Source organism: Acomys minous (assembly GCF_964271855.1).
Source record: "Acomys minous genome assembly, chromosome: 4".
NCBI lineage: Eukaryota > Metazoa > Chordata > Mammalia > Rodentia > Muridae > Acomys > Acomys minous.
This window is the reverse complement of record NC_140486.1, coordinates 52,598,944-52,670,447: the sequence shown is the minus strand read 5'-3', so window position 1 is coordinate 52,670,447 and position 71,504 is coordinate 52,598,944. Positions and strand designations below refer to the sequence as shown.

General features: G+C 42.0%; 2 protein-coding genes across 3 annotated transcripts; both read left to right on the top strand.

Annotated features, from left to right (window-relative positions):
- The first annotated feature begins 451 nt into the window (after positions 1–451).
- Positions 452–4,930, top strand: TSLP (thymic stromal lymphopoietin). Of its 2 annotated transcripts, XM_084779252.1 has the most exons (5): positions 452–468; positions 664–800; positions 1,489–1,524; positions 2,118–2,252; positions 4,127–4,930. In XM_084779252.1, the coding sequence occupies exons 1-5, from the start codon at positions 465–467 to the stop codon at positions 4,226–4,228; spliced, it is 414 nt and encodes a 137-aa protein (XP_084635378.1). In that variant the 5' UTR covers positions 452–464; the 3' UTR covers positions 4,229–4,930. The 2 variants fall into 2 exon arrangements, 1 of the variants encoding a protein (XP_084635378.1); XR_014778688.1 differs by lacking the exons at positions 452–468; positions 664–800; positions 1,489–1,524 and adding an exon at positions 1,881–1,993.
- Positions 4,931–15,161: 10,231 nt separating this feature from the next.
- On the top strand, positions 15,162–46,419 carry WDR36 (WD repeat domain 36). The gene is made up of 23 exons (XM_084778256.1): positions 15,162–15,460; positions 17,382–17,409; positions 18,904–19,004; positions 19,940–20,057; positions 21,759–21,891; positions 23,721–23,775; positions 24,970–25,102; positions 25,477–25,652; positions 25,961–26,081; positions 26,720–26,785; positions 27,583–27,669; positions 31,827–31,972; positions 33,135–33,249; positions 33,727–33,892; positions 34,071–34,179; positions 35,891–35,970; positions 39,561–39,668; positions 41,285–41,382; positions 41,722–41,867; positions 43,231–43,350; positions 43,514–43,595; positions 44,999–45,186; positions 46,240–46,419. Exons 1-23 carry the CDS (start codon positions 15,299–15,301, stop codon positions 46,387–46,389), a joined length of 2,688 nt encoding a protein of 895 aa, XP_084634382.1. The 5' UTR covers positions 15,162–15,298; the 3' UTR covers positions 46,390–46,419.
- Positions 46,420–71,504: the final 25,085 nt, after the last annotated feature.

Genomic DNA, 71,504 nt, shown 5'->3' with positions numbered 1-71,504 from the left:
GCACCAGTTCACACTAGACAAGGGAAATGTTCAGAGGCTGCAAGGTGAGAAACCCTCAGTACCAACCCCTTAGAGCGACCACAGGTATTGAAAGGCGTTCCCTCCCCCCAAATACAAAGAATCAGTGATAAAAATTCCCCATTAGGAGAAAAAATGCCAACATAATAGAGTACCCATCTCTGAAAGCATATCCAAGCATGCAGCACGTGTTTAGCGGGGGCCAAGCTTGAAAAGGAGAAAAGTGAGGGGAAATTCCTGATGATTTGGCTAATGTTAAAATTCCATAGATCTGGCTAGCCCTATTTCTTTTCTTCTACATCATCAATTTAGAATTCTGTAAAGAAAGAATGACATCAAAGAAAATCATTGGTCTAGAAGAAAAGTGCCCGTAGGCGTTTAGGTGTTATATATATGGAGCCAGAAAGCATTGGAGCACTGGGGAGGCTCCAACTTCAGGCAACAGCATGGGTGAGTACGGACTGTGTGTGTGGACTGGGGGTGGGGGGCGGGGAGGGCTGGTGCCTGAGCACCTTCCTTACAGGTCTAGCCTTGCAGTTCTAGAGGCTCTCCATGCTTGGGGGCAGGGGAGGGGGGGGGGTTCCATGTGAAACTGAGTTGGACCTGGGTTTCAATGGACTTATTCTAACTATATAATCTTTCCAGTTCTTTTCAGGAACATCTTCGTCTTGCAAGTGGTCCGGCTGGTGCTAACTTACAACTTTACTGACTGTGACTTCAATACGATTTTGGAAATATACCCTGCAACAGTTTTTAATGAACTGAGAGAAGATTTAAACGGTGTAAGTGAAGATACTTTTTTTGAAGTATATACACTCTCGTGGGGAAAAAATGGGAACACATATTACACAAGCCATAATTCAGTTTTCAAGGAAAGGAAAATAACTTGAAAAACCTACCCCCCCCAAAAAAAAAACTTTCTTAGACGTGGCATTAACTCCCTTGGCATATAAAAGGTGCATTGGCTTTTTACAAAGCAAGCAGAGACCGGTATCAGATTTGGATATTGGTCTACTCCTTGCTACAGAGGGGGAGTTCTTTTAAGGTAAGAACTCAGGACTGGGGGCAACTAAGACACGGAGCTGTGTTTCATAACTTCCTAGTGTTCTAGATGTTTCAGGATAGTGTTATAAGACATGGCGCGCTTTAATTTTTAAGACATACTGTAGTAACTATTGCTCTGATAATGCAGATTCCTAGGTACCTTGTGAGTGGCAGGTACAGACAGCTGTAAAGGAGATGTAGACATTCAAAGAATGTCTTTGCTGCAAGAGGGTAGTAAGCACTAGGTGAGGGGGGTTGTCTCCTCTAAGACCTAGCAAAAGCAGAAAACTAAATGTACATCACATAGGGTCAAGTCACTCTCGGTAGAAACTAAACTACTCAGAGAGCCCTGGAAGCCTGGAAGCAAAGGGCTGGGGATCTATCTCCCTCCGACTCAGATCTTTTCCCTAATTTGCTTTCTTCCAGAGCCAGTTAGACCAATTGGAGTCCTGTGACAGCTTGGTGAGTAAAATGCTCAGCAGCGCTGGCTTTCCCCGGCTGGCCTGGCGGGCATCCGGAAAGGGAGCTGGGGAAGAGCCCGGAGCATAGTAGCTAGCAGAGCTCCAAGAAGATGCTTGCTGCTGAGCGGAAAGGAGACATCTGGGCAGCCAGAGCGAGGCTCTAGTCAATCTAGGACACAGCTTCTCCAGTTTAGAAGAGAAAGCCTTTGTTTGCGGAGCAAGATTGCAGTAGGCATCTGCTTCTGCCCAGGGACGGAAGGTCAATGGGAAACCCAGAGGAAAGAAGTCGAAACACCACCTCGCCGGTCCCAGGGCATCTGCTGTCAGCACTAGCTCCTGACAACCACCTCGGAGGCTGGGCGGAGCTAGCATGGGTGGAAGCCATCCCAGTAGGCGCTCTCGGCTACACTTGCCAGGCACCTCCCTCCTACGGGTTGATCCAATTTCCCTCTCCCCGACCCAGACTCCAGGTTCCGATTCCGAACACCTTCTTTGCCCCTTCCGCCTCCCTCTCCATCCCCTCCCTGACCCTTTCCTTCAGTTTATAATTTCTGCCGTTTTCTTTGCTCCCTGAACTCTGCCGCTTGTGAGCAGACAGATTGTCTCACGAAAATCGAGCACCGTACTTTCAATCCTGGCCCTGGCTGCCCATCACTCCCCGAGAAAAAATTCGCCTTGAGTACGAAAGAGCTCCTCTCGAACTACTGCCCAAACTACACTGAAATTAAGGTAAGCTTTAGGTGCCGCCTTTGCAGTGAGTGAGTGGGGGTAAGGAGCTCTGAATAAACCAGGGGCTTTAAGTGCAGTGTTGATTTTTTGGCTTTGTTTTGTTTCTTTTTTTAAAAATTCTGATTCTATCTTTTCAGGAGCAAATGAGCCAGGTGTCAGTCAAGTAGAGTCCTACTATTTTGTTCCTCTTCGGTCTGAATTGGGGTTCTAAATCTAAGTCTTGGTTTGAAGATTTGATCAGCAGCGAGCCTCTCCCTTAGGTTAGCAGACTGTCCTCCTGGCTCCTGAAACGGTTCAAAAACCCCAGTTCCAGGGCACAGGCATGCAGAGCGCCAAAATTCCTGGGTTTAGTGCTGCCGCTTAGGATGTTGCTGTTCATTCACTGCCTAGGCACCACCTTCAGGAGCGCGCTCTGCCTGAACGTTTTCATTCTCCTCGATCCTGTTCCATTGCACTGTTTGTGTGGATGGGGTCGCAATTTCTTTTCGTAAATTATTTGTGTGTATGCAGTTAAGTCCACGAGTGCGTGGAGAATTAAGAGCAGGAAGTGCGGAGGCAGCCTGCCTGCCTTTGAGTCCCAGTCCTGTAAGTTCTAGCTGCAGCGATAAAGTTCTTAGCCTAGGGGGCTTTGGTAAAAATAAGTACGATACGATTGCATCCTATGCAGGGCTATTATGGCAAGTAAATGAGTCAGCACATGTGAAAGCATTTGGAATGGTGCCTGACACAGAATAGTGCCTCAGCATTTTATTTCCCTTGGCAAGGGAAATAAATATTTGTCTTCCTGATGACAAGCTTGAGAAAACAGACATAGCTATGAGTGTGTACGCATGCATATAGGTATATGTAGATACACGTGTAAACATGTTAGCTTGGTGGACTTGGTCTATAATTTGAATGTAAATGTAAATAAGACTGTCCTAGGGTTTCAAGACTGAACACAGAGAGTTCAGTCAGGCTGGACATAGAAGCCACCTGGGTTGAGCTTGCATGGGGATGGGGTGGGGGGTGGGGAGGGTGGGATGGGGGGAGTGAGGGGGGGGTGAGGAACTAGCACAAGGCAGCCATATGAGAAACCTGTTCGGCTCACTGCCTTCTTTGCATAACGACGCTAACAACTCTGCAGATAGACACAGTCTAATTTATCAATATAACCAGAGCCCAGGAGACAGATTTGGCTATACTTGTAGACTTTGTGTGAAAGGGGGAGAGCCTGGAGGAATTTAACTCAGTATCTTCCCAGCCCAAAGGTGAACTTGGAGGGGACTGTAAGATTACTGCTTAATAACTCGGGAAATCCTCTCCCTGGGAGGTTCAGTGTGTCATGCCTTTAGGGCAATTCATTTGAAGAACTGACCAGAATCCTCTTAACAGTAGTGGGGCAGATGTGTGAGCCAGGAAACTTTGATTTCAAAGAGCTGGGTTTGTTGAGTTCTGCCTCCCAACACATAAAAGACAATTTATGCCCTCTGGGAACTTATCTTGTCAAAGAGATCATGAAACTGTAGTTTTATTTGTTCATATAATTATGCAATAAACATCCAGTGCTCTTGATACATAATACCCTGTCCTCAGTGTTCTGGGGAAATACCCATGATGCAATAGCAGTGAGAGCCAAGTGAAATGACACCTACTCCTAAGTCCCTGAAGAGTTTCAGAAAGCTGTCTGAGCCATGAGCAGAGGCTTTAATGGAGGAGGTGGTGAGAGAGGCAGAGCATTCCTTTGGAGAAGCACATACAATCACACTATGAACACGTATTCGGGGAATGTCTTGGGAAGAGATATGATTAGAAATATAAGCGGCCACTACCAGTTGTTAAAGATAGCAGAAAACTAACACTGCCGATGCTGACAATTTGCTCCTAATCCACAGAGAAACAATACTCAGGAAATGGAGCAAGAAGTCAAAGACTGCCTGAACCAAACCTCGCAAATCCTGGGATTGTGGAACGACTTCATTCAAACGCAAAGATAGTAAACTTCTTCTCTTTCATTTTATGGTGGGGAAATGCATCTTCTTTTTAGTAGCTATGATCCTAAGGGTGTGGCATTTAAAAGAACACTAGCTTATTCTTGGGTCACAGAAGGGATTCTTAACTTACATTTGTCAACTTGCTGTTTTTTATTTAGTGTAGGTGCTTTTATGTGAGGTGAACACTACCCCTGGAGTGTCAGTGGAAATGTCTTACTGTAAATGACTAGCTTCTGAGCCAGGTTTCTCAACTGTACCTGCAGACACCTTACTCTAGGGCAAACCTAAAAATGTAGTAGGAAGAGAGTTGAAAGTAGAAAAAAAAAAAAATGGTTGAGACCAATGACAGCATCTAAACTCTGTCTAAAAGGCAAGACTGTTTCTACCTGTAATGATTCCTCTAACATTACTATACTAAAATTTGACCAAAGAAGAAAATGACAGCAAAGGAAAGTGTACACACAGTTACTCCCACAAAGAAGTGATCTGAAAGGAAACTGCTATGGATGTATTGTAAATCCAGCTTTAAAAGTGATCTAACAGACACCAGTGGAATATGTAAGCCGATCCCCAAGTGCCTCGGTACAGCTACAAGATATTATATTTAAGGTTGTATATAATGCATTCCTAACTTATTTTGTGAGCACTTTTGAAAAATACACATGCTGCTTTGTAACTATACATTTCTTAATAAAAAATAATTCTCAAACTAATTTCTTATTAATGGTGTATTTAACTCGGTTAAGGAATTTTCACACACACTTTTTCTAAGGGACACAAAGGTTGTTACATGTTTACCTCCACTCCTGTCAGCATCCCATTTTATATGCTATTAGCCCCCTCCCCCCTCCCCCCCCCACAGGAGAACAAGTCTTCATGAGCAGTTGGCCGCCATTAGACACATGATTGGAGTGCTTCATTTTCTCAAATATTTGCACTAGTTACTCCTTTCCACTGTGGATCGTCCCTTGCCTAAGAATAGATACAACAGGCAAAAGGGAGCAGTGGCTGCTAAATTCACTCCTGCACACCTGTTGTAAGACACCCTCTCTTTTACCCTCAGAACATTCTGAGCATTGGTGGGAAAGGCAACTTTGGCTCTAGAGCTCAGCCAAGTAAGGGTATATATGGAAACAGCTTGTTCCCCCCCCGCCCCCCCCCCCGCCAACTCCCCATAGAGATGTTCAATGAAATATGTTTTGAGTGTTGGAACTAAGCCATCATTAGAAAAGCCTAATGTCCCCAAACCTGTCTTACTTTCCAATGAGGAGCTAACAATAAACATCCAATGAACTACTTAAGAGGCGCTTGCTGTGGGCCAAGGTTTCTGGGCTGAAGTTTGAGTTGAAAACTTAGATACAATAAGAAGTCAGATGGGGCCGGGATGCAGAGCGGCTCGGAGTGGAGCTGAACGGGCACTTGTCAGTAGTCCTGAACGAACCGACTGGTGCTGGCCAGCTAGTTTTCTTTTACTTGGAGTAAAACCAGGTCAGGCGCACATCCAAAAGTCATCCTCTACAGTCCCTGCCCAGAGGTTTAAGCATCACCCTAAGGAGAACTCTAATGGGTCTAGAAAAGGGCAGCAATTCATTTACTTTCTGAACAGAAGTTGTGGGGTGCTGATTTATGAATACATTAACTCTGTCTCACTAGATGTTCACTCTACCTTTTACTAAAACATGAGAAAAAGTATTATAGCAGTTTTTCTTCTACTCTTAGACCCATTTGCCCTAAAAGTAGAGAAGAACATCCTCTCTAAATATCACTAAACATCTCTGAACATTATGTTATGCCAGAAAATAGCATTGAGCTGTTCTGGAGTTTCTAGTGTTCTCTCTTTTCCCATACTGAATTTGTGTGTGTGTGTGTGTGTGTGTGTGTGTGTGTGTGTGTATGTGTGCGCGTGCGCGCGCACGTGTGTGTGTGTGTGTGTGTGTGTGTGTGTGTATGTGTGTGCATGTGTGTGTGTGTGTTAGTTATAGTTTTAAGAATATAGACTGAGGGGCCAGCAAGATGATTCAGTGGGTAAAGGCCATCACACGTGCATTTGGGCACGCGCGCGCGCACGCACACACACACACGCACCGGGTTGATCTGATATATTCCAATGTTAATAAGAGGCCTTTACATCTGGGCAGGGCAAATGGGATAGGCGTGGCTAAGGTTCCTGGCCTTGGAGAGACAGAGAGAATCTTAGGAGGAAGAGAGTCTGGAGGAGAAGAGAGGAAGAAGAAAGGCTGCAACGGGTTAGCTGGAGGAGAAGCACATGGCAGGCATGGATTGAGGATTTGGCCCAGATGAGGAACATTAGCAAGTATATGGGATTATGGATGGGAGGTATCTTGATAGAAATTATTAGAAGCAGATGGTATGGGATTGAGGCAGGTATGGGATACCTGCCCCACTATGGGTAGTTTAGGGGATTAATATCTGCCATGCCCCAGGTTAACGAAGGCTATTTTAAAACATAACAGGTGTCTGTGTCTTGATTGATTGATAGCGAGTAACACTGCCATAATAATAATTATAGGCCTAATGATAAACATTAGTAGGCCATACTGGTAAATTACAAAAGCAAGGGTGCTCGATATGAGGCAATTATTAGGCAATACTGATAATTCAACAGCAACACACACACACTATTGATACACAGTAAATAATAATTAAAACAGTATCATCTGCAGGCTGGAAATAGCTCAGTGACAAAGCACTTGCCTGGCGTAGTCATGGCCTTGGGCTCAATCTCTAGCAGCATCCCCCTTCCCCCAGTGACAAAAAAACAAACAGGAATAGCTTCTGGCTGAAATTGCAATTTCCAAATATAGCTGCTGCACTTGTTAACATCCATTATTTGAAGAAGACCAGCAGTGGCGGTTTGAATAGAAATGACCCCCATAGATTCGTCTTTTGAATGCTTGGCCCGTAGGAAGTGGCACTACTGCAAGGTGTGCCTTTGTTGGAGGAACTGCGTCTCAGTCTCCTTCTGCTGTCTGCAGATCGAGACATGTAGAACGCTCAGCTCCTTCTCCAGCACCATGTGTGCCTGCACACTGCCATGTTTCCCTCCGTGACGATAATGGGCTAAACCTCCAAACGGTAAAGCAGCCCCAGTGAAATGTTTTCCCTTATAAGAGCTGCAGTGATCAAGGTTTCTGTTCACATCAATGAAAACCCTAAGTGAGGCACCGACGGATCAAGTTGCAATGGCTGTTATTATGAAACCTGTTTAGGTGTAATCATTTGTACGTGAGGACAATGACCTCTAAGCATACGTCCCAGGCTCCGCACCTCTAAAGATAAAGCTTCTGGCGGTTTCAGGTTATAGAACTTAAGCTACATAATAAGTACAGAGCTCTTGGAAAATGCTAAGAAAAATACTTTAAATGTCTCTATTCAAATGCTTCTTTGAGATCAAGTGAGAGAAATAAGGACTGGAACAGAGATGGGGCAGAACCTGGCAAGCCTCTGCCTTTGGGGTTCTAGTGCCTTTGGTGGAAAGAAGGCTAGGCTTTTTACGCGTGCAACTCTTGATAGCCTGGCAGTTTTCATTTCTACCAAGTTGGTAGAGTTCATAGCACAGAGTGGCAAAGGACAGAGGTGCACTGAGAAAGAAACCTGGAGAACTCTGGAAGATAAATTCTTGGCTGAGGACCGCGCTTGCAAGCATCTGCCTTGAGAAAGCTACACAAGAGAGAGGAAGAGACATCAGACAATTAGAGGGAAGAGTGTCCATTACTCACTCTAAGCCAGGAAAATGGCCTGTCCTCACCATCACCAGGCAGATGGGAAAATCTTGTAACCCATTAGGCTATGAGTAGGCTATGTGCTGGCTACTTTGATGTCAACTTGACACAAACTAGAGTCATCAGAGAAGAGCGAAAATACCTCCATAAGATCCAGCTGTAAGGCATTTTCTTAATTAGTGATCAATATGGAAGGACCCAGCCCATTATGGGTGGTGCCATCCCTGGGCTGGGGGGGTCTTAGGTTCTACAAGAAAGAAGCAAGAGCAAATCCTGAGGAGGAGCAAACCAGTAAACAACACCCCGCCATAGCCTTGAATCAGCTCCTGCCTTCAGGTTCCTGCCATGTTTAAGTTTCTGTCCTGACTTCCTTTGATGATGAACAGTGATGTGAAATGTAAGGCAAATAAACTGTATCCTATCCAGTTCCCTCTCTGCTTCATCCTCCACTGTCTGTTCTGCTTCCCCATCTGAGTGAGACTCAGGGAAGGCCTCCCTTGCACCCTCCCTGTTACTTAGCTCCTTTGAGTCTGTGATCTGTAGTGTGTTTTATCCTGTAATATACGGCTAATATCCACTTGCACGTGAGTACATATCATGGGTGTCTTTCTGGCTCTAGGTTACCTCACTCAGGATGATTCTCTCTAGTTCCATCCATTTGCTGCAGATTTCATGATTTCCTTGTTTTGAATGGCTAAGTAGTATTCCATCGTGTAAATATATTATATTTTTTTTACCCATCCTTCAGTCGAGGGACATCTAGGTTGTTTCCAGTTTCTGGCTATTGTGAACAAAGATGCTATGAACACAGTTGAGCAAATGTCCTTGTTGTAGGGTGGAGCATCTTTTGGGTATATGGCCAGGAGTGGAATAGCTGGGTCTTGAGGTAGCACTATTTCCAAAGCACCAGATTGATTTCCATAGTGAGTGTACAACTTTGGAGTCCCACCAGCAATGGAGGCGTGTTACCGCTTTCTCTACTTCCCTGCCAGCATGTGCTGTCACTTGAGTTTCTGATTTTAGCAATTCTGATGGATGTAAGACAAAATTTCAGACTCTTTTTGATTTGCATTTCCCTGATGGGTGAGGATTTGAGCATTTCTTTAAGTGTTTCTCAGCAATTTGACGTTCCTCTGTTGAGAATTCTATTTTTAGTTCTGTACCCCATTTTTAATTGGATTATTTGGTTTGTTGGTGTCTGTTTTCTGGAATTCTTTATAGATTTGGGATATTAGCCCTCTGACAGATATAGGGTTGGTGAAGATCTTTTCCCAATCTGTAGGCTGCAGTGTTGTTCTGTTAACAATGTCCTTTGCCTTAAAGAAGCTTTTGGGTTTCATGAGGTCCCACTTATTAATTGTTGATTGTAGAGCCAAGGATGTTGGTCTCCTGTGCCAATGAGTTCAAGACTGCTTCCCAATTTTCCTTCTAATAAATTTCGGGTTTCTGGTTTGATGTTGAAGTCTTTGATCCGCCCAGACTTGAGTTTCGTGCAGGGTAATAAATATGGGTCTATTTGGAGTTTTCTACCTGTAAACATCCACTTATATCAGCACCACATATGGAAGATGTTTTCTTTTTTTCCATTGTATAGTTTTGGCTTATTTGTTAAAAAACCAAGTGTCCGTAGATGTATGGGTTTATTTATGGGTCTTCAATTCAATTCCACTGATCAACCAGTCTTTTTCTATGCCAATACCGTGCAGTGTTTTTTTTTTTTTAATATTGCTCTGTAGAGTAGCTTGAAGTCAGGCATGGAGATGCCTCCCGTTCTTTTACTGTATAGGATTGTTTTAAGTATTCTGGGGTTTTTTGTTTTTCCATATGAAGTTGAGAATTAGCCTTTCAAGGTCTGTGGAGACTTGTGCTGATATTTTGATGGGAATTTCACTGAATCTATAGATTGCTTATGGTAAGATGTCCATTTTTTGCTCTGTTAATCCTACTGATCCATGAGCATGAGGCATCTTTGCATCTTCTGCTATTGTCTTCAACTTCTTTTTTTTAGAGACTTGAAGCTCTTGTCATACAGGTCTTTCTATTGCTTGGTTAGAGTTACACCGAGATATTTTATATTATCTGTGGCTATTGTGAAGGATGTTGTTCCTCTAATTTCTTTCTCTGCCTGTTTGCCATTTGTCTATAGGAGGGCTACTGATTTTTTTTTTAACCTCAAGGCCTGCCCTGTTCTTATCAATTAACTTGGTTATCTCACACCTAGGTGGAAGACTTCTTTTTCCTCTTTCCTGTGCACTCCACTGTGTCATCTCAACCTTAACCTTCCTTTCAACCACAGCTTTGCCCTCCTTGCAGCACATGTGGCTAACTGGCAGGGTTCACTTATCAGCTCCTTCCTCTTATTACCTGTGGAAAACTAGCTCCTGCATCACTTGTCTGTTGGAAATACACACTGGGCTTATTGTGCAAATCTCTTATTTCTACTCCAGTTGACAATTTTCCGATATAATATTTGTTCCACAGTGGAGAGAGCCGAGGACTGAAAATGAAAAGGGTTGATATGTGATACTTGTTTCCCACTATCTAGCTACAAATTTACAGTCCACAGTGGCTCACTTGGGAAGGAAATGAGGAGGTAAATTTTTAAAAATCCCTAGAAACATGGGCTGGAGAGATGGCTCAGTGGTTAAGAGCACTATCTGCTTGCTCTTCCAGAGGTCCTGAGTTCAATTCCCAGCAACCACATGGTGGCTCACAACCATCTTATAATGAGATCTGGTGCCCTCTTCTGGTGTGCAGACACACATGCAGGCAGAATACTGTATGTAATAAATAAATAATTTTTTTTAAACCTAGAAACCTTACATTTCTACCATATTCAGTTCATACAATAAAAAAGAAGCAAATGTTTACAAATTGGGTAAGCCCAATGAACAACTATCTGAAAACTTCCCCCAAAACTTAGTTGTCTGCAACAGCAACAAGTATTTATTAGATGATATGGTTTCAGATTCAATTTTAAGAATGGCTTGATCCCTGGTGCTGGTTCAAATCTCTTTGGTTAAGGTGTCAGTCAAACACTGGGTGGTAGTGGTGCACGTCTTTAATCCCAGCAGTCAGTCTCAAGAAGAAAAATATTAGCTCCAAGCGACACCGCGACGGAGCCATACATTTGTCGGGATATTATGAATCCCTAACTCATTGAGTCAAAGTGAAATGTATCCTCTCTCTGCAGTGTGCCAGCTCTGCCATACTGTCCCATGCTCTGCTTCCCCTTTGTAGTTTGAGCTTGGTTCTGGCGTCTTTAGTGGCATCTCTAAGGCAAAAGGGTAGGGCCCTTCATTTAATCACAGAGTAATAGCAGGCATAGCAAGTAAGTCAGGAAGAAGTAAACTCTGGCTAACTGCTGAAACTGTAACTCCCAATGAGTCCACAACACGTCCTTTCAAATGACACAGCACAGCGGTTAACACACACACACACACACACACACACACACACACACACACACACACACACATCTGCAACCATGCTGATAGGCTTCATTTTAATTTTTAACTGTGCTTCACTGCTCAGCGATCACGAAGCTTACAAGGCTCAGGAAGGTTTAGAAGGCTGCAAGACTCGCAATATCCCTTCTCCCAGAGTTTTATAAGCAATCACAATTGCTGGGGAGTGGATAATGGTGGTGGAGCTCACTGCAATTTAGAAGTACCAGGGATGCCCCTTTTGTGAGCTGTCACCCATGCTAGGGTAGCCTCTGGGTTATCCATGCCTCTGTAAGTGAGCTCCAAGTACTCATAGGTTCACCAACCAGGGTTTGGGTGGAAGTGTTTTGTTGTAGGCATCTGTTCCTATGTCCCCAGTAAAAGTATCTCAATTAAAAAAAAAAGCAGATACAACTTTCCTAAAGCCAAGCTGCTAAGCTAACACTTCTTAGGTAACATCTGGGGATCTTGGGGTCTTTATTTAATGAATCTAAACCCATCATATGACCCAGTGTATGCTCTTAAAAATATAACTGCTGATTGCATAGATCTTCCGTCCCCCAACGGTCCTTCTGTGACCCCGCCTCCTTCTTCCTCTTTTTGAAATTTTGTGCTGGTCTGGATTTTAGCACTAAACAATTTTGCAAATTTGAGCAAGTCACTTAGGCTCCATAAATAAAGTTTGTTCCTTTATGAAACAGGAATAGAGTTTTTGGTCTAAACAGCTCCTGACATAGTTTGATGATATATTTTTAAAAAATGGGTGCCAAAAAGTTTTGTACATGGTATAGTCCTGGCTAGGAAAAATTTCAAACCTTTCCACAAAGTTAATCATGTATTGAAAAGTTTTTGCTTCCAATAATAATATCTCTTTTTATACCTGATTATAAATTTTTTTGCATTCATTTTGCTGTTGGATGTTTGTCTCCTATCTCTCTCTCTCTCTCTCTCTCTCTCTCTCTCTCTCTCTCTCTCTCAGAAAAAAATGAAAATCAAAAGGTACAAACAAACTAAAACAAAAAAGAAAACCGATAAGAGCAAAACAAAACATAAGTGTATTAATAAACAAGGAGACAATTTTGCATTGGCCAGTACTCCCGCCCTGGAGCGTGGTTGATATACATAGTAGCACTCCACTGTATAAACCTAATTGATTTATTTTCTTTTTCCCAGAAGATATCAGTTGCAAAAAGCTTCTTGGCTGTAGGGTGAGATTTTGTGTCCACTACTTCTTCTTAGTGCTGAGTTTTGTCTGGAGCCACACAAGACTGGCACATCTTTTAAAATATACGTATATTGAGCGAGGCAGTGGTGGCACATGCCTTTAACCCCAGCACTTGGGAGGCAGAGGCAGGTAGATCTCTGAGTTCTAGGCCAGCCTGGTCTACAACACAGATAGAACTCCAGAAAAAGAAAGAAAAATATAAATATTATATATATATATGTATGTATATATGTATGTATACATACATACATACATACATGCATGCATATATATGGCTATATATGGGTGCTTTTAACTTTGGTTAGAGAAGTTCTTGTTTGTTTTGTCAGGGGAAGTAGTCAATATAGACACTTATAACTGGTAAAAGTGCTAAGAATAATAAGAAATAATAGGTGTGTTGGTGCACGCCTTTAATCCCAGTACTCTGGAGGCAAAGGCAGGCAGACAGCCAGCCTGGTCTACAAAGTGAGTGCAGGATAGCCAAGGCTAACACAGAGAAACCCTGCCTCTCAAACCCAAATAATAACAACAATAATGATAATAACAATAATGTAAACAAATAAGAAGAAAGTGCCAAGAATGTGATATCTTTATCAACTCCTTCTTCCTCCCCAAGGTTCCAGGAGCATTATAGAAAAGGCAGGAAGAATTTAAGAGTCAACAGATGAAAATGAGTGGTGTCGACAGGCTGTCTTTAGTATACAACACGCTATCACACTTACGGTCTCACAGCAGCCCGTGGGAACCTGCACAGGATCAAGCCAGCCAGAATCCCAGCATAGATGGGGCAGGTAATTTCCAGGCCACATCTCTCACTGGGGAGCTATTGGCGATGGGTGGTTGTTAGAGATAGGAGAGAGAATTGTGTTCTGAGGATGTGTTAACACTAGTAGCTTTCCCATATTCCAGTACGTGGCCGCCTAACCACGTGCACATGGGAAATCACTAGCTGGTTTTACTGGCTTATTAGAGAAACAAAAGAATGAAGTTGGCAGGGGGCATGTTGGAAATACACTGGGGGAGGGTGGAGGAGGGAAGTGAGGAAGCGGATATGATACCCTGTCAGTTTACCCCCGTGACATTCTCTAATAATAAAGAATTGTATGTCACAAGCGAAGTAATCTGTACATACTTCCATAGCCCTGATGAGAACAGGAGATAGAAACTGGAAAGCCGACTTAGACAGTGACACCCCTGCCCCCAACAGCAGTTCTACGAATGCCCTTGCTTCTCCATCTAGAAGGCCATAAGGAAGCTCTTGTTCTTTGTTGTCTCTGAAATAAGCAGCTTGCCTAGAGGCTCCTTCTGTGTGAAAGGGCCGGTGCAAATATCAATCTCTTCTGGTGAGCAGCTTTGGAACTAAATCTCTGTGTTTTCTTGGTAGAAGTGGGTTATATCTCTAAGTCAATTTCAGCCCTGCATGATGCTCGGCTTAGTGGGTCAATCTTACATTCGTGATAGAGTTGTGTGGAGGCCCATTAAGGGAAAGCTATTTCCTCCCAATCTACCTCTGGTATTGGTAACATTCCAAGCTTTGGAAAACATTAGAGCTAACCCACCTTCGGCTGTCTATCATCTGGCCAAAAGACCATCCTTCAGGAAGGGACAAAGAGAGAAAGGAAAAGTGGGACCACTGAGACAGACAGACACGTCACACTATGTAGCCCCCAGTGGCTGGCCTTAGAATCAGAGAGCTGCTTGCCTCTGAGTTCTATGATTGAACGTGTGGGCTACCACAAAGGCTAATACAATGGATTCTCACATTGTTTTATCGCTTCAACAATTATCAATCTTATTCCAATGAAGCCCAGTTATCCTGAAGTAAACTCTTACACATCATATTGTTTTTCCGATAAGGTCACTTTACTGAGTTCAAGCTGCCGTAGAACCCACTTTGCAGCTCAGGTTGGCCCTCACTAAGCCGTCCTTGGCCTTCTACCTGATGCTGCTCAGATTCTAGGACTGTGTCACCAAAACAGCTGCTGCACCGTGTGTACATAAGTCAGTGTGTATGCTCAACACATAAGGAATTTTAAAAACAAACACGTTATTACTTCCATTTAAAATTAACTTTAATTATTTGTTTATAAACAGGGTCAGTCTACGTAGCTTTAGCTGTCCTGGAACTCTCTCTGTAGACCAGGCTGGCCTTCAACTCACAGATCTGCCCGCCTTTGCCTCCTCAGTGCTGGGATTAAAGGCGTTCACTACCACGCCTGGCATTAACCTCAATTTCTTAACAAATATCCTGTGATCTCTTTACTCCTTTTACAATCCCTCATCCATTTCAGTCATTTAAATCCTTTCTGCGCTATGAGTCTTCTACTTTTGCTGCTGCTACCCAGCGGCCCGCCTGAAAGCGATTCCCCTCTACCAACAGGAAAACAACGCTACCCAGAAGCAAGCCAGGGGGAGGGGGGCGGAGAGGAGGGGAAAGAAGCGACCTGCGGAACCAAAGTTGCACCTGGCCCGCGGGCTCCGAGGGGACCAAATTTTGTGGTACACCAAAGGCAGTACTTGCTAGCGCAATTGGCCCCGGATCCCGGAAGTAGTCCTCAATCTCCTGCTCCGGCATAGGCTCCTCCACGAGGGATCTAAAGCTCCTGGTGAGCACTTTCTACTCTGCTGCCCCCTGAGCTGAACCCCGGCTGCGGCGGAGATGGAGAGCTCCGTGGAAGGCCGCGCGGCCAGCGTGCTGTTCGCGGGGTTCCGGGCCCTGGGGCTGTTCAGCAACGACATTCCACACGTGGTGCGGTACAGCGCTCTCAAGCGCCGCTTCTACGTGACGACTTGCGTGGGCAAGAGCTTCCACACGTATGACGTGAGTGATTTCCTCCACCCGCTTCCCAGGAACCAGGACTGCCTAAAGTGTAGTCCTACTTTCGCCTCCCACCTACCTAGGGTTTCCCTTTTTGTTACCCTGCCTTACCGTAATCACGGTCTTGTGCTGTCCTCATGGCATCTTTGTGCCCTCGCAGTCCACCTGGGGGCGAGTTTCGGAGGACTTTTCTGACCCGGGGGGAAACTACTGGAGAGTATCTCAGTGGTTTGGCACCCCTAAGGATGTAAACAAATAAGGCAAGACCCCATCCCTCGTTCATAATTTTTTTTTCTACTTCTTAGGCATTTTATGGTATAATTGGCTACAAAAGATTTGCTTGGAAACCCAGACTAAAACACAGTGGAAGAAATAGAAACGATGAGATAAAGATTGAAGGAACCGTTCGCATTTGATGTTTGAGCATTATAGCAACCTGAATAAACTAGGACTGAGAAACATTCAGTTACTTGCCAAGGGCCTTCCTCTTAGTGACGATGTTTAACTTTTAGTAGCTTATCAGTCCTTGCAATCGTTTTCTGTTTATTTTATGCAAAAGGATGCAAATTTTTAATAAGGACATCTAGAGGCTGGGAAGCAGATGAATTAATGGCAGAGTAGGTGTGGCCGAAGAGCTATTATCGTCTTGGGTTTCTGAAAGCCTGGTTTAAGAATGTTGAGAAGAGTGGGTTATAAGGAGCTTATTCACCCTGTAGGAGTGTGTTGGTGCTTCCTCCTTGCTTGCCAGCTTTGGGCTTTGCTCTAGTTTCCTAGCTCAAGTGTGACTTTTCTGTTTCTCAGTTCAACTTTCTTGAAGTTGTCTTTGGTCTAGTGCTCTCTTGCTACCCTGTTACACAGTTAGACATAAACACATTTTCCCCTACTCTGCTTCCAGACAAACCCTGTGGTTAGAAAAGTAACACATCCAGAAATGTTAATAAAAATGTTCCCTTTGCATGTCTACTGAAGTTTACTGGTAAGAAATCAGCTCCAGTCTCCCCCTTTTTTGAATTTTTACATTTACTGTTACCATAACAGGGTGACATCTGAAGACTGTACCTGTCATACCAACCAGGGCATTGTCTGAAACTGGAAGTAATTTAGAGGTGGAAATAGGAGCCTTTTGTGTTCCCGTCACTGATATGTCCAAGACATTTGTAAGGTGCTTTGGTCTACCATTTGCCTCTCCTGGAGCTTTGATTATGGTCTCAGACTTCCTACAGAATAGCTTATTTATTATACAAGAAAAATAGGCAGATTTTTGGATAGCTAATATTGAACATTTACTGTATAATTGGCCCCATTCTGTTCTACAAATGTTTACTCAAAATCTCATTGATCCTATAATGTGCATATGTATCGGAGCGTTCACCCCCTTTTTTTCCCCAGAAAGTGGAATTTGAGGCACATAGTCGTTAAGTAAAAATTCCTGATGTTACACAGCTGGATTATACCCATATATTAAGATCACTGAGTTACAGTGTGCTAACTAGTAATGTCCACTACTGTGTGGCCCAGAAACTTCTGGGCCAAGTGGTTTTCATATTTTTATTAAAATTGGTGGAAGATCAAAAATATTTGGTGACATGAAAACTATGTAAAAATTAGATTTTGATACATAAAGTTTATTGGAGTCCACCCAGGCACATTTATTATGAGTATTTGCTTTTATGCCACAAACAAAATCTGTGTGGCCCAGAAAGCCTGAAATTTTACTCTTGGACATTTACAGAAGCTGTTTCTTCTCTTATCACTGCTGGCAAAGCAGGGGAAAACACCAGCATTATTAGTAAAAGAGGTGAGGACCAGCGAGGAGCTTTCTTTGGAAAGGACAGCATAGCAGATTCATAAGGAGCTAGCAACCTAATTGTAATTGTTTTTGTTAATGAAAACGTGTTTAATTCTTTTTCTTTTTTAACAACAGGTTCAGAAGCTTAGTCTGGTTGCAGTAAGTAAGTGTACTTTTTTGTAAATTGGTATTTGCTATATTTAGTTTTTATTTTGTCATAAATATTTTGTTTGTCTTGTTTGTTCTGTTTGTTTTGTTTTGTTTTGTTTTTGACTGAAGCAGGGTTTCTCTGTGTAGCCTTGGCTGCCCTGGACTCGCCTTGTGGACCAGGCTGTCCTGGAAGTCACAGAAATCCACCCGGGTATTTTGTCTTAAATTTAAAGGGCAGGACAGGATCATGTTTTATTGTTAGTTGTCATGCTACTTACTTGTAATTTATCAGAACTTGTTTTTATGATCTACATGAATTTATTTATTTTTGGTTTTTCGTGACCGGATTTCTCTGTATTAGCCTTGCCTGTCCTGGACTTACTTTGTAGACCAGGCTGGCCTCGAACTCACAAAGATCCACCTGCCTCTGCCTCCCAAGTTCTGGGATTAAAGTTGTGCTCCACCACCGCCCTGCAAAGATTTATTTATTTATTATGTATATAGTGTTCTGCTGCCTATATGTGTGCCTGTACGCCAGAGGAGAGCACCAGATCGCATTACAGATGATTGCTGGGAATTGAACTCAGGACCTCTCATAGAGCAGACAGTGCTCTTAACCTCTGAGCCATCTCTCCAGCCCCGTGTTGGTTTAAGTAAATAAGCAAAAGAGAGTAAACTAAGTTGAGTAAGAAAGTGAATTAATTGGTAGTTCTAAAGAAAGTACTGTTGTGTGATCCCCAAATGGAACATACAGGATAAAATGTACTTATGACTATCCTCTATCTGCTAAACTCCTTAGTCCTTAGAGAGGAACAGAAATGAAGGCCAAGGAAATTATATCGTGTGAGAGTGTGTAGAGGTAATAGGCGTGATTACTTTGGAAAAGACTGAGTTGAAACCACATTGTACATGATTATTTTAGAAGTCAACATATAACTACTGTATAGAGTTTGTCAGAGTTACTCAAAGTTATCATTTACTTTAAAACTATTTTTGAGGAGCTGGAAAGATAGCTCAGAGGTTAAGAGCACTGACTGTTCTTCCAGAGGTCCAGAGTTCAATTCCCAGAAACCGCATGATGGCTCACAACCATCTGTAATGTGATCTAATGCCCTCTTCTGGTGTACAGGAGTACATGCAAGCAGAGCACTGTATACATAATAAATAAATCCTTTTTAAAAAGAAAATATTTCTGAGTTACTAAAAGTCTTCACATTGTTTAAGATGTTACAGTTACATATATTATGTATCCATGTGCCAGAAGTTTGTATATTAAGTGTTGATTTTTTTTCCAAACTCTCAAAAAAGCTTTTTCTTTCTTTAGAATTCTGTTATATCTGCACACCATATATATTCATAATACTGAAGTTAAAATTTGATACCAATTCTTGTTTTTATTTAAATGCATACTTTTGAATTATACTCATGAAAGTATTTTACGTATACTTAAGATTTCTAGTCATTCCACAGTCTTAACAACCCACATTTCCTTTATGTTTTTCCCTAGGTAACTCTGTTCCACAGGATATCTGTTGCATGGCAGCTGATGGGAGGCTAGTCTTTGCTGCATATGGAAATGTTTTCTCTGCATTTGCCCGTAATAAAGAGGTTTGTATCGTGAACTACCTTAGCTTGCTTTATTTTTTCCTATTATGGCAGTTTCTAGAGGAAGAGAAGATGGTGTGTGTGTGTGTGTCTGTGTCTGTATTTGTGCATGCTAATGAAAAAAATTAGTGAAAAAACTGTAGTCACTGTGTATTCAGGGGTTAGCGGAACAAATTAGAGACAGGGAGACATTAGGAACGTCAGCTGTGGAGAAACTTACTCCCTCCTGGGCCAAAGAACCAAGGCAAAGAGTAGAGTTACTGGGTCCTAGTGGGGACTGGAGCCCAGGACAAGAAAGAAATTTAGTTATGGAAGGACCAGCTATGATAAAGTGTTTCTGTGTCGAAGCAGAAAGGTGTAAGGAAAAAAATCATCTACTGTTTTCTCCAAATCCTCTGGAAGTCAGTATTGGTAGAGTATGTGGAGGCCAGTCTTCTGGGGCGTACCATTTCTCTAGGGTGCACGCTGTCGCCCTGGCAGCACTGGGAGAGGGGCCTGTGTGTTGCATGCCACTTTTTTTTTCCTCTAGTTTTTCTAGACAGGGTTTCTCTGTGTAGCCTTGATTATCCTGAACTCACATTGTAGACCAGGCTAGCCCTGAACTCACAGGGATATCCACCTGCCTCTGCCTCCCGAGTGCTGAGGTTAAAGGTGTGCACCACCACCGCCCGGCACATGCCACTTTTCTAGCTGCAGCTGAGAGGCTGAGCTCTCATTACTGATGTCTTCCTACTCCACACTTCACTTCCTTATTATTGAGCAGCTTGAGTGAGCAGCTCAACGAGCCTGGTTCCTTCTTATTTCATCGTTTAATCTCAGATAGTTAAAAATTGCACTTAACATGAGTATTTTAGTTGTTAGCATATTTTCTGGATTATATAATAATATTACATGATGGGCTGAGTAACATGAATTTCTTTTCAACTTTGGCATTATAGATAGTGCATACTTTTAAGGGCCACAAGGCAGAAGTCCGTCTTTTGCAGCCCTTTGGGGATCATGTTATCTCAGTGGACACCGACAGTACTCTTATTATTTGGCACATATATTCAGAAGGTAAGGCTGTTTCTTTACCTTGGGATAATGTGTATATTTATGTATGTAGTTAATGAACTCTGAAAACCGTGTGTTCTGTACCAGAGTTTTCACATACACACAGTAAAACACTGGAGAATATTTAAGCATGTATGGGGGAAAAGGTTCTAAATAAGCAGTTTTACTTAGATTGTGAACTATTGTGGACATATTAGAATGCTCACCTCAGGGAACACATTCTCATTGTAGTTCTTCAAGGTTGGGGATGTGTTGTGATGTGGTTTTCTCTGCAATATAAATTTGGAAACACCTGAGACATTCTTGGGTAATATCTTCAACTTCAAGTAAAAGAAATTATAGTTGTCAGCTTGAAGATCCTGTAACCTGAAAAAAAAATATTTATCCTCTTTCAAAGGCTGAGAATCTGATACTTCTTTGCAGTAGCAGTGTGTTTAAGGGTGGTGTAATTGTCACAGGTTAGGAGTTTACCACCAGGATATCCCTAGCTTTCCTTAGTAAGGTAGTGTGGGTCCGTCCTGCATTGGGTCTATTAAGTTACCTGCTTGAGTTTTTAGTTACTATTATCTCTCAGTGATCTATTGACCAGTGACATATGCTTGTTTTTAGTAACTCTTTAGAGAGTGCCCTTCTGAGAGGTGTACTGTGTCCTCATTGAAATTACTAACCCTCTGTTTTCTCTTTGTTCATGTAAGAAAGTATTTTCTGTGGAGACAGGTGCTCATAAGGTCTCAGCATCTGGCTCCTTCTTGATGCTAATGCCAGGGGTTGGTGTGGCTGTTACAACTGCACAGTGAAATAGGTTCTTCCTGGAGCTGTTTTTAGTGACTTTAAGTAAGGCAAGAACCTCTCAAAGTAGCACTCTAAAGTTTGTACACATTTGCCTTTACTTACCTTCTCCATTGTGCCTTCTTTGATACTAAACTTTTGGCAGCATATTGAAACATTGTTTTAGTCACAAACTAAATTAAAACCAAAATAAATAGGAATTTTAAATGTAGTAAACACTATTTCTAAGAGGTTTTTGATTGTCCAGCAAGTGACTGACTGTTGACTGTGCTACTCCCTACTCTGCAGGGTGATAACTTGCCTTCTGTATCGGACACTTCTGAGGAAATGTAATCATTACTGTGGGTTTTGATGAGGTTTGCCTCTTAGGGATTTAATTTCAGTTGCTTGTAGAGCTTTGCAGATACTTTGTGTTTCATTTAGAACTAAATCATAGAAATTCTAGTGTTAACCCCCAGGATCATTTTTAATCCTTTCTGTAAACTGATTTGGCAGGATAATTTTGAGCAGTAGTATTTACACTTCATTTTTAATAGTCTTGATGGCATTTACAAGTTGCCCTGTCACATTTTACTTCTCAAGAAATTTTATTGGATAAAGGGCTGGTGAGATGGCTCAACAGATCAAGGCATTTGCTGCCAAGCCCAGTGATCTGTGTTAGTCCTGCATGGTGGAGTGAGAGAACAAGCTCTTGTAGATGCCTTCTGACTTCCACATGCACACTGTGTACACGTGTGTCCATCACATACACACACAAAAATATTTTTTAAGACGAGTGTTTATAGGTTAAAATGTAAGTCTTTTATTTATAGTAAGTCATTGGTGTGATTTTGTATGTAGTAGATGTGAGTATATGAAAAATGCATAAAACTATTTCATAAACAGTAACTGTGTTAATAACTTTTACTTTTGTAGAGGAATACCTTCAGTTGACTTTTGATAAGTCAGTTTTTCAAATTTCTACAATTTTGCACCCAAGCACCTACTTGAATAAAGTCCTACTGGGCAGTGAGCAGGGAAGCCTACAGTTGTGGAATGTAAAATCCAAGTAAGCGCTTAATTGTAAATGCTTTAATTCTCTATTTGTCTTTATCTACTGCTCCCTCAAGGATTGTGAAGTCTCTGTTCATTCTGTTTCCCTAATACTGCATTTGAAATATTGCCCTGACATGAGCATACGTGGCTGCCGCATATTGTCCTGGCACGTGGTGAGCGGCACAGAAATGCCCGTTGACCAGTGTTCACCAGTGGCGCATGATTGGGAAGACCCCGTATAGAGTAAAGTAATTGCACAGTGACTGGGAGAAGTGCTTTTTAAACAGCTAGTACTTTAATCACCACCAATCTAATTATTATCTACTATTAGTAGAGATGGAAGACCGCCTCAGTGATTTTAAATATATAGTTAATTACCTGTTATGTGAACACTAAGCCAAGGAGAAGGGAAGGCAGCGCAACCTTTATGTAGTATTTTAAAAAGCAAACAAGGGGCTGGAGAGATGGCTCAGTAGTTAAGAGCATTTTCTGCTCTTGCAGAGGACCTGGGTTTGGTTCCCAGCACCCACTTCAGGCGGCTCACAACTGCCTGTAACTACAGTTCCAAGGGATGCCACGCCTTTTTCCTCAGGTACCAAGCATGCATGTGGTGCACATCCATATATGGGGACACTTACACATACAAATACAGTATTTGAGTCCTCCTTAGTTGTCCTGTCTGAAGCCATTGTAAATTTGCAAAGGGAAGGTTTGATGTTAATCCTGGTTCATGGTTTTCAATCAGTGTTCAGTTCTACTTCCCACCGTTGATTGCCTGCCTGCCCTGTGCTAGGTTCATGCTTATTGACCAAGATCTGTTTCAGTCCGTGAAGTTATTTTCTTAGGGGTTTTTTTTTTCTTTTGCATTACTTGCTGTACGTTTAAGTATCTATTGCATAATTACTGAGTAAACTAAACTATGCTCATTTGCACAATTGAATGTATGACTTAATACTTTGGTGATTGTGTTTTCCAATCTTCGCTTCATGAACTTTTTTTGTTAATGGTTTGATTCTGAAATCATGTATATACAAATACTACTCACATCAGTAGTGATGTTTCTAAAAATAATTAAATTGTAGTCAAAAATATTTTTTATTTTATATTTGGCCTTTTGTTCACAATGTTACTGAAGACCTGGAGTCTCAGCTTGAGATCTAAAGTCCATCCGGGCTCTGTTACTGACTAGCTATGCCAGGTTAGCTTAATTACTTCACTTCTCTTTTGTTTTCCGGAAAATGGTCAATGCAGATCACATTTACTTTATGTGATTACATTTTGAATACTAAGTAAGTTGACATATGTTCTGAGAATAGTGAGTGCTGAAGCAGGAATTTAATAACCAGCCCTGGGCTTAAGAGCATTGACTGCTTTCCCAGAGGACCTGAGTTTGCTTCCTGGCACCCACATGGCAGCTTACAACAGTCTGTACCTCCAGTTCCGGAGGAATCTAACTGCTGTCTTCTGGACTCTAAGGGCACTGCAAACATGTGGTACATAGATATAACATGCAGGCAAAACATCCATATACATAAAAGAAAAATAAATGAATCCTTAAAAAGAATATAGTATCCCTTGATTAAAAAATAAAAATAAGCCAGGTGTGGTGGTGCAATCCTGTAATCCTAGCACTTGGGAGGCAGAGGCAGGTGGATCTCTGTGAGTTAGGGGCCAGCTAGGTCTACAAAGTGAATCGAGGACAGCCAGGACTATAAGAAAACTCTATCTTGAAAAATACAAAAAACAAAAAATAAAAATAATAAACAGAACCTGTTATTTTTCTTAAATACATAGTTGATTTTGTTTTCCTTGAAATAATAATTTTTATCTTTCTTCTTATAGTAAGCTCCTGTATACATTTCCAGGGTGGAAGGTTGGAGTGACAGCTCTTCAGCAGGTTAGTTCTTTTTTGTTTAATTAAAGAAGAAACAAGGCTAGTAGGAGACAGTCTTACTTTCCTAGAGTAACCATGTTTTTAGACTTTAATAAAAACTAATGCTTAGCTTTGCTTCTCTTTAAACTGTTGCCCTGAGGAAACAGTGTTCTAGAAACTTAATTGAAAATAAAAAATAATGTCTTTGCTATGAAGGTTAGTATACTCTTACGGAGTTGGAATTTCCTTGTGATTTCATTCATGAGCATGTACTATAGTGCCTTATGTGGAACAGAAATAGCAGGGAGACTGGCGATTACAGAGTAATTCATCAGGGGACTGAGTTTCACTGTTTGAAATGTTGGGACCCAAACTCTGCTGTTTATTAGATGGCAGGGTCTTCCATGAACAGCTGCTTTAGTTTTCATGGTTAGTCAGCCAGGCGTGTGCGTGGGTGTGTATCTGCAGAACAGCTGCTTTGCCTGCTGCTGCGCTGCCTGCGCCAGCTCAGTTTGTTTGCATTCCACCATTGACTTTGGTTTGTTTGATGGTGTGCCCTGAAGACTGGAGTATCTGAGGGCGAGGACCTCGCTTGTTTGTTAGCCTTCGCTTCTAACGTCTAGGGTGTAGTAGGCACTCAACAGCCTGTTGATGAAGTGTAAAGCCTGTCTCACTGCATAATAATACACTGGATAGTCCTCACGTTAACTCTGAAGGGAAGCCTTCTCTTTTAGACCATTATGAAGGCCACTGTAATTATTGACCATCAGCGCTAGGATAGACTAATTAGAAAACGTTAGTTTGTTTTGTAGCTTTTTCCTGTTTTCTTCTGATAAAGTCAGTTGCTTGTGTTCTCATGTTTATGGCAAGCCTTCCCATTGTTTAAGGTTTATCTTTCCCCCGCCCCCCAGTTCTTCTAGTCAGAAACTAGTGAGTTCACGTACAGCCCTCTTTTCCGTTGTAACTGTTTTCTTAACCAAGTCAGCATTGCTTTAAGGGTTGGGAAGAGATTGACTAGAAGAATTGAAGCTGCAAGTAATTTGGAAAACATTGTTAACTACTGCATTACTGACTGGTAATGCCAGAATGACTAATTGGTGGGCTTTTCTTCTCCCTTTTAGAGGGTATTGCATTTCTTTTTGATAGCACATCATAGTGTACATCATCAAGAAGTTATATTGGTTAAGAAAATAAAAGGCTGAGTCATTGAATTTTCAGGCACCGGCTGTCGATGTAGTTGCGGTTGGTCTCATGTCTGGTCAGGTTGTCATCCACAACATTAAGTTCGATGAGACACTAATGAAGTTCCATCAGGACTGGGGACCCATTACTTCCATTTCATTTCGCACAGGTAACGGTTTACTTTCTTAATCATAAGAGTTAAGAATACTTAAAATTCATCACTAGAAAGAGTTAAGAATACTTAAAATTTGTCACTAGAAAGATAAAGGTATTTTTTGAAAACATTTTCTTGCTGGGTGTGGTGGTGCACGCCTTTAATTCTAGCACTTGAGAGGCTGAGGCAGGTGGATCACTGAGTTCACGGCCAGCCTGGTCTACACAGGACAGCCAAGGCTACACAGAGAAACCCTGTCTCGAAAAAGAAAACAAAAAAATATATATTTTCTTGTGGTTTAAACAATGGAAATTAGTAAGTATAAGGCATAGAAATATGAGCAGTGTCTTGGGGAGATGTTTTTGTTAATGTTTTTATTTTATTAACAGATGGGCATCCAATAATGGCAGCTGGAAGCCCATGTGGCCATATTGCACTCTGGGATCTGGAAGACAAAAAATTAGTCAATCAAATGAGAAATGCACACTCCACAGCGGTCGCCGGGCTGACATTTCTCCATCGAGAGCCGCTGCTTGTTACAAATGGCGCTGACAATGCTCTTAGGGTACTGTGACAGTTGCTGTCCTCTTCTAAGCACGTGTGGCCTGGGGTGGTTACAGTTCATTTAACCTATCAGCCTTGGACTTAAGCTGGAGGAGTGGGGGTTGAGATTGGTACAGAGGAAACACAAGCATAGCCAGGTGCGTGATCGAGACAAATTGGGTTAGAGCTACAGCCTATTTTCCCTGAAACCCCCGATGGGACAGTGGCACTGCAGGCACTGCCCAGTATTGGTTACTGTGTTCAGAAGGTGACTTAACTACCTGCAGGTGGCACATGGATGAAGCAGCTTACCATCGTGTTTCTTTGAAGGTTTGGATATTTGATGGCCCTACGGGGGATGGACGGCTGCTGAGGTTCAGAATGGGACATAGCGCTTCTCTCACCAAGATCAGATACTATGGACAAAATGGACAGCAGATTTTAAGTGCAAGTAAGTTTCTGCTTTCTAGCATTGGTTTTGAGTAAACATTTAAGAGCTAGAAACTCAGATTCAGTTGGTTTAGTATTTATAGACTTTTTTTTAATGGCTCTTAGAAGCGTTCCAGCTGTAGTTTTTTGTAGAACCTAGCTCTCCAATGTCTGAGGTTGGCATTGTTTACCCCTCTAGTTTTGGTGGTGTGGACATGGGAGAGTGGGCCTCTCATGCAGTAGCCAACTCATTCAGAGCATCAGGCAGCTTGCACTCTGAAGGTTAAGAAGAGTCACATGAGTAGGTATTTAATCACAAGGACAAGACATACGTGGCAAAACATTTATTTCCATAGAGGCGCATGGATGACAACAGCTGAAGTAAACTCACTCCTGTCCGCTACACTGGGAGGAGCATGCAAGCACATCCAAGGGTTCGGTCCTCAGCTCTGAAAAGAAAATCAAAAAACAAAACAAAAGACATCTAAGAACAAGTCTGTGTTTTGAAAAAAAAAACTGAGGTCATATGACTTGTCTTATTTTCTTGGAGTGTTCTCACAAGCACTCAAAATTCTCACATGATTCCATCTTGGGCTGTTTTCTGACAGGCATGTTCTGTTTCGAAGAACTCTGACTGGCGTTTTATGTTCATATCAATAGGTCAAGATGGAACTCTGCAGTCATTTTCTACTGTCCATGAAAAATTCAACAAGAGTTTGGGGCATGGTAAGTGAGTTGCGAGGTAGAAAGCAAGCTGCTGGTCACAAAAAAGAGGAGGAAAAAAAAAAGAAAAGATAAAAGAAGTTCAAGATTCTGTAAGAGGCCCAAGTGAAGTCCATTAATTCATTTCTTCTCTTGGATAATGTTTTGAGACGTGTATGGAAGAGGCTTTATTTATACAAATACCCTTTCATACCCGGGTATTCATATTCACATCTGAAATGATCCCTTCTGAAATGGAACTGGAGAGCTGATCTCTTCACAGTCTTCCCGCCTAGGAAGGTGTGCTCTTCAGAGGTGGTTCGTGAGTTCATGTTGCTGCTGCTGCTGCACTCACAGTGTTACTCAGTGGCACCTCACAGGTGTTTGTTTTGTTGTTTTGTTTGCTAATATGCATGCAGCATTTTAAAAACTATTTTCATCTGATTGCTGCTACAGTATTGGCTGCTTAGCCAGGTTCTCTTTGTGTTGGTTCTGTAACGTCCCAGTGAAGCTGTGACTGGCACTGTTTGGTTCTGTAACGTCCCAGTGAAGCTGTGACTGGCACTGTTTAGTTCTTTCGATTCATTTGACTCCAACTGTAGTATCCTTGAAAAGCAATAGTGTTGTTTTTTTCTGTTATTTCATACAATTTATTTTCATAACTTACTTCAGAAATTAGTAGTATTGGTAATAACAACTTTGCTTTGCTTCTAACTTAATTGGCAACATCTTGTTTTGTTTATTTATTCTAACAATAAATCATTCCTTAACATACTTTTTCATTAAGAAACTTTCCTATTATCTTTTTCACTCAATCCCAGGATTAACGAATAAAAAGATAGTTAAACGTAAAGGACTTCAGAACACCATGTCGGTACGGCTTCCTCCCATCACAGAGTTTGCTGCTGGTAAGTGATGTGATGCTCTTTTGTTTTATGTCTTCATGTCCTCTATTGTAATACATTTTTCTGTTTGTAAAATACTCAGAAGGTGACCTCAAGTGCATGCTGCTCTTGTGTGAACACTGAAGAAGTTACCTTTAATCAGAACGTGTTTTGTATCAGTCTTTTCTTGTAACAGCCATTAGTAACATTTGGTTTTATAGTCCCTGTTGTAGTTAGAGTTTTATTGCTGAGAAGAGAGACCATGAGCAGGTAATTCTTACAGAGGAAAGCATTGAATTGGGGCTGGCTTACAGTTTCAGTGGTTTAGTCCATTATCAGCGTGGAGGGAAGCGTGGCAGCAGACTGGCAGACATGGTGCTGAGCAGGAGCTGAGCACTCTGCATCTTGATCCACAGGCACCAGAAGGAGACAGTGTACCACATTGGCTTGAGCATATGAGGCCTGAGACCTCAAAGCCAGCCTCCACATGGACACACTTCCTCTAAGAAGACCACACCTCCTAGTAGTGCCACTCCCTGTGGGCAAGCATTCAGACACATGAGTCTGTGGGGGCCATGCCTCTTCAAACTACCACTGGTCCCCATAGGCTTGTAGCCATAACACAATGCAAAATGCAATTCCCCATAGTTTATCAGTCTTAACAGTGTTTAAAAGTTCAAAGTCTCCTCAGAGATTCATGTAGTCTCTTAACTGTAATCCCCTATAAAATCAAAAAACAGATCATATACTTTCAACATGTAATGGCACAGCATATATGTTATTGTTCAAAGCATAGGGAAGGGGGCTTAGCCAGGAAATAATGGACCAAAGCAAGACTGAAAACCAACTGAGCAGACTCCAAACTCTGTACTGTCTGATGTCAGAACATTCTTCAGATCTCCAGCTCCTTTCAGCTTTGTTGACTACAACACTTCTTTCTCTAGGATTAGTTCCACTTCCTGTCAGCAGAATTTGTTGGCAGATAGCCCACAGCTCTGTCATTTCTCACCCCTTGGGATGTCCAAGGCCACCCAGGCTTCATCTTCACAGCTTCCTACAGTGGCCTCTCTGGGCCACCGTCCAGGGACACCCTGCTGCATGCCTGGCCTCAGCAGCTCTCCTTAGTCCTGGAGGGAGAGTCCACAACACCTTTCTTCTGTCCTTGACTATAAATCCAGAAATACCTGGCCAAATCTGCCAACTTCTGCTGCTTGCTGGGGCTGGAACATGGCCCCCTCTTTCAATGACATCTTCCCAGCTTTTCCCAGCTTTCTATTTTCCTTGTTTCCTTCACTGCCTAACCTGGCTGTCCTGAAACTTGATCTGTAGACCAGGTTGACCTTGAACTCAGAGAACTGCATCTCCTGAATGCTGGGATTAAAGGTGTGTACCACCAGGAGCAAATCTAAACTCTTCTTTAATTGCTTTGCACAAGAGAGAAGCTTAGCTGGGTGAGGTCTTGCCCTGAGGTCACCATTCCCTTTATTCCATTTCAAAATCTGTTTATTTCCTTGGGTTTTGTTTTGTTTTTGTTTTTGTTGGTTTTTGGATTTTGAAGTCAGGGTTTCTCTGTGTAGCCTTGGCTGTGCTGGACTCACTTTGTAGACCAGGTTGGCCTGGAACTCTGAGATATCCACCAGCCTCTGCCTACTGAGTGCTGGGATTAAAGACATGTGCCACCACGCCTGGCCTGTTTATTTCCTTGAAGATAGGATTTAGCTCCATTCCACTTTTTGGCGCCCTTTTTCCCCTTCAAATCTGTACATTTTTATTTTTTGTTGCTGAGCGCCTTTTCATCAAAACAGTCTTCATATGAGTGAACATTAGAAACCATACAACAGAGTCTATACTAGTCCTTTTTGAGCAAAGAGATTTCTTTGCTAATATAATTAATCTAAATCTCTTCACTTTAGCCTCAGGCAAGACTCTTCAGATGAAGGCACAAAACAACTACATTCTTCACCCCCCTCCCCCCAAAAAATCACATGAACAATCTCTAGGCAACATACTAAAGTTCTCTAAAATGTCTTGAGCCAGGCTGCCACCGCTCAGCCCACCGTCAGCACCACTGCCTTCCCTGCGTCTACTAGTGTGCACCAGTCAGCAGCTCTTAACATGTTCAGCTGCTTTTCTAATCTGAACTCCCACGGTCCACACTCCTCCAGACAGAAGCACGGTCAGCTGTCAGGCCTGTTACAGCAGCACCCCAGTCTCTGCCACCAACCTCTGTCCTAGTCAGGGTTTCCATTACTGCAGTGAAACACCGTGAGCAAAAAGCAAGTTGGGGAGGAAAGGGTTTATTCAGCTTATACTTCCAGGTCATATTCCATCATTGGAGGAAGTTAAGGACAGGAACTCAAGCAGAGCCGGAACCTGGAGGCAGGAGCTCATGCAGAAGCCATGGAGGGGTGTTGCTTACTGGCTTGCTCAGCCTGCTATCTTTTAGAACTCAGGACACCAGCCTAGGCGTGGCACCACCCACCATGAGCTGGGCCCTCCCACATTGAGCACTAACTGAGAAAATGCCTTACAGCTGGATCTCATAGAAGCATTTTCTCAACTGAAGCTCCTTCCTCTCTGCTGACTAACTTGTGTCAAGTTGACACTCAGAACCGTCCAGTACAGTCCCCTTTACTTATGCCTGCTTGTGAAAGCTCACAGAGCTAGCAACGCGTGAGGGTACAGTTCTGTCTAAAGTTCCTGACACTTGGGTGTCCTATGGTTTTTTTGTTTTGTTTGTTTGTTTGTTTGTTTTTCGAGACAGAGTCTCTCTGTAAAGCCTTGGGTGTCCTGAACTCACTTTGTAGACCAGGCTGGCCTTGAAACTCATAGCGATCCGCCTGCCTCTGCCTCTCAATTGCTGGGATTAAAGGCGTGCAACACTGCACCCAGCCTGTCCTATGGCATTGGGTAGAGCTTCTTTGTAAGAAGGAGGCATGCAGATAAGAAAGGGGCCATTGAAAACTACCAAAAAGTAACTCAGTAGACCCCGTCTATTTTAAATTATTTCCAGGTGTCTTAGTTTGGGTCTCATTGTTGTGACAAGACACCATAGCCATGGTAACTCTTAGAAAACATTTAATTGGGGCTGGCTTATAGTTCAGAGATTTAGTGCAGTATTATCATGGCGGGAAGCACGGCAACGTGCAGGCAGACATGGTGCTGGAGAAGGAGCTGAGAGTTCTACATCTGGATCCCCAGGCAGCAGCAGGAGACTGTGTGGCACACTGTGGGTAGCTTGAGCATAAGATACCTCAAAGCCTGTCCCCACAGTGACAACACTTCCTCTAATACGGCCACACCTCCTAATAGTGCCAATCCCTATAGGCCAAGCATTCAGACATGTGGATCTGTGGTGGTCATACCTATTTAAAGCACCACATCTGAACATGACTTTCAAACCCTTTGTGTTTTGGCCAGTTTGTTTCTTCTCCCACCTCTTCCAAGAAGATACTGCACCTACTAGCTTTCCTTAGTTTTTCCTAGTCACTTTTAGAAAACTGTTTTTAAAAATAAAATGTTTAGAATGTTGCATTCAGTTTTTAGTGCGTATGTGGGTATTTTACCTGCATGTACATATGTGTACCACAAATGTGCCTGGTACTCATGGAGGCCAGAAAAGAGTGTTGGATCCCTTGGAACTGGAGTTACAGGTGGTTGTGAGTCTCCACGTGGGTGCTGGGGGTCGAACCTCCGTCCTCTGGAGAGGCAGCCAGTGCTCTTAACCACTGCCCCATCACTCCAACCCCTACTTAGTCACCCTTGGGCCCCTTTCTATTTGGCCCCATCAAGCCTGCTAATCTCTGTCTTATTACCACTCTCTGTGAGCTATTATTTTTATTCTAAAATCTTAGTAAATGCTTCTTGAGTTGCCTTAGAAAACACTGTTGTGCCATCACACTTTATTACTATAGTTTTTTTTCTCAACAGAATCTACAGTGAGAGACGTATTAGCTTCATTTAGCCATTTTACGTTGCATTTGTCAAACAGTATAAAATAATATGGTTTTTATGTTGTTTATAATCCATTCAATTGGAAAGTTGATTATTATGAAGATAACCTGCTTATTTTACTCTTGTGTCCTTGGTACCACATGTGCATGGGGACTTTTGGGTGCTTGGCTGATAGGTAAATGAATGGGAGGATAAGCATTTTGATTTATGATTTTCCTGTGTTTAAGAGGAAGCCCGTCAGAGTGACTGGGATGGTATCATTGCTTGCCATCAAGGTAAGCTGGCTTGCTCAACCTGGAATTACCAAAGATCAACAATAGGTGCTTATTTTCTCAAGCCAAAAGGAATAAAGACAGGTGACATCACCGCAACAGTAAGTGACCTTGTTGACTATATAGTATTTCTCCTTAAAAAAAAAAAGCACAATTAGCTAATTTTGCTTCAAGTTTACTAATAATACTAATGGGGGAAACGAGGTTTAACATTTTGGAGATAAAATGCCTTAATAGTATCAACTTTTCTAATTGGAGAGATTTTTATTAAATTTGGGATTGGATGTACTGTCTACCTAGGGTTGTGATTTGCATTCCCTATAGGACCTGCGGTGTCGAGCATCTCTTCATGTGGTCTTGGGCAATTTGTATGTGTCGGTTCTGACATAAGGCGACCACCCTGTCCTATGTTAGCTTTTAGTATGATTTGAGGACAGCAAGTGTGCTTCCGCCAAGTCTGTTCTTGTCTGAAGACTAGTTTTGGCTCCTTTGCTCCTATGAATTTACAGAAACAACAATTTGCATTTTCTTTTTAAAATTTTTGCTATTATAAGTGGAATTGCTTTTAAGTTGTACTGATTACTGATGAGTTAAGATATAATTTGCATTTGCATATCCATCTTGCATCTTGCAACCTTGATGAACTTGTTCATTCTAATGATCTTTGGTGGGTATCTCTGCTTTTGAAAATGCTTATTGCAGTATATTTTAACATTTCACCCTGTTTTATGCAAATTGCTTTACAAGTATGTATGTAGTATGTTCTTGTATAAAAAAACTTATTTTATGAATTTTTTCAACTATCTTAAGCTTCCTTAGGAAGTTTACTTGCATAGTTTTGAATTCATTGTATAGTTATAGAATTCAATTCTATAGTATAGAATTGAATAACAATTCACATACAAGTAGTGAAGATGGTTACAGCTACTATTTATTCCAGCTTCTTTCAGATATTGTGTGTGTGTGTGTGTGTGTGTTTGAGACAGGGTTTGAGATCAGGCTGGCCTCTTCTGGAGTTAAAGGCATGTGCCGCCACCACCTGGCCTACCTTAGAAATTTCTTCATACTTATTTAAAATGGAAATAGAATTATATACTATAATATAATACATTATATTTGATAAAAACAAATCAAGATGAGACAAATAATAAATTGAAAAACACTTTGGAAATCATGGTCTATAATAAAGGCAATGTTATATTCTGTGTGATTATTAAACTTAACCTCTCTATCCCCCCCCCCCCCTTTTTTTTTTTGCTAAAGGCAGTAGATATAACTTCCTGTGGAAACTTTGCAATAGTTGGCCTCTCCTCAGGAAATGTAGATGTATATAACATGCAGTCTGGTATACATCGAGGAAGTTTTGGAGATGATAAAGGTATTGATTTTTTTTTTCTTTTAAAAAAATGGTTTAGATGGGTTTCTACAACTCCATCTGAAATACCATATTAAAATATTCAAAGAGGAAAAAGTCATGAATACATTAGGGGGAAGTAGATACAAAATATTTTTCTTTTTGGAAAGTTAATATTAGTTCTATATTTAATAGTTGAATATTTAATGATGGTTAATATTATAATATACTATACATTTAGTATTATAATACTAAAATATAAACTAGTACTTAAATATTTAATAATTAGTTTAATAAGATTATCTTTCATGGCATCAACTGTTTTTTCCTGAACGGTCTGATAACTAGAGTTTTCTTCCTAGTTTGTAATTCAGTTTAATGTCAAGATTTTAGGTTTTATAAATAGTGGGACATCAGATAGTCACATAAAGGAATCTCTCTTGGTGTACTGTTTGGACAGATCCTGCCAATTCTGATTTCTCTTTTCATGTATTTAAAAAGCTCACACAGGCTCTGTAAGAGGTGTTGCGGTGGATGGACTAAACCAGCTGGCAGTTACAGCTGGCAGTGAACGCTTACTCAAATTCTGGAACTTTAAAAGCAAGTCTTTAGTCCAGTCTTTGAGTCTTGATTCATCTCCAAACATGATGCTGCTACATAGGGACAGGTAAACTTTTCCCTGTAATAACAGATTTTCATTTGGATGTTTTTAGTGAAAACTCCTAAGGAGAGCAGATTGCCAAGTAAATAGTAAATAACTGCATATAGTTTAGTTTTCTCAAAGATAGATTTTATTAACAGATATTTTTCTTTGTTTATTAAAATCAGTGCATTTGTCTTCCCAGTGGCATTCTAGGGCTTGCCTTGGATGACTTCTCCATTACTGTCCTCGACATAGAAACCAGGAAGATTGTCAGGGAGTTTTCTGGACATCAAGGCCAAATAAATGACATGGTAAAATGAAACAGCTTTTTTGTCTTTAAAAAAAGTAATATACCTTGTAGAGTGACTGTCCCACTGAGTGTGAGTGAATATATACTTTTTAATTTGGTTTTAAATTAAGCTGAGAGAATTTGTTTCTTTTTTCTATTTGTAATAGTCTGAGACAGTAGATTTGTTCTGATGCAGTGCTACTCTAGAATTTATATAACTCCGAAGGGTTTCAATAAAAATACGATGAAGTTGGCATTATGTTTGTCAGTGGGATCTGTGATATTGCCTTTAAAGCCTATTTTATTTAAATAGACCTAAAAATTGTTAACTGAGGACTGTATTAAGTATATGTGGCATTTAGTATTAGTTGCAGATCCACTATTTATTTGGAAAGAGAAAAAAATAAGAAAATGGTAACTACTGGATGATAAAGCTAGTAATTAACAGCCATTCCCTTATCAGCGGGAGATGCCCCAGACAACTGGCACCCTCACCCTTTCCTTCAGAAGTAGGAGAAATGGGTAAGGGAATTGCATTGTGCAACTTGGAGGTTGGCAGAGTGAGCCTTCAGCAGATTTTGTTTTGTTGGTCTCTGGAGGAACGAGGGTGGGGTGGGTGTTATGATGAAGTAGCATTTTAAAAACACGTGTCCTTGTCAGCCTGCTCTTCCCATTCCCTCTGTAGCTTCTACTTCCCCCTGCTGTGTGTCCTTTCTCCTGCTCAGAGGTGTTTACTTCTGTTTAAACACATGTGTTAGCATCTATACGACGAGCCTGTCCCTGAGAGCTAGTTTCCCCATCCTATGCTGTGTGCACCACCACTCCCTAAATGGAGCTGTCTAGACCCTGTAGTTTGAATGTTAGTAACCTTGCTGCAGCCTGTGGGTAAATTAGCATTGGATTTACCACAGTAACATTTGCCACTAATAAAGAATCTCCTCGATAATATGAACCCTTGGGTACTGTGCTGCCATAGCCCTGCCGTCCCCCTTGTACGCTAAGGCTCTCACGCAGCACTGCATGCAAGAGGAGCCCTTGACCGTTCTTTATGGCTGGAAACAGATACGTAAAGTAGCATCAGGGCTGTTACCTCAGTGGGTTCTGAAAACATTTTTGAGCGTTGTTGCTTCAAACTATTTTGGAAATAAAAGTTTCATTAAGAGAAGAAAGGTGATTTTTAAGTAAAGCTGGAAGTAAAATTAGGATTTCCTTACTAACATTTTCAACAGAATTTTTATTCACTTTCTTCAGAATCATAGTGATTTAGAGAAATTCTTAGAGTGTGAATATTGTAACTACAGCTTTCAGAGAAACAGCATTGGCTTCCTTTATATGTAAATTACAGCTGAAATTAGACTGCAGAATAGCCTTAACCATGTATTCTCAGAATATTTAAATATTTTTAAAAATTTACTTTTAAAAATGATGTGTAACCACAGCCTATTAATTCTTTAGGTAAATACACAGTGCTGAAAAAATCGACATAATGTTTTTAATTTCATGAACTTAAAAATCTAACACTTATGTAAGTCTCAGAGAAGTAGTGTATAGAAATACATTTTTATTTATAAAAGCTAAGAGTCTGAACTTTGTGTGGTCACATTTATCATTTTATAAAGCTTAAAATCTTTTCAAGTTCTATATGCTTTAGGTGTGCATGTATATACATGTATCCATATATACATACTGGTGAGTATGTATACTAATAATGTATATATTCTGTTGTTTTAAAGACGTTCAGTCCTGACGGCCGCTGGTTAATAAGTGCTGCAATGGATTGCTCTGTGAGGACCTGGGACCTTCCCTCTGGGTGGTGAGTTCACTTTGAAGTCCCATGGATGATTTCTCAGCCACTGTCTGAACACAAGACTTTCAACTGTTGTTTACGCTTCTGTAGTTGGCACTGCTTTATTTGTGGATCTCTAAGTATCAGGCACTAGCATGACAAAAAAATAGCAAGGAAAATGCAAATCTGCCATACTCATTGCCGCAAAATAGAGATACAGAAGTGGCACTCTGAGTGGAGCCAGGACAAATGTTATTTCGGATTTTTGGGGTAGTTCATAGGTTTCCCATGGCTTTCCTCAATCTTGTTTTCTCCCTTCTCTCAGTAACTCGCAGGTTCAGGGGCAACACTTACTGCTAATCCAGCACATTCTCAGGAACTAGTTAACTTCAGATGTGCAACAGTCTGACCTTTGAAAAGGAAAATCCCACATTTCTCATTTCCCTGTAAGTTTGCTATAGGCAGAGAGCACACCCACCTTGCAGCACATGCATCTGATTTAGAGTAAGCTTAGCTGAAGATCGCGTGAGTGAGTCCAGCCCTAATCACCAGGGACTTTTGTCCACGGATGTGTCACTTTCTTACTTAATATAGAGTGAAATAACAGGTAGTTAGTTCAGCCTTCAGCTTCAAAATTGAAAACAAAGTTTGAAGATACTTAGACATGCTGATAATGTATTACCTCCTGGCCTTCTGCAGTTTTCTAAAAACTGGTATTATAGAATTGGAATTATATAAGAACAGTGACCTTTTTGGTAGCAAGTTTATCTTTGGAATGAAAAACTAGGATCTGAAAGTAGCAATTAAGCCTTGAAGCTTTGATTCAGTGTTAGCCTTTTGCTGAGCTTTATTTCATTAACTAGTTGAATAGATTTAAGTCTGATACGTTTTCAACTTTTTTAAAAAGTATATACTTTTTTAGGTGAACACTATTTAAGGTTAATGCAAAAGCAAAAAACATTGAGACAATAAGTTGTTATAAAGAATTGGACAAAAATATTTTTTTATTAAAAAAAAAAAACAAGTAATTCTTTGACTTAAATTTGGAGTTCAACAAATAACTTGAAAAGCAATATCAAACGACTAATGCTGTGTCCGCTAAGCTAGCATTTACACTGGTATTGGGTACTTCTTTCTTTTTTCGAGTCAGGGTTTTGTTTCTCTATGTAGCCTTGGCTGTCCTGGATTTGCTTTGTAGACCAGGCTGGCCTCGAATTCACAGGGATCCGCCTGCCTTCGCCTCTCTGTGTGCTGGGATTACAGGTGTGTGCTGCTGCACCTAGCTTATAGGTACTTCTACATTTTTAGTATCTTACTTTTTTAGTATCCTAATAAACATGGTACTGTTGTTAATGCTAGTTCTGTTGGACAGGTTAGGAAAATGAGCCTTAAAAGAGATGGATAGTACTGTAAGTGGCTGAGCAAACAATAAACACAGGAGGGAAAACCTCACTCTCAGCTTTGCTCGGTTCATGCTGTGCTGTCTGAGGCTGCAGCCAGTGTCCTAGTGTAGACTACGGCAGTAGAGGAGTCTTATTGTCTTATTGAAGAAACTTAAGGAACTGTTTAAACTGTTTGGATTCCTGCTTTTAAAAACATACCACGAGGCAGGCAGATTGCTCTGAGTTTGAGGCCAGCCTGGTGGTCTACAAAGTGAGTCCAGGACAGCCAAGGCTACACAGAGAAACTGTCTCAAAAAACCAAAAAAAAAAAAAAAAAAAAAAAAAGAAACAAAAGAAAAGAAAGAACGAACGAATGAGCAAGTGTGCTTCCTGTGGTGACAGGTGAGTAAGCAGTTGAATGCAGTACCTAATGCTAGAGGAGCTGTCTGCAACTGCAGAAATAACTTGATGTTATTTTGTATATGCAAGGGCTCTGATAATAAAAAATCAGAACCCTCTGAACAGGAATGCTCCCAGTGTCCGTCAGGAAAAAGGACAGTGTCCCTGGGACTCCCCATTTAAAGGATTTTCAGGAGGCTTCACTCTGGGGCTAAGCTTACACACTGAAGTAACTCAGTCAAAGGGACAGTGAAAATACGCTGTATATGTAGAAACTGCCTTCTGCAATTCAGTGGTTTTACATAGTGGAAGGCCAGTCTACCCACACAGCACAGCTGTAGAAAGGAAGTTACACAATGAAATTGACAAAACTTAATTCTCAGTAGAACAGGTTTGCTCAAGCAGTTAATTCTCTGATTAAAACATGGTAGGAGGTTTCACCCCTGCATGCCAAACCTCTGCTTTGCGGCAAGACAAAGGAGAAGTAACAAAACGAGGAAGTTTGTGTTTCACATACTGGGGTAACATTGACCACTCTGGTTGTTTAGACTAAGTGAGTTAAGACGAACAATTTGCACTTTAATCATCACTGGCTTTTAAGTGGCTGAGCCTCTGCTTCCTTCTCTTCAGCCCCAACACAAGTGTTTCTTGTGAGGTCCCATGCAGACTTAAGCACCACCAGACAGTTTATTGCTCCTCTTTCCTCTGACTGAGAATTGCCAGCAGCAGTTATCTTGAACACGCCCTGGCATTTGTTACTTCCTGATTGGGGGGGTGGGGGTGGGGGTCTCTATTTGGGTTTGTTACTTAAGGTTTATGAGTCCTTCAGCAAACAGGTCATTTAATGTCTTCCCTGAAGAGCTGTCACCGATGACTGCTCGTATGAGCGTAGAGCCCGAACTTAGATATTTCTTACATGGTCCTGTGAACAATGCAGTGTCTTTGACATAGTGGCTTTTTTTTTTTTAAATAACAGTCGAGTTTAAAACTAACCACTCTTCTCTGGTACTAGAGAGGTGGCTCAGCACTTAATAGCACATGTTGCTTTGGAAGAAGACTAGGGTTGGATTCTAGCCCACATAGTAGTAATTCACGTCCATCCATAATCCCAGTCCATACTTTGTGCACATACATGCATACTTACAAAACATTCATACCTATAAGTAAAATTAAAAAACACAAAACAGCAGCAGCAGCAATAGCAATAAAATCGAATCTGCTTTTCCTAAGGGTATCCCTACTCCCCTCAGCCTGAGGAGCCGGCGCTCTCGTACCTTCTCTCCTGCTCCAGAGCCTGCTTTTACTTGCTGCAGCCAGTAGCCATCCTATTGAGATTTATTTTTACTGTAATCCCATTGTTCCTCTGTTCAAAATATATCCTGCATCCTGATGGTAAATTTCTTTACTAAATAGAAGAATCTACTATAATCTGCTCAAAAACATTTAGAGGCTCACTATCAAGGTGTGCACAGGTTGTGTTGATGAGCCTCACAATGGCCCCTCCCTCCTCTCAGTGTCTGATGTCTTTGAAATTGTTGGCAATAAGCATACCAGATTGGGGTAAGAAAAAACAGTATTCCCTCTAGTACTCTTCTTACTGCTGGATCCAGCTAAGGAGTTTTGTTTAATGTTTTGGTTCTTTTCCATTAGGTTGATTGTTTTCACATAGAAGCTTAGTTGACAAAGCAGTGGTTAGTGATCATTTTCTGGATGTAATTTGTTTAAAAACAAACAAACAAACAAACTTGTGTTACTTGTTGCTTTTTAGTAAATAATACTTTTTTTTTAAAGTATGCTTTTCCAACTAAAGCTTAAGTACTTACACTTTTTTTGTAGCCTTATCGATTGCTTTTTGCTGGACTCTGCTCCTCTCAATGTTACTATGTCCCCGACTGGAGACTTCCTAGCAACTTCCCATGTGGATCACCTTGGAATCTACCTATGGTGAGCTCTTTCATATGCTCTATTATTTTGAGGAAGAGGAGGACGATTACAATGGTCAAGACTAGTGGTTGTTAAATTACCATTTAGTTTATTTTTATGCGATGGAACTATCACACAGCCTAATCAGTCTACCATAAGTCTACAATTGGTGGTTGAGAATTTAGATAGCTTTGTTCAAGTGCATACTCTAAATTGCATAATTTTTGTCTGTTATTATATTTCACACACACACAGAGATACATATACATACATACATACATACATACATACATATATATATGTTCTAAATCTAGAACCCTGATCTTTGCTAAGCACTTCTGAACTTCAGTATGCTTTATAAAGTAAGGCACACGTGAGCAAAATGCTTGGTAAGATGCGTCCTAGCTGTATGTCTTTCCATAGCCATTTAAACAATTTGTGCTTCTTCAAAGTCTGCTGGGTTGAACCTGTAAGACACCGGAGCTAACCTGCACCTAGAAAACAATTAATCTCTTTCCTGAGTTTACACATTCAGTTCTTTTAACTGTCCTGAAACGTGTATATTTATTGCATGCTGGTCTTAAGCTTGTAATCCTCCTCTGTTAGTTTGATGAGTGTTGGGACTACACAGGTATTCTGCCTTACTGGTCCTTTTTTCCTCAGAGGATGGGGGTGGGTGGGTTTTTTTGTTTTTGTTTTTTTGAGACAGGGTTTCTCTGTGTAGCCTTGGCTGTCCTAGACTCACTCTGTAGACCAGAGTGGCCTTGAACTCACAGCGATCCGCCTGCCTCTGCCTTTTGAGTGCTGGGATTACAGGCATGTGCCAGGCTCTTACTGGTCTTTGCTAATTCTAATTAAAAAATATGTTTCAGCTTTAAGAAAAAAAGTAAATTTGATTTATAATTTGGCCATCTTAAAAAGCAAAATGTGTTGTCGTCTGGAATCAGTGACACTTTAACACTTAATAGGTTAGTAGCAGTTGTGAGGCCTGTGTAGCAGTGTGCTGCTTCTCTGTAGAGTACAACTGTTAAGATAATTCGAGATCTGAGTTCCCAACCTTTGTTTTCCATTAAAGTTCATAATATGAATGTAGGGAGAATCTGTCCCTACTTTGGAGCAGGTATTTATATCCTGAATACTCACCCATTGGCTACTTGGCTACTTAGCCATTTCAGAAAAGGGCCCCCCAAAATATAATTAGGGTGTTTATTTTAACTTACTTTCTCAATCTTTCTTATTGTTGTTGTTGGGTTTGTGTGTGTGTGTGTGTGTGTGTGTGTAGTTTTTGTTTTGTTTTTTTCTTTTTTGGTTTTTTGAGACAGGGTTTATCTGTGTAGCCTTGGCTGTCCTGGACTCACTTTGTAGTCCAGGCTGGCCTCGAACTCACAACGATCCACCTGCCTCTGCCTCCAGAGTGCTGAGATTAAAGGCGAGCACCACCATGCCCAACAGTCTTTTTGTTACACCTTTTTTGGGGGGAAGGGTAAAGATTGGTATTTGTCAAACACTATGTGGAAATTATTTTATCTTATACAAATATGATCTACTACTAGTCTCTCTGCAAGTGTTTGTAGTATGTTAAAAACAGAGTCTCAGACCTGCTATTATCATAAAAGACTTGTTTTTTGCTTGCTCAGGTCGAATGTTTCCCTCTATTCAGTCGTCTCCTTGCGGCCACTTCCTCCAGATTATGTCCCTTCAGTAGTGATGCTTCCTGGAACTTGTCAAACCGAAGGTAATCACACAACAGCAAAGTAACGTTTGTGGTCTATTATAAATCTGTTAGGTTATTGCTATAAAAATACCAAAGTTTAATGCATCCAATCAAAGTTTTTAACTGATTTGATATATTCTGAATGACTTCAATTTATAGAAATCTACAACTAATGATATCTTTTAGATATAAAATAATATTTGAAGTCTGCTGATAGGATTTAAGGAAACAGGTGAAAAGAATTTACAAAGCTCTATTGGTGAATGTTATAAGGCACAAATGAGTGTGGAATGAAGCAGGCTCTTTCATGTGATAGTTTCTTCGGCCTTCATTTGTCTAACCTGAACATGTGTTTTTAAGGCATGGAAGTAGTAGAAGAACAGATTGAGCCAAGTGATGAAATGATAGAATATGAGTCACCAGAACAGTTGAGTGAGCAACTGCTGACTCTCTCACTTCTCCCTGAGTCACGCTGGAAAAACCTTCTGAATCTTGATGTTATCAAGGTAATGTTATAGTGCTCTTGATACTGCGCTCTGGCCCATGCTCCACGAGTACTTCCTGCTTTGAGGGTTTTAGGGAAGTGACAGCCAAGACACTGCTGTTTAACTGAGTGCTGTTTTACAGAGGTCTCATCTATCTGTCCACTGTGGATGTTTGGATGTAACAGAAACACAGTCTTTAACTATAGCGTTTTCAGACTGGGCTGTTTCAGTATCCACCCTAATTAGTTACATTTCTTGCTTTTAAAACAAAAGGAAGAAAAGTTGGTATCTGCGTGTGATGATGATGATGCCACAATTGACCTTTTAGTGTTCTGTCATATTTTCTCTGCTGCTAAGTAAACTTTCAGACCTTGTGGTATCAGGGTCAGCTAGTGACTCATGAAATAGGACTGAGATCATGTATAATATGCTGCAATGTTGAAAACAAGCCCATTTTCCCCTGAAGACAATTTTAAGAATACTTTTCCAGCTAAAGAAATGGCTCCATGGTAAAGAGCAGGTATTGTTGTGCAGAGGACCAGAGTTGAGTCCTCAACATCCACATTGGGTGACTCAGAGCCAGCAGTACGTCCAGCTCCAGAGGATCTGACATCCTCTATGGCCTCTGTGGTCACTGTCGTCAGGTGCACAAAACCACAGACACATACATACACATAATTTTAAAAATAAAAATAATATTTTGTATAAAAAAAGAAATTCTGTCAGCTGAAATTCCATCAGAATTTTACCAACATGAAATATTTTATAAATTGGCAATAGTATTTTCTTTTTAGAGTACCAAAGAAAAGTTAAAATCCTACAAAATAAAAGAATTATAGTCATACTTCTCTAAACTATTAACAATTATATCTAATGGGGAAGCCTGCACTTTTGGTTCTGCACTTGGTTTTGGAGACAAGCCAGTTTCTGGTTGTTTTGTTTGACTTAAGAGATATTGATTATGAGCCAGGTGTGGTGGCGCACGCCTTTAATCCCAGCACTCGGGAGTCAGAGGTAGGTGGATCACTGTGAGTTCGAGGCCATCCTGGACTACAAAGCGAGTCCAGGACAGAGAGACCCTGTCTGAGAGAGAGAGAGAGAGAGAGAGAGAGAGAGAGAGAGAGAGAGAGAGATGTTGAGCATAGCAGTTCATTTTGTGGAGATGAGCCTTGCCTTAGAGCTATTCTTTTGACTTGTGTGTTGGGAAGCCTGGCTGAAGGACAACGCTGCTCAAACGGGTTTTATTTTAACATTCTAGCGTGGGAACGTTTTATTCCTACGGCACATCTTGGTGTTTGTTTTAGACTTTGTGTGTAATAAGACATTAGAAACTGTGTATAGGATAAGCACTTACTCACTAGTCTCCCCATTTTCTCTTAATCAGAAAAAGAATAAACCAAAAGAACCACCCAAAGTGCCCCAGTCAGCTCCATTTTTCATCCCCACGGTTCCTGGGCTGGTGCCCAGGTTTGCTGTCCCCGAGCAGAGTGCTGACCCCCAGCAGGTAAGACCACACCAACCTCCAAGTTCACAGGGGATCTGCTTCTGGCTTGTTGTGTAGCGCCCAGTGCCACAGACAGGGTGCAGCAGTGCTCCTTTTACGTTATAATCTGTATTTTGGGGGACATTTATGTTCTCTAAGTAATATGTATTTGTTTTTATTAAAGTCTAAGGTGGTAAACCTTGGGATTTTGGCTCAAAAATCAAATTTCTACCTGAAGCTTGAAGAAGGATTGACAAATAATCAATGTAAGTTAAATCATAACATATTTGATCAAGTATCCTCAGTTTTGGTTTATTTATCTGAAAGAAAAATTGAGCAGTTCATAGTAGATAAAAAGGATATAGTAAAAAGTAAAGGGACATCAACTTTCAGATGATGTTAGTGGTAAGTCTAGTGAGACTCTTTCTAGTCCCCTGGAGGGAAACTCAGATTGTGTTTGGAGACAGAGAACTTACAACATTTAGCTTGTGGTTTTCAGTTGCTTCATTGCCAGAGTTTTGCCCAGCAGGAGCCCCAGGCTTCTTGTTTTCATTTGAAAATCTGGTTAGTTATATGGTTCTTAATCCAGCAAAGACATGGTTTAGGTAATTTCACGTATTTCCAAATCACCTTGTAGAAATGCAATTTTAAAAGAAAAGGAAAATTAAATTTTATTTTTATTTAAGCTTTTTGGTTACTGTGTAACTAATAGTATATATGTGCAATTTTTTACTTTATTTATTTATCTTTTTTTTTTATTTTTGTTTTTGGGTTTTTCAAGACAGGGTTTCTCTGTGTAACCTTGGCTGTCCTGGACTCCCTTTGTAGACCAAGCTGGCCTTGAACTCATAGCGATCCACCTGCCTCTGCCCCACAAGTGCTGGGATTAAAGGCGTGCGCCTCCACGCCTGGCCATGCAATTTTTAAAATGTTTTAAAATTTTGTAAAAACTGTCACTCTCTTGAAATTTGACTCATGTTGTTTTATCATCAGTATCACTGGGGTAAACATGGACAGAAGCCAGAAAGGTATTAATGACTTCTTGTTTATTAAGGAATGTAGAATAAACACAATTGTTTAAAACATACCAAGGACAGAAAATGAGAGTGGTCAGGTTCTTGTCCTGCTTCAGAAGCTACAATCATAGCCGTCGCCACTGAAGTAGCTCAGGGCTGATGAGATGGGGGGGGGGGCGTCCTATGGACACGGTGGGCTCCATCAAGGAGGGCTGTACGCATGCTGGTCTTCTTAACAACCAAGTGAGAGTTTCATTTTTTATAACAAATGGAGGGAGAAAAGGCAATTCCTGGTGGTAATCACTATTTGTACATTGTGCGCTGTGTTCCTTAATGACCTAATGTTACAGTTTTGTTTGTTGTAATTGAGTTATGACTAGTAAAGTATCTACTGTGAGGCATTAACTTTTCTTTAAAAGAAAATGAGAAGGTTTAAACTCCTGACCGTCTAAGACTTTTAGTCCTCTTATTGGTATTGGAATTTTTACTGTTTCATTTATCTTGGAGTTTATTGTGCTGTAATGTGAAAAATTATGCACAGAAAGAACTTCTAATGCCATTTACATATATATTGCTTGGGTATGAAGGGAGATCATAGTTTCTTAAATTAAGTAATTGTAAGAGATAACTTGATTATTTTTACAATAATGCAGATGAATCGGCTCTTAACCTCCTGAAAGAATTAGGCCCATCCGGCATTGAAACAGAGCTGCGAAACTTGTCTCCTGACAATGGTGGGTCAGCAGAAGTGATGTGCAGCTTTTTGAAAATGGTCGGGATGATGTTGGACAGAAAGCGTGATTTTGAGTTAGCCCAGGCATACCTTGCTTTGTTTTTGAAGGTGAGTAGATGTGAGATACTTTCCTTCCTTTGTACAGTGTTACTGAATATATTGTGCTAAGATGGGCCTGTTCTGCCCCATGGTGTCAAATAGGCAGCCACCCATCATGTGGCTAATGAGTACGGGAGGTGTGGCTGGCTAACTGAACCGTAGCTGCGTGGGCCTGGTGTCTGCCACCACCTGAAGTCGCTGGGCCGTGCACTTGGTACTCTTTTATTTTTGTTATTACTTGATGGTATAGTTTGACTTTATCCATATTTGATATCTGTTTATTACCTGTATTGGACCTTAACTGTTTTTTTAAGTATTTACTTTTTTTTTTTAACGTTTTCTGTGATCGTAAAGGAAAGTTGGGCTCTTTTGCTTGTTCATTTTTGTCTGCTGCTGAAATCAAAATACCTCCACCAGTTCGAGTAATTTGGCACAACTTGCTTTTTGATTAACAAAATAGAGGTGTTCCTCATAGGTCCACTCTGGTGCTGTAACACAATGACGGAGTAGACAGAGCTGGTTTCAATCGTGAGTGATTCTCCATCTAGGCCTGGAGAGCCTAAAGCAAGTCTTTACTCGATGCAAGTGGTGTAAATTTATTTAAAAGCTGGATATTTAGGTAGGACCAGAGAGGTTTTGTTTTGTTTTTCATTAAAGAAATGCCAGATTGTCCGTATCAGTTTTCCTGCAGTTATCAGATGTTAGTCCCTACAAATAAGTTTACATAAATCCTTAGGAAATAAAGCAAATGACTCATTCATCATCAGTGGGTTTTAGAGAAAGGAAACATGGAAGCACAAAAGCAGTGTTAGCTGCGGGTTCTGTGTTGTTGGAGAATAGAGGCTACATCAGTTCTGTTAAGAGAGCTCATGGCTTTAAAAACAACAACAACAAAACGTGATCGAAAAAATACTTTGGAACAGCAAGAAATCAAAGAATAAACCACCACTTAAAGAAAGAAATAGATAGTATCTTCTAAGATTCCTTGGTAGAAAAAAAAATCAAAATTTTGAGTACTTTTAAATAAAATGTGCAACTTACCCATCATACTTTTCTTTTCAGTTACACCTCAAAATGCTTCCTTCAGAGCCAGTGCTTTTAGAAGAACTGGTAAAGTTGTCGTCACAGGTGGAAGAGGATTGGACTCATTTGCAGTCACTCTTCAATCAAAGCATGTGCGTTTTAAACTATATCAAGAGTGCTCTGCTGTAGGAATAAACGTTAGTGATCACAGCAATGAAAGCAGTGTGTAAAGTGGCTGTCTAACTTGCCTTCGCTCCCAGCGCAGCGGGGAATGGCACGCTGGCGCTGCTAGACCAGCGCGGGTTCTGTATTCGCATGCAAAACTGGATGTAAAATTATGCCTTCTTTTTGCTCTGAACACCTAGGAAGTCTAAAGCCACCTGAGCTCATCACACTGGTCACATACACGAGGCTTTTGAGTTATTACCATTTTGTAATTTCTCATATGTTAGATATGGAAGACTGTGCCTGTGTAGTGTGAAGTTTTACCAAATTGAATTGACAGTGCCAGGTAAAGCAGGTCCATAATACAGTTCTAAAAATGCTTTTATCATGTTAGAAAATTTAGTGTTTCTTTTCTGGGTGGCTTTTGATGAAACATAGATTGTCAATTCTTGAAGCTGTATTTTATGTCTGGTGCCATTGGTACAGCCCTGCTGTGTTATAGAGGAGTCAGAGGTCGGCTGGGATCTGTGGCATGTCTAGCCTTACAGTGCAGGGCCTGGAGCTTTTCCCATTGTCTCCTTCCCAGACAAGTTTTCAGTGGATGGCAATGTGAGTGGTACTTGCTCCAGGCAGGAGCAGCAGGAAGAAACGCACCGGCACTTGACTAGGGAGATTCCAGGCTCTGCTGAGGCCTCGTCCACAGATTTTCCTCCTCCTCCTCTGAAGACTTGTTTATTTAGAAAGAAACTGCTGACTACACTTGTCATGGGTGTTTTTGTTTGGCTTGGTTTGGTGTGGTTGTTTTTTCTTATGGCCAAATGCTTTAGCAACACAGAAATTAAAATCACCAGTACCAGGCTTCATGGTATAACACCTGCAATCCCAACACTTGAAAGGTAAAGATTGGAAGATGAGAAACACACTGAAAATCATATCTGAGGCTAGCCTGGAATACACAAGGCTCTCTCTTTAAAAAAAAAAAAAAAAAAAAGAATGAGAAATAAGCAATTCTGAAGGCCCCTGCGCTCTAAAAACAATTCCTAGGTGTTCCAAAAACAGCTTAAACCTAAATGCATATAACACCTACTTACAACTACTGTAAAATTAAAAATGATAGGAGCTGTCAACTGAAGTGTTTTTTTCTGTTATAATTCATGAACTGAGTTTTGCCTTTTTAAGTAAAGTGCAAAGTTGATCGTGTCATTTTTATTAGAGATGTCTTTAGACAATATTACCACATTACTTTGTCAGTAACCTTCCAAAATGTTAGACACTTGCCATCAAGGAAGAGAAGAAAAATATACAAAATACTATTTTGTGTACATATTTCTTAAAATGTTACCATCTCTGCATGCTTCTTTTGGATTTCAAATTATATGCATCTATATGACTATATTTTACTTATAAAAATTATCACAGATTTTTTTTGGACAACAATTTTCAATTCCAGTATATAGCCACAGAAATTAACGTGTAGTGTTTTTGTTTTGTTTTAAGAGGTAGTCTGTAACTTGAATATCTTTACTTATACATCATGTGTCTCACACAGAGAAAGAAAGAGAGTGTGTGTGTGTTTACGAACCACTGCTGAAGTATAAACATCATGTTGCTTAGGGCTGTGCATTTAAGGATTTCTATGTAGCATACACTAAGGATTTGAATCTGTGGGCCAGCGGATTAACATTTTTAATTTTAAGAGACACTTCTGCCTTGCGGTTTTCTCTTTTATTTCTTAGTTCCACTTAGCAGAAGTGAGTATTTGGTATCTCACAATGTGAGGGGTATTCTGTATCAAGTGTTTACCACTTGTGTTAACAGAATAAAAACTCTTTTATTTTTGTTGTAATTCATAAACTCCTCACAGTGGTATGGATGCATGTCTCCTCGTTTATGTTAGAACTCATATTTGCATATTCTATCTATTGAGTCACTTGTCTTTATTATAGATTGTTTACTGTTTTAGTTTTTTAAGATAGAGTCTCACTGTGTAGCTCTGGCTGGCCTAGAACTCAGTATGTCAACCAGGTTTGCCTAGAACTCAAAGAAATCTCCCTGCCTCTGCCTCCCAAGTGTTGGGATTAAAAGGTGTGTGCTACCACGCCCACTCTTGTTGAGGTTTTGTGTAGTAACCTAAGCATTGATCTTTGTTACCACTGCCTCCTCTGCTGGGTTGTGTGTTTCCAGTTTGCCTGGATTTTTCTACAGGCATTTTACATTTTTTATATATGGTCAAGTTGGTAATGTTCTACGTCTTATTCTCAGTAATAGAGTAAATCCTCCATTCTCCAAGCTATGTGTTCTCTGTTTATATATAGGGCTTGTGTCCATGTGAGAGATTAATGGCCAAGTCTTCATCTATAATTGATCAGTGTGGTGAAGACAAGGCATGGAGTGCACTTAGTTGGTCATTTGTCTGAAAATCATGAAGATCCAGTTATTTCGTCATTGAGCAGATGCTGTTTCATTGTATGCTAAATTTTTTGAGCTAGTAGGTGTTTGACTAAATACAGTGTACTCTTGCTCACAGTTTGGTGGAATAGATCATCTTAAATATTTCTTGTCTCCTGTTGAGTGTATTTTCTTGAAATCTGGATTTGGGTGGCCTTAAATTCTAGAATTGATTTAGAAAAAAATACAAAACCAAGGTTTTCTTTTCAAGAACAGCAATTGTTATATAATATTTGTAGGTAGGTTATCTTAGTGTTTTAGTTTTACAGTTTGTGTGTGCGTGTGCATGCGCGCTGGTGCACATGCTACATTTTTGACATTTGAAGAATTTTTTTCATTATGCTGTGATTTAAAAACAACTATTTTTATGTGCTGATTTCTCATGACAATATAGAATTATTTGTAAAAGTATTTATTTTATTTTTATTTATTATGTATACAGTGTACACTTGCATGCCAGACGAGGGCACCAGATCTCATTATAGATTGTGAGCCACTATATGGTTGCTGGGAACTGAACTCAGGACCTCTGGAAGAGCAGATAGTGCCCTTATTCTCTGAGCCATCTCTCCAGCCCCATGTTCTTCCTGGGAATTCCAAGACAGCCTCATCTTTTTTTGTTTTGTTTTGTTTTGTTTTTTGAGACAGAGTTTCTCTGTGTGGCCTTGGCTGTCATGGAACTCTCTTCGTAGACCAGGCTGGTCTGGAACTCACAGAGATCCACCTGCCTGTATCTCCCAAGTGCTGGGATTAAAGGTGTGCGCCACCACGACCGGCTGACAGCCTTATCTTTTGCAGTTGCTGTTATTTCTTACTCACTGTCCATGTTCCGTTTGATTGGTTTGAGTAAGATGGCTTGATCTGCAAAGACTACTAGCTGAGCCTGGCAGACGCGCTTATCTTGTTGCCAGCTTAGGTGCAGATGCCTTCAGTGGACAGTTACAGGTTGATACATGCACTGAGTTTCTCCTAGGTGTCATCTTTATTACATTCTAATATGTTGTGATAATGCTAGTTTCATTTTTCCCTTTTATTGAAAACATTCTTTTCTCATAGAATATAGCCTGATTATAGTTTTCCCAGTTCATCCCCACCTCTTTTCCCCTCTAGACCCACTCCCTTTCTCATTAGAAAACAACAAGCTTTTAAGAGGTAATAACCAAACATGACAAAATAAAATGTAATCACATTGAAGCCAAACAAGGACATTGAACAGAAGGAAAAGAACCTCAGGAGCAGGCACAGGAGTCAGAGACTCACTGGTTCAACACACTCGGAGACCCATAAAGGGCACTGAGCTGCAAGCTGCAAAATGCGCACAGAGGGCCTGCTGCCAACCAGGCTTGTCCCGGGCTTGCTGGGTCGCGCCTGAGTTGAAGTGAGCTTTGCTCTGTAGATCCTTCTCCAGGGCTCCTCTATCCTCTCTGGCTCTGACGCGCTTCACCTCCTCTTCTGCAAGGTTTCCTGAGCTCTGAGGGGACAGATTTGCTGGCTGTTCCTCATGTGGCAGTGACTCCCAACCATAAAATTATCCCATTGCTACTTCATAGCTGTAAATTTGTGACTGCTGTGAATTGTAGTGTAAATATCTGATATTCAGGGTATCTGATGTTGTGGCCGCTGTGGGGTTGCAGCCCACAGCTTGAGGATGGCTGCATAGACCAGAGCTCCTTGACTTCTTTCAAATTCATGGCCTCTTTTTTCCTTTGTTATTATTATATATGGGGGAAGCCTAAGGTCTCAACCCTATACAATATTGTATTTTTTTTTTTAATATGTGTGAGCTTTCTCGGCCACCAAACCATCTCTTCAGCTCCGTAAATTATTTTTATTATATATTATTTAGGGCTCTTGATCAGAATACTTTGGTGTTTGTTTAGGTAGGAAGGATAATTTAAGAATTTAAGGGTGCCTTTATCTCAGGACACACTAAGCACACTTATTTTTTTCATAATATTTCATTCCTTTTATTTTGAGCCAGTTAACCCACAGGAGTGCAGCCTATCCTACTATATGTAGAGGTTGGAGACTAGCAAAACTCAGAAAAGGAGAATCCCTCCGATTTTTCCTCTCCCCCTTCCTTCCTTTCTCTCTCCCCTCTCCCTCCCTGCTTCCTCCTCCCTCCCTAGAAAGCTATAATCTCACTGGAAATTTTCCCTTTTATCCACTGTCTGAGTATTAGTTGTTTCATGTTATTTTACCTGACAACCCTGTTAAGAACATTCTAGACTCTGCTTGCTTCAAGCAGCCTAAGAAACTGATCTTTCTGGAAGGAAAAGGCGAAATGAGGTCTTTGGTCTGAAAGGTATTTTTCGCACACACTTTGGTCAGAGTTTTGCCCTGCACTCTGTCTTGTTTTCTACTGATAACTATTTAAGATCCTGAGATTCCAAAGCCCCAGTCATTTGTATCAAAAAAAAAAAAAGTAGTTAGCTGAATGGACTGTGCTGCAGCCCCTCGCGCACTGAGGGAGGCTTACTCTCGAAGCTTACTGCAAGTGCTTTTCCCTCAAAATCCAGTGATGCAGAAGCATGTGATGTTCATGTCCAGGTATGTGAAGAATGCGGTGCCTGTGTGAGCCTTTAACTTCAAATAGGCTAATGTGTGACCATCCCAGAGAAGGACCCTGGTTCTCAGTAGGAGAAATACACCAGCTACCCATTGTCCAAGTTAGTGTGAAAGACGGGTAGTTTTGATTGGTGGTTTGCCTTTCACTCAAATTTACAGGTGTTGAGCATAGGAACTTTAGTTACATGAAGAATTCTGTAGTGGTTTATTTCCTTGTCTTTACTGAATCTTCAGCCCCAGTTTAATGTGCATTTCTAATTCCACTTGGATCTATTAAATGTCTCTGAAAAGGTCCTGTGCTGTCTGGGTTTGGGTTTTTTGTTTTGTTTTGTTTTTTGTTTGTTTTTTTGTGGGTTTTTTTGTTTTTCAACTAGAAATAAGTTAGGGTTACTGAAAAGGAGGGAAGCCTCAATCAAGAAAATGTCTCCAAGCCGGGCGTGGTAGTAGTACATGCTTTTAATCCCAGAACTCTGGGAGGCAGAGGCAGGTGGATCTCTGTGAGTTCAAGACCAGCCTGGTCTACAAAGTGAGTCCAAGACAGGGCTAAACAGAGAAACCCTGTCTCAAAAAAACAAAAACAAAGGAAGAAAATGTCTCCATAAAATTGGGCTGTAGGCAAGCCTGTAAGGCATTTTTTTTTTTTAATGTAGTGACTGATGTGGGAGGGCCCAGGCCATTGTGGTTGAGGACTGCTTGGGCAGGTGGTCCTGGGTTCTTAGAAGAAAACACACTGAGCAAGCCATGAGGTGAAAGCCAGGAAGCAGCACTCCTCCTCTGCATCAGCTCCTGCTTCCGGTTCCTGACATTTGAGCTCCTGCCCTGACTTCAGCATAGACTACTGGACGTGTGCGCCATTACGTAAGCCCTTTCCTCCCCAGCTTGCAGTTGATCTCTTGATCGTGGTGTTTTGTCTCAGCAGTAGTAACCCTAAGATAGGCCCACATGGTGTTCAGTACCTAGTTTTCATCTGGTTGTTTTGTTTGTGCTGCTGTGGGTGGTGTGTGCATATGTACATATTCATGAGTGTGTCTTCACACGTGGGTGGGAGCCAGACAGGGTGATGCTGGCCATCCTCCTCAGTAGCTTCTCCACCTCATGTTTTGAGACAGGATCTCTTGATGAACTTGCAGCTCACTATGACTAAACTAGCTGGCCAGCAAACCCTGAGGCTCCTCCTGTGCCTGTTTCTCAGTGATGAGATTACAGGCTGGTGTGCCCACACCTGAGTTTCCCTGGGTGCCTGGGATCAGAACACACATCCTTGTCCTAGAAGCATGCTGGTGGCTCACCTTGACAGACTTCTGAAGTGATTGTCAACACTACAGATAAGTAAATAACAATTCAATGTGCATTGAAAAAACAAGATAGCATGTACTTTACCTCTCTCCTTCCTGGGTAGAATGCCTGACAGCAACTTAGTAGGAGGAAATTCGCTTACATTTTCAGGCCCTCAGCGGGGAAATTGCAAAGAAACCAAGAACACCCCACAGTGACCACCAGGAAAAGAGAGAGAACAACGTGCTCTCATGCAGGTCACCTCGGGTTAGATCTTTCCCCACTCTTGCCCCATTAGTTAGTCCTCAGTGGAGACCACCTCACAGACACTCCAGCTGTGTGATCCAGCTGTGTGCTTGGCAGTCATGTTCTTCTCATTCCAATGAAACTGACAGCTGAGACGACCACCACAGCATAAATATTAGAACATAATTCCCTTTTTAAAAACAATAAAGCCAGGCGTGGTGGTGCACGTCTTTAATCCCTGCATTTGGGAGGCATAGGCAGGCGGATCGCTGTGAGTTCGAGGCCAGCCTGGGCTACAAAGCTAGTCCAGGACAGCCAAGAGTAACAGAGAAACCCTGTCTTGAAAAACCAAAGGAAAAAAAAACTATGTACTTTTCTACCACACCTAGTAATGGGTTAACTGTTTTTATTTGCTCTGCTATCCTTGACTAAATTCTATTCTTTACAGCTAATTTATTTTGGTTCTTGGCAAGTCTGGCTTCTGTCCCACAATTCTGTCCCCTTTATTTCCTCCTGGCCACATGCTACTTGAGCACATATTATGCAAGGGCAGCCGGTGAGAGAGTGGTAAGTGGATTAGCCATGGAAGTCTTACGTGTTTCCATAACTCACCAGCCTCTCTCTGGCAGGCAGGGTGCAGCACTGGCTGTTGCACCACAGGCTGCTGCTCATTGCTCTTGCTGCAGACCGCACAGCTGCACCGGTCCCTGGAAAGCTTACATGCATGCAGCATTCTGCTTGCCTTAGCTTTCTGCCTTTCTGTCTCGCAGAGCTATAATGAAGAAGAAGTCATCATAGTCTGTAAAGAGTCCATTCTGGGAGTTTCTCTTATATCAATGTGTGTGGAGTGTGTGTGTGTGTGCGCGCGCGCGCGCGCGCTGGAATTCTCACTAGCCTTAATGCGCATGCACAACTGCATGCAAAAAGGATAAAATGTCAGAGTGTCATGGTTTTAACAAGAAGTTTGATGATATGGAAATACACAGTGCATGTGAAGAAAGAAAATGAGAAGGAAGAAAAGGAACCCGACTTTCTTTGGAAAAGAGCACTTCTCTGTTCTTTGGTTAATAGATGCTCACATTTGGAGACGAGAAGGCCAGGCATCAGCTTTGCTGATGGTCAAACATGGCTTCAGGAGTGGAGAGCCTCTGCACAGTTTTAGTTCCCGCCTCATTGGGTAGAAAGATGGAGATGGTGCCAAGATGGGTGGCTCCTTGCTGCTACTGTGGTACCACCTGAGGTGAAGACACGTAACAGGCAGGGCCTCAAACGTGAGGAAATTTCCGTGGAACTCATCTCTCACTCTTCCCTCGGTCCACCTGGGAGGAGAGGAAAGCACGGCAAGGTTTTCTGAACACCAAAGCAAAAGAGACGAGCTCTTGCATGCCCCCAGGTTCAGAAGATGAGCAGAGTGGAGAGAGCACATGTGTCCATCTCCAAGAGGCAAAGAGGGCCCTGGGCCCCAAGTAAAGGCAGTGAGATGAGTACAGTGAAAATAGGACATAATGTAAGGCGAATAAGAAGCAGTGTGGGTCCTCAACTGGGCACAAAGGAGATGAACTATATACAGTATATCCCTTTTTTTTTTTATCTTAAAACAGTATACAGTATTAGCAACTTTATTCAGGTGTTACTGTATATAGCTTTAGTACGTTTAAGATTATTCTATTTTACATCTGGTTTAGTTTTTCAGATAGAATGTTTACACTTGTTGTAATATGTATTTATATAATATTGTCCATCCACCCTGTTACAAAGTATACCCTATGTGGTTGATCCAATGTCATTTTCTCCCAGAAAAGTACGCCAAGAAGCTAGTGCCATGTTAGTTGCTTGAGTCATTGGAGCTTCCCCCAAAACTCCAGGCTCCTCCTCCACCTGACTGCAGTCATTTGGAGGTGAGTTTCTGGCACTGGCTTTTTGGGAACGGAGTGGTGGGTGGTCTCCAGGTTGGTCTGGCATGAACAGAGAGGAGACACAGGCGAGTAGCCGTGAGTCACAGGGTGACTGCTGAGCCAGGCAGCTCTCCAGGAAGTGGTGGGAAGTACAGCTCTTGTCAGATGAGCTTCTCACCCAACACGGTTCAGGCCCCATATTTCCCAGGAAGTGGGTGGAATATGCGTGTTGAGTTTCACTTTCCTTCAGCAATAAACAAAAATAGCCCACCTGACTCCAGGCGAGCAAATCTGCGAAGAGTTATTATCTCGCACTAGCTTATCTGTTTGACCTTTGCAAGCACTCAGAGCAGGAGATTACCTCTCCTTCCTGCTGAGAAGTCACAGTCACTGCAGGTGTGCCACACCTTCTATCACCTGAAACAAATGTTATTTTTAAAATTACTGATACTGGGCTAACCGTATAACTCAATGGTGGAGTGCTTTCCTTGATTACAAGAAACTTGGGCTCAATCCCTAAGACCACACAGACACACACACACACACACACACACACACACACACACACACAATTGTCTTTTAAGGAAAAAAGGCCGTTTATTATAGTTTTTATATAGCAAAGTTTCTCAGATGATAGCCTTGCCAAGAGGCACTAAAGGTACGTGAACATGTCTCCATCTTTATTTCCCTGTATCTTCAGCATGTCCCAGGGCAGGAGCTGATGCTCTGGCCTGCTCTGTCATCTCCTCTGTGTGTCGGCTTGCTTGGTCTCTCCGTGTTGTGTCCACACGATGATCTCCTTCCCATTGTTCTGCCTTCGCTTCTGGTTCCATCTCAGCTGAGTTTGCACATTTTCTATAGAATTCACTTCAGTCTTTGTACACTGTGGGTATTAAACAAATAACAAATTTTTAGTGGTTTTTCAAAGTCTAGTCCAGGGTCAACTGGGCTCCCTGAGAGTCTTTTAGGAGGCCAGCAAAATATTCTGAAAAACTGTTTTCAGAGTCACTATATTATCTGATTCTTTTCACGTTCAGTGTGTCAAGGACAGCAAATACCAACAGAATTTAATAGAGCTAAGTCAAAGCTTGGCAGGCCCCTCACTCTGCAAGCCTGAGGGAGCTCTAAGCCAGCGACAACAGAGTGGAGTAGCACTGCCTTACTTGATTGGTTGAAGAGTCATGGTCTCTCCGTGCTGTATAAAAACCAAGACCTGTCTCCAAATGCCTTCCCTCTGACACCTGCAGCATGGCCATGCATTGTTACCACTGTCAGACCCTTGGTGAGGGCCAAAGGGCCGAGGCTCACAACTAGTAAGACCCCATTGAACCTCAGCTTTAGATGGTGTCAACTGTTCCTAAGTTGAAGCTCTGGGACGAAATAAGCAGTAAATGTTTAAACTGCTGACCACGTGAAATACATGGAACAGTGAATACATCACTGTGGGTAAGCAGTCTCAGTGCGGACCTTTCAGCATACTATTTTTGAAGACTATTAGATAACTATCTAAATCTCTTACCCCATGTGGCTGAGAAGAGCATCCAGACCAACATAAAGTACTCTGCCACAGCTGACAGGGACCTGAGTGTTGCGGCCTCTGAACACCGGAAGCCATGGTCATCACCTTCCCTGGTCTAGATCCACAGAGCCCTTGTTTCACAGCACACACACCTCATGGACTGTTGCCAGCTGGGAAATGGAGTTCAGAACGCTACAGTGCAGTGCAAACTCCTGAAGCATAGAACAGGTAGTCACAAGGTATCTGTCCTCAAAACAACAGTTCTGGAGCTGCCCAGCCCCCAGCCTGTTTCTTTCCATAGAAACTTCTCGGCCACAGCAACAGGCAGTCCTCCATGCTGATAAAGGAAAACAAGTTCCAATGCAAGTCCATGTAGGAATCGGTTTTCCTCTGTGCTAGGGACTATGGAGGCAGGCAGTTACTCACCACTGGCTCTGTTATTTGGTGATAAAAGATGCGGATGTAGATGACAAGGCTTTTTGCTTCTCATAGCTGACATTTTGTGGTCTCAAAATGGCTGCCATCTCTCCAGTCACCAGACCGAGAAAGCCTTCCCAAGCAAGGAATCTAAGGAAAATGGGGGAAAGTTCTCTGTCCACAGGGAAGAGCAATTCAGGACTCCATTGGAAGGAAGGAAGCCACAGAGCTTGCATGACTTGAAGCACTTGGCCATGGCTCACTGTGTATTGGGGATTTTTAAATGTAAGCTATGGATAAATCTTGATTTCAACTAGTGAAATTTGGTATATACATTATCAAAGAAACCTGTTTAGTAGGAAATGGTATGTGCCTCTTACAAGATGAAAACTGGCCTAAATAGCCCAATCCTTACTGGTCTATGGATAGCGTGTGTTCTCTGAGTAGCTGTGACTGATGACCAGTGTTTCTAGAGTTGACAGGAATGTGGCTTTTGCAGGAGGATACAGAGGATGATGTTTGTGGCAAAGCCTAACTGGTCTTGCTTTGAGTGAATTTGTGCTTAAACAGCTGCCCAAATTCCAGGCTTCCTCCTGCTTAAAGGCTGGCACCAATAGGCCTCCGGCTCTTACCTGACACCGCTCCAAGCCCCAGGCTACCGCTGCTGCAGGTTTATGTCAGCCTTGAGCAGAGCAGCTACTGGAATAATGAAGGAAGGACAGGAAGAGCCACATGCTGACTGCTTGCCTGCTGTAGGACTTGAGGGTTACAATACTCTGCAGCCCACACCCATTTAGCCTAAAGAATCCAAGTCAACTTCAGATCCAGCCCAGGATGTCGGCAGAAAGTTCTGGAGAGTCTAATCTGTCTTTTTACCACCTTATCTGTCAGTAGTGACAGCCTACATAAATCAAGGGTGAAAGAGGTGTCAAGCTAGGAATGGCAAACAGAGCTGGCTCCCTTTCTCTCTCACATCTACATATGTAAAATGACCTCATTAGGAGGACATTTGGGAAATCTTTTGAACATAATTCAGAATGTTACTTTAAATGTCACCCCAGTAGAACCTTCATGAAAATATGCTGCATTGGTGGTTGCTTTTAACAATAGAGACAGCTACACATGCCAATTTTTATTAAGCAATAACAAAAGAGAACATGACATTTTAATGAGGAAGAAAAAGATATTCTGCTACTTCCCTGGACAAACAATGCTGTGTTTTCATAGTTGCATATGTTTCTTGTTAGCAACTTAAAATATATCTCTTCTCTTCCTTCCTCAATGTGGTAACCACTGAACTGCCTCTTAGAAAACCCATATCCTTTGACACCTCATTGACCTATTGCAGTTCGTGACATCACGTTTTTAGTTACGATATTTAATAAAATGCAAGTGTAATGTCAATGTTGCCGTGCTAGATTGTTATAGAGACCTTTATATTTTATCTTGTACTCCTGGTTATCCTGGACTCGCTTTGTAGACCAGGCTGGCCTCGAACTCACAGAAATCCGCCTGCCTCTGCCTCCCAAACTCTGGGATTAAAGGTGTGCACCTTTATTTTTTGAGACAAGGTCTTGTAAAGTCCCTACCTGCTACAGGGCTTGGCTGGGCTCTCCAGCCAGGGGCGGGGCTTCCCCTCTCCCAGAGGCTCTTCACTGTATAATTTTGGTTTCCATAATGTTCTTCTTCCCCTCCCCCTACCTCTCCCTGTATCTCCCCCCTCACCCCCCCCATCTCTCTTTCTCTCTCCCTCCACCTCTCCTGCTGCTCGCAATAAACCTCCATATATATATATATATATATAAACTTTCGTCTCGCCGTTAGCTCGTTCCTGATAGGTATATCAGGTCTCGTGTAGCTCACACTGGCCTCAAACTTTCTATGTAATGATAGGTGACTTCGAGCTCCTGGTTTTCCTGCCTCACTTCCCAGCTGCTGGGATTACAAGCCTAAAGAATTGGGCTTGTATAAAAAATATAGAGGGAGACAACAACCTCAGTGCAAATGAAGATCAATGGTCATTACCTCAGAGTGAGGTTTGGGCTGGCAGAGACTGGCAGCTGATCTCGGGTAAAATGAAATCAAGAGTTTCCAACTATGGTGCGTGGGCTGGTGAGATCACTTAGAATCCAGAGACATGTCGAAGTTGAGTTTGTTTTTCCAGCCCACAATCTCCTTCCCGGGGGCTGTACGTTGGTCAGGTGTGTGTGGCAAACCAGAGCAGGAGCAGTGAGAGGCTCACTGAGCTGATGTCCCAAGGGCTGGTCAGAGGGAAGGACTGCCCTACACACTGCTCTGGCCTAGCCATGAGCATATTTGAAATCAGAAATGATCTGAAGCTAGTAGGAATATGTTAACAACAGTATGAAAAGAAATGGATGAGAAGTTGAACAATATTTACAGAAAAGTTGAAATTCTGAAAATTAACCAAAATAATTCCTTTAAAAAATTGTAGGTAAGAATTCACTGGTTTGTGGGAAAGGCAGGTAGAGTCGTAGCCTGGCATGCAAGATGCCCTGGTGTCCATCCCCGCCACAGAAGCCAGTGGGATCCGTCATTGTGCTGGCACCCACCTCTAAATCTCAGCACTCGGAAGGCAGCAGCAGGAGGAGGATCAGAGCTCAAGGCCACCCTTAGCTACAAAGAGACTTTGAAGCCAACCTGGGGTGCATGAGTCTGTCTCAAAACAAACAAACAAAAAAAACAAGAGGCAAAAAATTCACTGGGTAAATTAAGCAGGAGAGACAATATAGGAAATACATTTTGTTGTTGTTGTTGTTGTTTGGTTTTTGTTTTTCGAGACAGGGTTTATCTCTGTAGGTAGCCCTGGGTGTCCTGGCCTTGAACTCACACAGAGATCCGTCTGCCTCTGCCTCTGCCTCCCAGTGCTGGGATTAAAGGCGTGTGCCACCACCTCGCAGCAGAATAAAATATTTTGAGAAAATATTTTGAAAAAAATTAGGCATGAAAATCTGGTATATCACAGCATGAAAAACACATTGAGAGGGTGTGTAGAAGCAGCAGACCTGGTTAGATCTGAAAATAAGTTAGCAGTGTCCAGTCCTGTCTCTCCCCCTCCCCTGAGCTGAGGCTTGAGGGAAACCTTGCTCTAGCTAGGCAAGTGCGCTACCACTGACCTACGTCCCCCCTCACTTCCGCCTGGCAGGGCTGAATACATTACTGTGTCAATCACCGGACTGGGCATGAGAACAGCCAAACGTGAAGTGGAAGGTAGTTTGATTTGAAATCCAAACACATGTTCTCACTTTCCCAGATTGTATTTTCTCCACCTGCACCAACCAAAACCCTTTTTTTTCTGTCTGTCTTTCTGTCTGTCTGTCTGTCTATCCGCCACAGGCCGCTCTTCTCATTCCAGATACAAATATTCTCACATTTTTCACAATTAGGAAACCACAGAAGTGGAGAGCAGTGGATAACTTACAGAAGACCCAGTTAATGTTTCTGACCAAGTGTTTTCCTCAGAAGAAAACCACAGTTGTCTTTCCACACACTCAACGTTCGGCACACATCTCCAGAAGGGAGTAGTGAAAGGCCCTAATCTCAAGGATTGATTTTATTGATCTCAGATGGTAACTTAACACATCATCGTGGCCTTCATCACCACCACCACCATCATCATCATCTCACCGAGTGCCCCTTCTGTTGCTTCCCTCCTGACTTGGAAATAGTTTGAAGTAGTTCGGCAAATTCCAGCTGAAATTGGAAGCGTATGCCTTTGTGTGTGCAAGCATTCTGCTTAAGGGCATCTGTGCAGTACCACTAATAGAAACACAGAGATTTATGAAAAGCCCGTAGAGATTAAGGCATCCTGCCTTGGACTAATTAGCACAGCAAGCCTTTGTTCTTCACCTGGGGGGAAGATACGAATGTGGGTAGAGAAACAAGGTGATGTATTCATTCACTCATCCACTGGAAAAGCCTTTCCGTGATCTGGCGCCTAGAAGGGAATGGCTGGGAAGAGTTCCCGCCTCAACTGTTTCTAGTCCCCGTTTGCGTAGGAACTGCATGCATCAAAAGATCACCTGGCTCACCCAGAGCAGGATTCATCAGTCCTGGCTTTGTCCTCCCTCTCTGCTCATCTCTGCAGAGTATGTGTAGGGGTATGGAATTTTTTTTGGAAACTGACTCCCTACTACCCACCCTTCTGATGACCCTCATGGTTCCTGGTAGAGAGAAAATCTGCCGAGAATCCCCTGTTCAGGGTCCTTGACTTGGGGAGCTTCTTGCGAGGCTGTGGTTGGTCCCTGGGATAGCTCTTCATTGTTTTGGAGGTGGGGGTGGGAGATGGGGGAAAGACACGGGAAGCTGTTATTTGCGTAGTTAACCACACAGATATTAAGTGTTCAGTTGAACAAGTTGTGGCAACTGCCAACATTCATCAAACTATCAAACAAGATGCAGACCATTCCTGTCACTCCAGACATCCCCTCTTGACCTTTTCCAGGCGGCTCCCATCTCTTCCCTTCGCTCTGTACTAACTGCTGCTGCCCTACGTCAGCGTTGACCATTCTTAGATTTCGTTCACATGAGATTAGACAGCTTGCGGGTTTGTGTGCATAGTTCCATCCATTCGTTTACCACATGCTAGAGTCCCTGTGGTCAGCTCACTCAGTCATTCCCCTATTTACTACGTGCCAGAGTTTCTTCTCTGAGCTTTGCCATAGGTTGACATTTAATGAAACCTCTTCAAGAGTGAATGACTAGTTGAAGGCCCCTGTTTGGGGCCCATTTGAAAGTCTCCTTGAGACGCTAAGCATCCAGGGAGCTATAACATTTTTGTTTTGTTTTGTTTTTTTGAGGCAGGGTCTCTCTGTGTGTAGCCTTGGCTCTCCTGGACTTGCTTTCTAGACCAGGCTGGCCTTGAACTCGCAGCGATCCGTCTGCCTCTGCCTCCCGAGTGCTGGGATTAAAGGCGTGCACCACAACGCCCGGCTAGATATAACATTTATTAAGACAACAGCCGGCCCTGTGTTTTCTGCAGAATTGAAGTCCTCCAACCCACATAGGGTAGGGTGATCAGATCTGCCTGGGAGAAGGGATTGTACAACGTCAGCTCAACTCCCTTTCCTGTTCCTCTTTTGGGATCTGTTCTAGTTACTTTTCTGTTGCTGATGAAACGCCAACCAAAATCAGCATGGGAGGGAAGGGCCTTCCTCAGTCTATGTTTTAAGAGAGTCTGTCATGCAGGGAAGCAAAGGGAAGGAAGTCAAGGCGCCTAGGAGCAGAGACCATGGCGGAGCAGTTTTTTGGTTTGCTCTCCCTGGCTTGCTCCGATTCCTTTTACTTTTGAAATTAAATTAAAACATTTCTCTCTTTCCTCCCTCCAACCCTTCCAGGTGCCCTTTTCTTTTCCCCGTGGCTTCTATTTCCTTAATATATATAGAGATAAATAGGTATTCATGTGTATATTTATTCCTAAGTATATTTACATATATATAATACAACCTGCTCAGTCCATTTGGACTCAGCTTGCTTTCTTACGCAACCCAGGACGACCTGCACAATGGTGGCACCCACAGTGCCATGACCCCACCTACATTAGTCATCAGTCAAAAGCTGCACCGTAGACATGCCCATGGGCCAATCTGATGGAGGCGGTTCCTCAGGTGAGGCTCCTTCTCAGGGGATCTTAGTTTGCATCAAATTGGCAAAGACCAACTAGTGCCTCTGCCTGCCCCGGGAGAGCATCGTTATCCAGCTGCCATAAGTGAACAGGGGCTCTGCTGTGGAGAGTAGAGACTGTTGGGGGCTGAACTTAGCTAATTATGCCAGAAACTGGCTGAGCAAGTAAGTTCCAAGAGTGAGGCACTGGGAAATCACTTGGCCCCGTCTCCATTTTTGTGCTCTTCACACGAAGTTTCCAGTAAAGATAGATGGTGTGTCGTCTCTGACTTTCACCTATTTTTAACTTAGTTTGTACTAAGATAAGAAAATGCAGCGTGACAAAATAGTTTCAAAAGACAGAAAACAATTACACAGAAACACCTGATGTGTTCACAGGTATTCCTGTGAAGGGGTGTGTTTAACTCATTTTTGATGGCGCTATCAGGAATGCTGTTTAGTGTACTACTAAAATACTAAATGGTAACACTATTCCTTAAAGAATGAAGTGGGAAAACCCCCAGAGTGGTCCAGAATATGTCCACCTGAAAGCCACTGGCACATCAGAGACTACATCCTCAAACCAATCCCACACTACAGCATCTTTGCACCGGTTACTTTTGGGTGGAGGTCTACCTTTTAGATGAGTAAGTTATGAAATGTGCCTTCAGAGAAGTACGGTAACTGATCTGTTTGTTCAGTGATAGTCACTGCCTGGTCCATCGCTCATATTTGTGTAGGCGTTAGCCTCTGCTGTGATTTCCCCTATAAACACTAAGGCAGAGATTGGAAACAAATCTAGGTGTTATCAGGAATAGTTGATATTTGTATCTTCTATCAACAATGGGTTTAAAAAACGTTCTATTGTTTCTTGAACTAACCCTTGGGGTGTGGTGCTAGTCTAGTGTTATCTAACACTGTATTGTCTATTTCATAGAATACTTAGCTGAAAACTTTTACTACACATGATTGAATATAAAGCCGAGGACAGCCGGGTGTGGTGGTGCACACCTCCCAGAACTTGGGAGGCAGAGGCAGGTGGATTGCTGTGAGTTCAAGGTCAGCCTGATCTACAAAGTGAGTCCAAGGCAACACAGACAAACCTTGTCTCTAAAATCCAAACCAAACAAACAAACAAAAAACTGAGTAGACTTAAAGAAAATCTAATAAGAAATAGTTGTTGCCCTTTTCAAAAAGAAGAGAATTGTTGTGTAATAAAATATATATCTGAGTATATTCCAAGGAGTGGAATAGCTGGGTCTTGAGGAAGCCCTATTCCCATTTTTCTGAGATAGCACCAGAGCACACAGCAAGAAAATTTGCTCAACCATGTTCATAGCAGCCTTATTCATAATAGCCAGAACATGGAAACAGCCTAAGTGTCCCTCAATAGAAGAATGGATAAAGAAACTGTGGTACATATACACTATGGAATACTACTCAGCTATTAAAAACAAGGAATTCCCGAAATTTGTGGATAAATGGATTGAGCTAGAAATGATCATAATGAGTGAGTTAACCCAGAAGCAGAAAGACTCAAATGGTATATACTCACTTATATCGGCATATTAGCCCAAGGGGCATGTCCCACGAAAGCCTTCACTTACCAGGAAACTGAGACAGAGGAGAGGACATTCTAGTGGGACTCTAGATGAGAGAATCATGGGAGAAAGGCAAAGTAGAAGGACCCAGAGGGTCCTAGAAGCCTACAAGTAGAACATTATGATAGGAAGATTTGGGCCCAGGGGTCCCGCTCAAACTAAGGCACCAGCCAAGGACAATATAGGCGGTAAACCTTAAGCCCCTACCCAGATCTAGACAATGGACAGAACACTCTCCACGGTAGAGTGGAGAGTGGGATATGACTTTCTCACATACTCTGGTGCCTCACCTTTGACCATGTCCCTTGGACGGGGAGACCTGGTGGCAATCAGAGGAAGGACAGCAAGTTACCAAGAAGAGACTTGATACCCTATGATCATATAGAGGGGGAGGTAATCCCCCTCAGGAACAGTCATAGGGGAGGGGAATAAGGGGAAATTGGGAGGGAGGGAAGAATGGGAGGATACAAGGGATGGGATAACCATTGAGATGTAACAAGAATAAATTAATAAAGGAGAAAAAAATCTAAAAAAAAATATATATATATATATCTGAGAAGAGCAGTTGAAGCATAGTTAGTTATACAGCAAGCCAGAGCATACCCTCTCTGGTAGGGTTCAACTGCTTCACACACTTATTTTAGTGAGATGCATTAGACTAAATTCCAACCCTGGTATTTTCTTCTTTTATAAAAAAAAATATATAGCAGGCTTTAAAATAAGCATTGTTAAAGTGAAAGATGGCAGAAGGCTAAGTAGAAGTCTATGACTGGGAACACTTATCCTTGTTAACCAGAACTTGATAAATCTGTGGCAGTTGAATGGGAGACCACAGAGGGTGGAATTCGGGGAAGTTTACAATGAGCAGAAGCGTATTGCCTCATGGTTCCGGAGTCTGGGAAATCCACGACTGAGCTGCTGGTCCTTGAGGGTTGTGGCCTTCTTACTGTAGCATCCTGAACCTGAAGGGCAAAGAGAGAGACAAGGATGAGCCAAAAGAGGAATAAGCTCATCCTTTCCTAAGGAGCACACACTAGTGGTTGAAAAGTTGCTCCCATGACGGTATCATTAACTCATTCCTACATGCAGCATCCACATAACCTGATTGCCTTTTAAAGATTCCAGCCTCAGAGCAAGGCGTGGTAGTGTATTCCTGTAATCCCAGCATCCAGGAGCAAAAGACAATGAGGACTGATATAAGTTCGAAGCCGGTCTATAGTTAGTTCCAGGACAGCAGAGCTATATAGCAAGATCCGGTCTCAACAGCTGGGCAGTGGTGGTACACACCTTTGGTCCCAGCACTCAAGAGGCAGAGGCAGGTGGATCTCTGAGTTTGAAGCCATCCTAGTCTGCAGAGTGAGTTCCTGGACAGCCACAGCTACACAGAGAAAACCTGTCTTGAAAAACCAAAAAAGAAAAGAAAAGGAAAAAACAAAAAACAAAACAAAACAAAACAAAACAACAAAACCCAGCAACCAAACAACAACAAAATCCCACCTCTTAATCCCACTACAATAAAATTTTAGTTCAGGAAGAAATAAACATTCAAGCCACAATAGTTGGAGCCTTGTAAGGCATACAGGACAAATGTATGTGCAAACTGAAAATGCCAAGAAGACCAAGTAGACATGGAATGCTTCTCAGTTACTGAGATACTGCATGGTTTTGAGTCTTTCAACCAGATATACAGTTTGACACCCATTCTGGCTTCACTAAGAAACACTGTGCCCAGGTTAATTAGTGAGCTGCACTGAGGCTAAGGGACTTGTCCCTGAAATAGCTTGCCAAAAGTGTATTGGTAGGTGGCCATGCATAAGGGTATTTCCTATATGAAACCAGACACTAGGAGAAATCATATTCCCAGTGTTTGGAGCTGTAAGCATATATCTTAGGAAAGGTGTTATCTTTGTACCTAGTGCTATCTTTGTGTTTTCTTCATCCTTCCATCAATCTCTCTCTCTCCAAATCAAATGGTTTAGCCTGCAAGGGTCTTCATTGTTTAACTGCGTGTTTCCTGTCTTTTCCCTCTATCCTTTCATGTCCCTTTATTCTTCCTTTTCTGGGCTGTTTCTCTTTCTTTCTCTCTTTGATCATTTTCCTCTTCTTTTCCTTCTCTTCCTTTTTCTCTCTTCCTTCCCTCTTTTTCTCTCCTTCTGTCTTTGTTTTGTTTGTTTGTTTGTTTGTTTGTTTTAATGGGTGGCAGTGTTGTAAAGAGGTTTAATGGGAGGCATGCAGCAAAAAAATGGTGTTTATGGAAATAACCCACTCATTGCTGGTGAGCCCTCTCTCCTTCTATCTTAGAACAACATTCTCTATGAGTCCCTTTGTCTAGCAGAAGGAGGGCAGACTGGAAGCTTCATGCTGGTGCCGACTGCGGCCGCTGCCTTTGGCTCTGGCTTGAAAGACTTCAGTCTGCTTTGGGAAAGCTGTAGGCGTTCCTCTCAGCTAGACTTGGTTTTGGCCACAGGTGGAGAACTGATTTCTTAAGGCATCAGTATGAACTTTCAGTTCATCTCTCCCAAGGACGGCTTTACAAAACCCAGCAGCAAGGGACACACACACACACACACTGTTTGAATTTCCCTGTCACTCTGATGCTCAAGCTGACATGTTTTCTTCATGACATAAAACTTCTGTATTGCAGCAGATGGGACTGAGCTGTCTAGGTCTCAGCCTCCTTTATAAACTCGTACTGGGTGAAGTTGTACAGAACTGACTTGTGACGCTTGAGTCACTCTGCTTATAGGCTCTGCCTTAGGCATCGCTAAGCCTGGCATGCTGTATCTAAGTGAGCACTCGGTCATTCCGTTGGGAAGCTACAATCGACTTCCATACATTTTAAAACGAAAGACAAAACCAGAGCAACAACAAAAAACTAGAATTGATTTCTCACACCTCCAAAACTGAGAAATCCAATATCAGAGATTCTTTAAAAAAAAAAAAAAAAAGATGTTTTTTGAGATCTCATCTTACAAGGCCATTAATCCTACCAGATTATTTGCCCCATCCGAAAGACTTATTTTACTTTAATTAATTCCAACGCCTATGCTAAAAAGACTGCATGTGGGCATTAGAGCTTTGACCTAGAAGTGGGGGGGGGGGGGGAATGTACCTCAGTAATGGCAGGGTTATTTCCTTGTCATATGAAAGTTTAGAAGGTTGTTCAAGGTTGATACAGCAACTCCAGGAAGGTGCCACTGTCGCAGCCAGGCTCTGCCTGCTTCCCTGCATATGTCTTTAGCATATGTCTTCTGTTCCCAAGGCTACAGGAGGCCTCGTACACATCTGCTCACCTTACTGATAGAAAAGGGTAAAACGGTGGTTGCTGCTTATTAGTAAGTAACCATTCCTCCCAGAAATCCTTGGACATCAACATTTAGTTAATGGTGGATTTTACTATACAGAGAACACTATCACACTTAACTGAAGGGATAGGATACCAGGCAGTCAGTTTTGTAAACCAAGATAATTTTTTTTTCTGGTTTTTCAAGACAGGGTTTCTCTGTGTCGCCTTGGCTGTCCTGGACTAGTCACTTTATAGACCAGGCTGGCCTCGAACTCACATCAATCCACCTGCCTCTATCTCCCAAGTGCTGGGATTAAAGGCGTGCACCATCACGCCCGGCTGATAATTTTGCTTTAAGCAGAGCTGGGATCCTGCTAGTTAAGTGATGGTGACAACAGATTTGGGAAGTGCTGACTGCTGTCCCCCAGGGAGCTAATAACACAGAGATGTAATTTGATAAAAATAATAAGTAAAGCTTCTAATAGGGACCTAGAACCCTTAGACGTTTTCCTCTGAGCTACACAAATCTCAGTTTTCCCTGTGTATCTGTTTTCTGTATTCTTTCTGTATTAAAACACAGTCTAATGGAACACTAGCATCATTTTGAGGCCCAGTGCCAGAGTTAGTCACCATCCTAGGTGACTCTAGGTAAGACTTCTTGGAAGCTAGAACCCACGTCCTGGAATGGAAAAAGTATACTTTTCCCGGGCAGATAGCAGCCCCCGCTGGCCAGAACTTCCCTACTAACCCTCTTCCCAGAAAGCTGAGATAGTGCTGCACGGGCTGGGTCACCCTCCCAAAGTAGATGGAGGGGGAAGAGGGGCTCATAAGGCCCCATCCCTACATGAGAAGCTGCAGGTAATTAGTGGCCTCGAGAATCGTCAGTCTTCTCAGGGACAAGGCCCTGCCCCACCATTAAGTTATCTAACCCTGAGTACTCGGTTCTAAACGCATATGCATACAAAAAACACTAAATGGATTCAGGAGGGTGTGTGTGTGTGTGTGTGTGTGTGTGTGTGTGTGTGTGTGTGTGTGTGTGTGTGTAACAACTAAAGAAAAAAAAAGACAAAGAAGTCATGAATTTAAAATGGAGTAGGGGGAAACATGGGAGGAGCTGGGGCAGGGAGAGGAAGCGGTGAAAATAAATGCAGTACTCCCGCATGAAATTCTCAAAAATAAAATAAATGTTTAAAAAAAGAAAAAAAAAAAAAACCTAAACCAGTAAGCAAACAGAGAAAAGAGAAAAAGGCTGGCGCTGCAGTAATCACATTTTGCCACTAGATGTCAACACCATCCAACACTTGAGAGTTCCTGTTTGGCCTCACCCTTTAACGCCCTGTGAGGGATCATTGCTTTCCGCCGCCACCAGTTGCATTATTTCGCCTTTCTACCAGTTGATTTTATTTAGGATGAGAAATGCATGTTTAAGAAGTCACACCAGGGTTCAGTTGCATATTTGCCTCTTAATTAGTGCTAATTACTGCCCTAAGAAAATCCCATTGAAGACAGTGTTACAGAGCACTAACTTTCCAGGTAAACACACTGTCTCAGGAATGAGCCAGCAGAACACTGATTAGGTGAATTTAATTGTGTGGCTGCAAAGCTTTAGGGTGGCTTTCCCATCTTGGCTGCATATTGGAGTCATCTGGATAGTTGACAAAAATGCTAATGCCTCCTTCTCGTGCAAGAATCCTGCGTTAATAGATTTGGGGTGTGGCGTTTAAAGAATCAATGCTTGAAGCTGGAGAGATGCCTCAACAGTTAGAAGTGCTTGCTGGTCCTCCGAGTGATCCAATGCCTCTGGCCTCTGTGAGCACACCTGCACACACCCACATGCAAATGCACCCCCCCCCATTTAAAATAAGAAAAATAAACAAAGTCAATTTTTAAAAACTGAAAAAATAAAAAATTTAAAAAATTTAGAAAATTTTCCTGGATGATTAGGTTGTGTGGAGCTGGGAGTAAGAGCAGCTGGCCACACTTGAGGCTCCCATTTCTTCATGTCTCAGGACTTATTTAAAGGGGCCAATCCCACCCAAAATACACAGTGGTTGACTACCTACTGGGCATGACTTGTGGGGAGTAGGAAGGGCACCCTGCCTCCCAAGTGACAAGCGTAGGCTATGCACCTCGGCTCTCATGGTACATATCATTGCAGAGAGCAAGTACAAGATATAACAGAGGATTCCACTCTGAGCTTCATCAACTGAGCTGCTAATCTGCTGTGTGTTTTCAGTGGATGCTGCTTCTGTGGAAGGAACACAGAGACTGGTTTGGAGCCTGACCACATTGACGAAGCACAAGCACGAGTGTGGAAGCCTGCAGCAAAGTTAGAGGGGAGGCACGGCTCATGGAATAGGTGCAGTAGAGACAGAGCTAATGAAGCCAAGGGTTCGGACAAAAATCATCTCCTCCCTTGCTACCGAACACATCCTTCTCAAAAGATACTCTTGTTTCTACATCACAAATGAAATCTGTTGTTTCTACATCACAAGTGTAAACAAAAGTAGCTCAGTAGCATGGCAGCCAGTATGTGAGAAAGGCAACGCGGTTGGGGATCCCACTGATGTCCATCCATGCTTAACCATGCCCAACCACCTCAGGAGCTGAGTGTCTGCGTACACACCAACAGGCTCTATTTCTCTCTTCTTGTGTAATACCTTGTTTACTTCCACAGTGTGGAAGCCTGGGATGACAGATGAAGTCTTCACAGTTTAGATCTGTGTGCAACTCATCACCAATGAATGAATGACCTTTCTGGCTCACCTGTCTGTCCAGGCTGATAGCCATAGTCTGAGCACACCCCTCCCCCTGCAAAAAATTAGCGTGTTCAAAAATTTTAATCGCCAATGTGATACTCTTTGGAAGTGAGTCCTTTGGATGATAATAGGTTATGAGGGTACATCCTCCATGGACTGTGTTGGTGCCTTTATAAAAAGGGCCCTTACAGGGGGAGGAGGTCCCCCTCAGTCACAGTCATAGGGGAAATTGGGAGGGAGGGAGGAATGGGGGGGATACAAGGGATGGGATAACAATTGAGATGTAATATGAATAAATTAATAAAATATATTTTAAAAAAAAGACCTGCCCAGACCCTTCACTAAGGGACACCACAGCTGGAACTGGCATATGTGAACCGGAAAGTCCGTGGCAAACATCAGATCTTCTGGTGCTTTATTCTCATGTTTTCCAGTCTCCAGAACTGTAAGAAATCAGTTGCAGTTCTTTAAAAGTCACTTTTTAATGCTGTTTTGTTATAGCTATCACGTAGAGTATGACAGCTAAACACCCTGAGCAATATAATTCTTCAAACAGAAAAAGCAGAGCATTAGATCTGAGAAGTCGTCAACATTCATTTATTAAGCAGACATAAAAAAAAACAAAACAAAACAAGACACAGAAACAACAGGCTGCATTAAAAAAAAAAAACTCCATTAAAGAAACAGTTAACTGAGTCACAGATCCCACCTCCCAGAAACCTGCCGTCTAGAGCTTAGGCAGTGTGAACTTGTAATTGCACGACGTGCTGTAAACCAGACCTCCAAAGCACTGACAATCACAGCTCACAGCAGCCAGAGCTGATTAAGTCCCGACTGTGTGTTAGGTGTGACACTCAGTGGACACAGTTGAAATGAGCGCTGTAGAGCTGGGTGGTGGTGGCACACACATTTAATCCCAGCACTTGTGAGGCAGAGACAGGTGGATCTCTCTGAGTTCTAGGCCAGCCTGGTCTGCCTAAAGAGTTTCAGGACAGCCAGGACTACATAGAGAGACCCTGTCTCAAAAGACCAGAAACGGGACCAAACCAAGCAACCAGCCAAACAAATGAGTCCTTAGGAATTTCTTATGGAGTGGAAATTAGTAATATGTACACACAAAGATGGGGAACCTAAGGCAGAGAGTTAAAATACTGTGACTACAGCCCTACAATAGTACGTCTTTAATCTAGACTGAACCCTTGCACTCTTGAACTGGGAGGACCCATGAGTTTCCTACAGTGTGAGCCCTGAACACTTATACAGTCTCATTTTCAGAACCTTCCAACAGATGTGTGTTAAAGTCACATGACAACTATTTGCCATCTTTATTTTACTTGCATTGATCCCATTGGCCGATATCTCCATTTGAGAAATGACAGTCACACGTGCCGGCCCTCGGGACTGCCAAATTTACACTTGAACAGGCAGCTTATTTATATTTTAAATAGGATGGGATGGTTATGCCTAACACAGACACTATATCCCTCAGGGGAGAATATGAGA

Coding starts and splice junctions, on each gene's coding strand:
- WDR36 (XM_084778256.1), top strand. CDS start 15,299: ATGGAGAGCTCCGTGGAAGGCCGCGCGGCCAGCGTGCTGTTCGCGGGG. Junction 26,786..27,582: donor CAACAAGAGTTTGGGGCATG/GTAAGTGAGTTG, acceptor ACTCAATCCCAG/GATTAACGAATAAAAAGATA. Junction 34,180..35,890: donor AAGGCCAAATAAATGACATG/GTAAAATGAAAC, acceptor GTTGTTTTAAAG/ACGTTCAGTCCTGACGGCCG.
- TSLP (XM_084779252.1), top strand. Junction 1,525..2,117: donor TGGAGTCCTGTGACAGCTTG/GTGAGTAAAATG, acceptor GCTTGTGAGCAG/ACAGATTGTCTCACGAAAAT. Junction 2,253..4,126: donor CAAACTACACTGAAATTAAG/GTAAGCTTTAGG, acceptor CCTAATCCACAG/AGAAACAATACTCAGGAAAT.